The sequence below is a fragment of the Rana temporaria genome, chromosome 5 (genome assembly GCF_905171775.1).
Source record: "Rana temporaria chromosome 5, aRanTem1.1, whole genome shotgun sequence".
NCBI lineage: Eukaryota > Metazoa > Chordata > Amphibia > Anura > Ranidae > Rana > Rana temporaria.
This window is the reverse complement of record NC_053493.1, coordinates 83,669,271-83,741,359: the sequence shown is the minus strand read 5'-3', so window position 1 is coordinate 83,741,359 and position 72,089 is coordinate 83,669,271. Positions and strand designations below refer to the sequence as shown.

Below are 72,089 nucleotides of genomic sequence, written 5' to 3'. Positions count from 1 at the left end.
CAGATGCAGCCATGTCCCCCCACAAATGCAGCCATGTCCCCAAACATATTGCAGCCATGTCCCCCATATAACCAGCCATGTCCCCCACATATCCAGCCATGTCCCCCCACATGCAGCCATGTCCCCCCCACATGCAGCATTGTCCCCCGTATATCCAGCCATGTCCCCCGTATATCCAGCAATGTCCCCGTATATCCAGCATTGTCCCCAGTATATCCAGCATTGTCCCCAGTATATCCAGCAATGTCCCCAGTATATCCAGCAATGTCCCCAGTATATCCAGCAATGTCCCCAGTATATCCAGCATTGTCCCCAGTATATCCAGCAATGTCCCCAGTATATCCAGCAATGTCCCCAGTATATCCAGCAATGTCCCCAGTATATCCTCCAGCAATGTCCCCAGTATATCCTCCAGCAATGTCCCCAGTATATCCTCCAGCAATGTCCCCAGTATATCCTCCAGCAATGTCCCCAGTATATCCTCCAGCAATGTCCCCAGTATATCCTCCAGCAATGTCCCCAGTATATCCTCCAGCAATGTCCCCAGTATATCCTCCAGCAATGTCCCCAGTATATCCTCCAGCAATGTCCCTCGTACCTGTTATGATGCCGTCGCCGCCGCTGCCACGTTAATCACCGCGGCGCGTGGAACATTTCAGACAGCTTTCTTTTCAACAGCTGTTTTCCCTGCCGCGCTGTGTATAGAGACACTCCCCCTTGCTCGCGATTGGACAGATCTGTCCAAGGGGGAGTGTCTATGCATGGCGGGGAAAACAGCTGTTGAAAAGAAAGCTGTCTGTAATGTTCCCCGCGCCGCGGTGATTAACGTGGCAGCGGCGGTGGTGTCGGCGGCGGCGGTGATGGCGGCGGTGGCGGCGGCGAGGGGGGGGGGGGCTTACGGGGAAGTATTCTATTCCAGTATCGGCGGTATTAGCGGGAGTACGAGTACTCCCGCTAATACTCGGTATCGGTCCCGATACCGATACTGGTATCGGTATCGGGACAACCCTACTTGTAACTGTCAGTATGTGACATGTAGTTCCACAACAGCTGGTGGGCTGCAGTTTGCCCACCCCGGGACTCTGCACCAAAGTAAGTATGTAAAAATTGACATACCTAAACTTCAGATTTAAAATGGTTGTAAACAATATTTTTTTTCAAATAATAAAAAAAAATATATTGCGCTGTGTAATGGTATGGCACCGTCTTTCTGGGCTCCTCTTCTTCTCTGTCCACTTCCTATGGGGGTACACCTGCGGGTTCTCTCCCAAGCTGGTCTGTGTGCATCTATAGACACACCCAGCTCGGCTCAGCCCCGCACCCTGCCTCCTCCTCAAAGTATTTGATTGACAGCAGCAGGAGCCAATCCTGCTGCCTCCATGCCCTGTGAGGAGAAAAAGAGAGAACGGACAGCACAGTACGGCGCTGAATCAAGAATGAACTCAGGTAGGTACTTGGGGGAGATGGGAAATTTGTTATATCCTAATGCAGGGAATGCATTAAAGCGGTAGTAAACTCGGTTCGGCCACTTGAACCTAAAAGGTATGCTTATAATAAAGCGTACCTGTAGGCTCAATGAATATCTCCTAAACATGCACAAGTTCTGCAGCTGGTGAAGTGACCGGCGCATGCACACTATGCTTCAAATTGAGGTCACACTAAATGTACTATCAATCCAGAGCGCTGTGCCGTGATCGTGACATCCGTGCACATGTACGGGAGTGACATTGTCGCGGCTCAGCCATTCGAATGGCCAGGGTCTACTAAAGAGAAGGGAGACTGGCAGTGGTGACATTGCCCCGCTGGGAGAATCTGTTTTATTGGTCAGCCTGTCATAAAGTGCTAGTATGTGGTGCATACTAGCACGTTATGCCATTAACTTGCAGGGGGACCAGAACTTTATATTTTGTTTAAGACTTCACTAATGCTTTAAAGTAAAAATTGTATTGCCTTTACAACAATTTAAAAAAAAATACACTTTAAAATGATTCTACAACTGCTGTGCATAGGTATCATTTAAAACAAAAACACCCATGAACCTGTATTGGAAGAGCTGGAGGCCTAGTGTGATGCCGCGTACACACGATCATTTTTCGGCATGAAAAAAACGTTGTTTTTAAAAAATGTCATTTAAAATGATCGTGTGTGGGCTTCACATCATTTTTCGTTTTATGAAAAATGGAAAAAAAAAATTCGAACATGCTGCATTTTTTAACAACGTTTTAAACAATGTCGTTTTTCGGGTTGTAAAAAATGATCGTGTGTGGCCTAAAACTACATTAAAAACCCACGCATGCTCAGAAGCAAGTTATGAGATGGGAGCGCTCGTTCTGGTAAAACTACCATTCGTAATGGAGTAAGCACATTCATCACGCTGTAACAGACAGAAAAGCGCGAATCGTCTTTTATTAACACGGAATCCGCTAAAGCAGCCCCAAGGGTGGCGTCATCCGAATGGAACTTCCCCTTTATAGTGCCGTTGTACGTATTGTCTGTCACCACGCTAAGCTAGAGCATTTTTTTTAAACAATGGTGTGTGGGCAACGTCGTTTTAGCCTAGGTTCACACTGCTGCGAATTCAAAATCGTGGTAAAATGCGCGATTTTACCGCGATTTCGCGGCTGCGATTTTGCCGCGATTTTGGCCGCAATTTAATGTAAATCGCGGCCCGAAATCGCAAAAAGTAGTACAGGAACTACTTTTTGAAATCGCAGATGCGGTGTCGCACTGATTAGGACAGTGCCATTGCCGACAATTGCCGCCGATTTGAGATGCGATTTGACATGTCAAATCGCATCTCAAATCGTTCCAAATCGTACCCAGTGTGAACCAGGGCTTAATGATGAAGTTGGAAAAAGATCGTTTTTTCTACATGCCGAAAAATGATTGTGTGTACGCGGCATGAGGCTTAGTGTGAGGCCAAGTGTGAGGCCCAGTGTGAGGCCCTATATTGTAGCAGGTGCCCACCACCACCCTCCAGTACATAAAGTACATCAACCTGTCCAGGCCTCAGAGCTATTTCAAGTGTGAGAAAGGATTGATTTATGAGTCATTTCTGAAATCTTCCATGTGCCACAGGATAGGGTGTTCACAGCTCTCACAATCTTGGTGGCCAGAGACAATGTCCATGCTTAGAGATCACATCCTTCACACAGCCGCACACACAATCTCAGCCATAGTGCTGTTTAGGATAGTCTCTAATGGATTTTTTGCCCTTTTATTATGTGTGACTAATTCATTAAGTTTCCTCACAGAAAATCCTTCAATGAATCACCTCACATACAAAAGAAAAAAAACTATTAGGTTATGCCAATATTAAACTGCAATTGCTTGGCAACCACAGCCCAAAAAAAGATCAATTAGCAGTCTCACGTTGTATATATCACACAAACATATACATACTGCATGATTGTGTGTCTTCGTTTCAGACACAACGCGTCTCGGTCAGCGGTGACGCAGCTGTGTGATTAATATAGTCCTCTGGGTTCATCCCAACAAACTGAAATAAAACTCAAACCTAGACATAACATTTGCTACAAATATTAAAAAAAGAACGATTTCCCAACATAACAAGCGTGTGGCAATCTTTAAAGTGTATGTGTGGTCAAAAAACAAAAATCCCTGCTTATTGCTTTTCCACAAGCGCTGTACCAATACTGCTCAGCTGCGCCTGGACTCTTATTTATTTGCTGAAAAATGTATCTGTAATGAGGTCCTAAACAAAGAAAGTATTAAAAAATCTAAATCATAAAAACATAAAAATACATTCACCTTTTACTAAGAAATAATAAATGCGCATTTTTTGCAGGTTAAAAAAATGTGCATTTATAAATGTTTTCTTAACAGAAGCCGCAAAGTATTGCACAACCTGATCAGCAGATCGGGGGTGCAATGTCAGGCTTCTGCACAGACTCCCTCCAGCTTTCAGATCCTACCTCTGTACAGGCTGTCAGCTTGCAAGCTGGAGGGAGTGCCAACGCACTTATGCCGTGTACACACGATCGGAATTTCAGATGTAAAAAGTCAGATGGACCTTTCATTGGAAATTCCGATCATGTGTGGGCCCCATCGGACTTTTTTCCCATCGGTGTTTAAAAATAGAACATGTTTTATTTTTTTCTGATCGAAAAAAAAAACGATAGGAAATTCCCATTGTCTGTGTGCAACACCAAAGGAGAAAAAACCCACGCATGCTCAGAATCAAGTCGCTGCATGCCCGTAAGCATGGAAATTTATTTTTCTCGGCTCGTCGCAGTGTTTTACGTCACCTCCACTGTGCAGCTAGTTTTGCACAGAGTGGCCCCGATCCTCGACTTTCCCCTCAGCATGTCTTCTGGGTTTGCGGCTCCGGCGCTGTGAGTGGAGGTTTAGGAGATATTCATTTTACCTACAGGTTATTATAGGCTTACCTGTAGGTAAAAATACAAAAAAGGGTATACAACCATTTTAATGCATAGGATGCATTAAAGTGGAGTTCCACCCATTTTTTGTATGTTTGTCTGTGCTGCATGCCCTAATCTCATAGTGTTCAGAATGGACAATTTTTATTTATTTTGTCGCTTGTAAATACCTTTTTTTTGTAGTCCTTCATTACTTCCTCCTCCTTATTAGCCTAGGCTATTAAGTCACAAGGCTATTCGCAAGGGTTTCTGGGATAGGAATCATGTATCCCAGTAGTCCTTGCAAATAGCCTATTTGCATAGAGAAGGGGCGGCAACTTCCTCTGACACTCCCGTTGCTATGGAAACCTCACTGAAACCTATTACATCGCTTGTGCAGCACTGAGCATGTGCGAGATCTGCAAGGCTGAAATCCAGGAAGTCATACAGTCTGGCTTCATGATGCCCACACTTAAGATGGCCACGGTCTATTTCTAGATTATAAACTAACTAAATGCTCTAACAACCTAACAAAACGGACCTTAGTTTACAGACTAACTTTACTAGACTACATTAAGCTTGTGTATTACAGGGGTATTTATATTTAAAAAGTGAAATTGTGGGTGGAACTCCCCTTTAAGGTGAAAAAACACGAGGGTTTACAACCCCTTTACGTCATTACTAATACCAGTAATAATCGGGGGGGCAGAGGCAATTTTTAATATGATAAAGAGTAGATCAATTTATATAGTCTTGCAAATACAACCAGCCCTCTGAGGCCAACCATAATGCTGATGCGGCCTGCAATGAAATAGTTTGACACGACGACTCTAGAGCCAACCCGGTAGTACAGTATGCTTTTTGTTTGCTACACATATAATGCCCCTTGCACACTGGGCATCCAATCCCAATGATTTTGTGTGCCCGGGAAGCACAGGTGCAGGTGCAGCGTCCATCTCCGGTGCCTACAGCCCATCAACGTCTATGACATTAAACTACGCTGTGGCTGGACGCTGTACAGAGTGGTACTCAAACCTAATATTATATGCCAAAACGCAGGTGTTCTGTGTTATAGGCATACTTCCCTAAATGCATCAAGGAAGATTTACTAACACTGGAGCATGCAAAATCTGGTGCAACTCCGTATAGAAATCAATCCACTTTTAGGTTTTATTATCAAAGCCTAATTGAACAAGCTGGAGTTAGAAGCGAATTGCCTACTATGCACATCTGCACCACATTCTGAATGCTCCAGTTTTAGTAAATTTCCCCCATAGGGCCCTATACACAAATACCACTCGGTATAGCACCCAGTCACAACATATTTCAGCCTGTCATAGACTTTCACCTGCTGCAGGCACCGTGGCTGGACGGGGCACTTTTACCTCCTGGTTGCACGATAAATCCGGAATTGTACGCACAGGGGCAGGTGTGCATGTTGCGGTATTCTGCATAAGATAAATTACACTTGCAGCATACTTTTGACAAGCCATGACACATGAGTAGTTGTATGCGCTGTAGTTTGTTCATACACAGGTCTAATGTGCGGTTATGTAGAATCCACTTTATTATAAAGAGCTCAATATGTCAGAACTGCCAGTGTTTACTCTAAGGGATTGTCAGTGTTATCAGCTTCACCTAACAGAGAACTTTCCTGACCGATAGGGAAGAACAAACCTAAACCAACCACAACAAGGAGATACCATGGCACAGGATAGAATGACATTCTAAGGAAATCGGTGGACCCAATACAACGCCATGGTCTTTATTTTGGATAAGACCTATTGGGACAGCCAATTTCATTAAAGTGGAGGTTCACCCAAAAAACAAATTTTTTACATTAATAGTACAATAGTAAGGACATTTCATTTCGGCAGGTTTTTTTTTTTCTCTGTACTTACCTTTATATCCGGATTTTGTCCAGGGCTTCCTCGTTCTGATGACTTCGGGACTGGGCGTTCCTATCCCAGCCTCAGGGTTCCGATGACTGCGGGACTGGGCGTTCCTATCCTTTCGATCGATGATTGACGTCTTGTGAAACAGGTGACCTGTCGCACAACGCGCGTCACCAGATTTCCGGAAATAGCCGAGCTGCGAGTCGGCACTATACGGCGCCTGCGCCCGCCGTGTAGAGCTGACTGTGCAGGCGCCGTATAGTGCCGACTCGCAGCTCAGCTATTTCCAGACATCTGGTGACGCGCTTTGTGCGACAGGTCACCTGTTTCACAAGACGTCAATCATCGATCGGAAGGATAGGAACGCCCAGTCCTGCAGTCATCGGAACCCGGAAGCCCTGGACAACATCAGGATATAAAGGTATGTACCGAGAAAAAAAAAATGACCTGCCGAAATGTAATGTCCTTAGTATGCTGGATCTGCTAGATGTAATTTAAGGAAAAAAAATTGGGGTGAACCCCCGCTTTAAGGCCGGGTTCACACAGGTCCGGCAGCGGTTTGCAGTCCAATGCCCCGAGCGTTTGTGTTCACCGGATTACTGGACTGCAAACTGAAGTCACTGAAAAAGAATTGAGACTGGGGTGAAGGTTCACCTTCCAGAATGACAACGACCCTAAACATACAGCCAGAGCTACAATGAAATGGTTTGGATCAGGGGTCTCCAAACATTCTAAACAAAGGGCCGGTTTATTGTGCTTCAGACTCTTGGAGGGCCGGACTTTGGCCAGCGGGAGTGAACATTTTCCTGGCATCAGTGGGAGTAAACATCTGGTATTAGGGGGAGGAATAGTGCCCCATTGCTGGTATCATAGGGAGGAATAGTGCCCCATTAGTGGTGTCAGCGGGAGAAATGGTGCTCCATTGTCGGTGTCAGATGGCAGAATAGTGTCTCGTATCAGTGGGAGGGATAGTGCTCCAAGGGCCGGATAAAGGCAAGCAAAGGGCCGCATCTGGCCCTCGGGCCACAGTTTGGAGACCACTGGTTTAGATCAAAGCATATTTATGTGTTAGAATGGTCCAGTCAAAGTCAATCCAATTGAGAATCTGTGGCAAGACTTGAAAATTGCTGTTCACAGACCCTCTCCATACAATCTGACAGAGCTTGAGCTATGTTGCAAAGAAGAATGGGCAAAAATGTCACTCTCTAGATGTGCAAAGCTGGTAGAGATATACCCAAAAAGACTTGCAGCTGTAATTGCAGTGAAAGGTGGTTCTATTGACTCAGGGGGGCTGAATACAAATGCACCCCACACTTTTCACATATTTATTTGTAAAAGATTTTGAAAACCATTTATCATTTTCCTTCCACTTCACAATTATGTGCCACTTTGTGTTGGTCTATCACATAAAATCCCAATAAAATACATTTACCGTATTTATCGGCGTATACCGCGCACTTTTTTGCCCTGAAAATCAGGGCAAAATCGTGGGTGCGTGGTATACGCCTATACCCGCTTTCCCGCGCCGAGTTTTGAATACTGCGCCGACATATACCAAGCGCAGTACACTCGGGTATAGTCGGGCAGTCTCGGCTACTTCCGCGCTCACGTCCTGGACGTACAGGACGTCAGTGCGGGTAGCCGAGCATTGCCGACAATACACGAGTGTACTGCGCTCTGTATATGTCGGCGCAGTATTCAAACTCAGCGCGGGAAACGAGCGCGGAGGACGCGAGAATGCCGCAGAAGGACGCCGGACCCGACGAAGAGGACACCCAAAGCCGCAGAAGGACGCCGTACCCGACGAAGAGGACACCCGAAGCCGCAGAAGGACGCCGGACCCGACGAGGCCGCCGATGGACGCCGCGCAAGACACCAAAACTGTAAGTACAAAAAAAACTTTTTTTCCACAGGATTGGGGGCACTTTTAGGGGTGCGCGGTATAGGCGGGAGCGCGTTATACCGCGATAAATACGGTACATTTTTGGTTGTAACATGACATAATGTGGAAAATGACAAGGGGTATGAATACTTTTTCAAGGCACTGTACCTCCAAGTTCTGTGTCACTATTTACTTCTGTAAGATTTACCGTCTTGCTGAAGTACGCAATGAAAGTTTTTAACTTTTTAAATAAATAAATTATTATTATTCAGGATTTATATAATATTTAATTAATAATAATAATAATCTGCCGAGGCACCACAGCACAGGGGAAAAAAGGAAACAACCCTTTCTTGAAAACACAGTGCACCACGGCTGTCAGAGTACCCAAATAATGCCTGTAGCTGCCTAGCTGACAATTGCTCAGGCCAGCTCCTTCAACAAAACTCGACTGGGTAATTGACTTTTATTGAGCTGGCAGGGCTACCCACTGTTGGAATTTCTGCCGATCCCTATGCCCGGACACACAATTCCTGCCCTGCTTAAAATGCAAGAACAGCTCAGTACAGAGTCTGGCTGCGCATACTTCAGTCTGTCATACATTTTGACAGGCAGGCGGCGGTGGGTCCTGGACACGGCACCTGTGCGTCCCACTGGGATTTATTACCGACGGGCCAAACCGCCCATGTGCATGCATCCTCCTTCGATGTAATATTGCTGGATAGAGCACAGGAAAACCATCCAGTGCCTGACCTATGTGGTGACACCCTGAAGACATATAATTGGTATATTTTATTGCACTGATTCCTGCCAGCTCCAATCTTACTTAATCCTGACACCACCCAGGCATCCTTCCTCCAAGTCATCCCGCTGCTCCTAGTAACATTTCAGAAACGGGTTTGCACACCAACAATCCACTCAAAGACCACAAAATAATAAAAATGCACTTATTATAATTTAAGTGAATGCCCAACCAGAGAAAGCCTCTTGAGGGGGGAGGGGGCGAGCAGGAGGGTCAGGACGCCCACTAACACACAGCTCCTTTCTCTATCTGCAAAGTAGAGAGTGTCCTGACACTCCTACTCGCCCCCTCCCCCCTCAAGAGGCCTTCTCCACACCAGGTAGAAAGCCTCACATTACTGTGTGTAGTTACAGACAGAAGAACAGGAAGTGAGGATTTCTCAAAAGAACCACTTAAGGACCCCTTCACGCCGATATACGTCCGTGTGCACGCGACCCGGTCCGAAGCTCCGTGACCACGCCTGCGGGACCCGATCGCCGCCGGTGTCCCGCGATCGGTCCTCCGGAGCTGAAGAACGGGGAGAGGTATGTGTAAACACACCTTCCCTGTTCTTCGTTGTGGCAGTGTCATTGATCGTGTGTTCCCTGATATAGGGAAACACGATCGATGACGTCACACGTCCAGCCCCGCCCCCTACAGTTAGAAACACATATGAGGTCACACTTAACCCCTTCAGCGCCCCCTAGTGGTTAACTCCCAAACTGCAATTGTCATTTTCACAGTAAACAATGCATTTTTATAGCATTTTTTTGCTGTGAAAATGACAATGGTCCCAAAAATGTGTCAAAAATGTCCGATGTGTCTGCCATAATGTCGCAGTCACGAAAAAAATCGCTGATCGCCGCCATTAGTAGTAAAAAAAAAATATTAATAAAAATGCAATAAAACTATCTCCTATTTTGTAAACGCTATAAATTTTGGACAAACCAATCGATAAACGCTTATTGTGATTTTTTTTACCAAAAATAGGTAGAAGAATACATATCGGCCTAAACTGAGAAAAAAAAATGTTTATCTTTTTTGGGGATATTTATTATAGCAAAAAGTAAAAAATATTCATTTTTTTCCTAAATTGTCGCTATATTTTTGTTTATAGTGAAAAAAATTAAAACCGCAGAGGTGATCAAATACCACCAAAAGAAAGCTCTATTTGTGGGAAAAAAAGGACGCCAATTTTGTTTGGGAGCCGCGTCGCACGACCGCGCAATTGTCAGTTAAAGCGACGCAGTGCCGAATCGCAAAAAACTGGCCAGGTCCTTTACCTGCATAAAGGTCCGGGTCTTAAGTGGTTAAAGTATAACTAAAGGCAAAACTTTTTTTAGGTTTTGGACAGAGTGGAGAGGGATTAGAACACCTGTCAGTTTTTAAAGCTGTCTGTGTCCCTGTTACAGAGGCTCACCTTCTCTATTTATTCTGTTTACCATTATAATCAAAAGTGAAAGTAAAAGAAAATCAACAATTTGGGGTTGTTCTCAGAACAGTAATAGAAGGAATATCTGCCGTAGGGGACATCCAGGATTCCATCACTTTGGAGGGATTTACACTTACTTCCTGTTTGGCTGTGGGACAGGAAGTGAAGGAAAATCTCTGCGATGGGACACAGATGGCAAAAAAAAAAAAAAAAATCGGACGGGGTTATAACCTTCCATCACTCTATCCAAAATGGAAAAAAAATAGAAAGATTTGCCTTTGGCTCTACTCTTACGCTGGCTGCGCTTTATATATATATATATATATATATATATATATATATATATATATATACACTGGTGTCCCTTGCCACTGACAATGACGGGTCGCTGTTTACAAATGAGATCGATCCTATGACTGGGAAGTGCGTATCTTTTAAAGGGCCAGCAGCATCTGTCGGCTGTAAAGGGTTAATTCTTTGGAATTGAAACCCGTGTGGAAGTTTCTGACGTTGCTACAAAACAGCATGTATGCGAGTTGCTAGGAAGGAGTACACAGGCCAGCAGAGGAACAGCAGCTGGAAATCTTTTTTTTTTTTTGTTAACGCAAAGTAAAACGTTTTGCAGGCAGTTCGGTGTGTAAGCAGGGACCTCTTTAATGTTGATTGGACCCTGGGCAAACATTTTCTTGGGCCCCCCACCCCCGAAATTTCGCTCTCCACCTGCTCTGAGACATACAATACATATCAGCTAGAATTAAAATCAGTTTACTGTATCAGATCAGGCAGTGATTGCGATTGGTTGCCAGAGGTTACAGCATATCATTACCACTTACTGGCTGGTTGCTAGAGGTTACAGCACACATTACGGCTCACTGATTAGTTGCTAGAGGTTACAGCACATGATTTCTGCTTGTTGATTGGTTGCTAGAGATTATTGTACAGTAATACTGCTCACTGATTGGTTGCTAAAGGTTACAACACATCATCTCTTCACTGCAGAGGGGCATGATATACATATGAATGCTGACACTATTTACATATGAATGCTCCCGTTATTTGCATATGAATGACAGTTATTTACATGTAAACACAGGGTCTGCAGGTGAGTCATAACAATAGGGCAAAGCTGGGCAGCATTAGTAGCAGCACTTCACACTGAGATATCAGAACACAGCACAGGACTAAAACTTCAAGGGACAAGGGAATTTAAACTGGGATAGTTGGCAAGTATGAGGCAGCTGCTTTGGGCACCACAACAATGACAGGGCCCAGGGCAGCTACCCCTTTTTCCCTGCCTTAAAGACAGCCCTGTGTGTATGGTATTGTGATCCCCCAGACCGGTCCTGCTCTGTACGGTCATCTTGAAGCTCCCACAGCCCAGTGTTAATATATATACTGTATATAGTGTATATTGTGCATATAGTATATACAGTATAATGTATATACTGCATATAGTGTATATAGTGTATATAATGTATATACTGCATATAGTGTATATACTGCATATAGTGTATATAATGCATATAGTGTATATAGTATGTATACTGCATATAGTGTATATAATGTATATACTGCATATAGTGTATATACTGCATATAGTGTATATAATGCATATAGTGTATATACTGCATATAGTGTATATAATGCATATAGTGTATATAGTATGTATACTGCATATAGTGTATATAATGTATATACTGCATATAGTGTGTATACTGCATATAGTGTATATAATGCATATAATGTATATACTGCATAGTGTATATACTGTATATACTGTATATTGTGTAGATACTGCATATAATGTATATACAGCATATAATGTATATACTGTAAGTACATACCTGGGGCAAAGATCACAGTGACAGGAAATGGAACATGGCCACTGTGACAACACAACACCCAGCACTGCTAATCTTCCCTGCTGGGACACTGCACTGATCTGCTGCCAGGCACAATGCACTGCACACTGATAACCACTTGTGTGCCAGGAGAAGAAGAGCCCTAACTTCTGCCAAAGTGCCCAGTGCAGGATCTCGCAGCCATAGAGAGGAGCGGAGTACACGAGTTCAGACATGTCCTCTGCATTACTCACCCTGACTTGTTGCTCCTCCTCGCCCCCCAATACTCCGGCACCCCCCGGGGTGATCATACATCCACATCAAGGCAGCCCATCCGGGACTTCTCCTCCCAGGCAGGGAACTATTCCTCCGACTCCACACTTCTCCTACACAACTCCCAGATCACATCCGGAGACCACAACACTGCGATCCGATTCACTTTCCCCGACACCGAGATTCTCTGCAACAACCCGATCCCCGATCATCAGCTGGGAGGTAATGAGAAGAAGAAGAAGAAGTGTGATGTCAGCAATCTCCCCCCAGAGCAGGAAACTGGGAGCACAGCACACCAACACTGCTCCACCGCGACACACAGCGGTCATTTCCTGGTAATGCACCACTAACTACTGCCAGAGAAATCAGAAATATAGAATAATAATATTCAAACACTAACCAACACTGTGCAAGTACATATTTGGTAATGAAATAAGAATTGACAAAAAAAGATAATAATAATGATTATCATTATTGTTCACAAAGTAGCCAATATTGTGCATTTACATATTGGGTAATGAAGTAAGGGTTTACAAAATACTACTAATAATAATTATTATTTTGATAATTCACAAAGTAACCAAAAACTGTGCAATTACATAGTGGGCAATGAAATGGTTCACAATATATATATATATTAATATTTTCACAAAATAATCAACGCTGTGCATTTACATAGTGAGTACTGAAATAGGAGTTTACAAAATAATAATAATAATAGTTATTATTATTATTTTTAGAAAAGTAACCAATATTATGCATTACATAGTGGGTAAGGAAATATAAGTTTACAAAATAATAATAATAATAATTGTTATTATTATTATTGCAAAGTATCCATTATTGTTAGGGCTATTATTAACCACTTCCATACAGGGCACTTACGCACCTTCCCGCCCAAGCCAATTTTCAGCTTTCAGCACTGTCGCACTTTGAATGGCAATTGCGCGGTTGTGCTACATTGTACCCAAACAAAATTGGCGTCCTTTTTTCCCCACAAATAGAGCTTTCTTTTGGTGGTATTTGATCACCTCTGCGATTTTTTTTTTTGCGCAACAACTATAAAAAGACTGAAAATTTTGAAAAAAAATTACGTTTTTATTTTTTTCTGTAAATTTTTTTGTAAATAAGTAAGTTTTCTCTTTCAATTACGGGCACTGATATGGCGGCACTGATGGGCACCGATGAGATGGCACTGATGGACATCGATGAGGTAGTACTGACGGGCACAGATGAGGTGGCACTGATTGGCGGCGCTGGTATGCGGCACTGATGGGCACACATAGGCGGCACTGATGGGCACACATAGGGGGCACTGATGGGCACACATAGGCGGCACTGATGGGCACTCATGGGCGGCACTGATGGGCACTCATGGGCGGCACAGATGGGCACTCATGGGCGGCACTTATGGGTGGTACTAATGGATACTTATGGGTGGCACAGATGGGCACTGATAGGTGGGCACTGGGCATGGATGGGCACTGTGGGGTGGCACTGATAGACACTGTGGGGTGGCACTGATGGACACTGTGGGGCGGCACTGATTTACCCATGTTGCCAATGGGTGCCCATTTGTGGGCACTGATTGGCATCTTTTTTTTTTTTTAATGCTTTTTTTTTTTTGCCCAGACTTTTTTTTTTGCCCCTTTTTTTTTGCCCTTCCCTGGTCCAGGGTGGGCTTTCCTGGTGGTCCAGTGTGGCGATCCGAGGGGGTGCTGCGCTGATAAACAATCAGAGCGAACCCCCCCTGTCAGGAGAGCCGCCGATCGGCTCTCCTCTACTCGCGTCTGTCAGACGCGAGTGAGGAAGAGCCATCAACGGCTCTTCCTGTTTACATCGTGATCAGCCGTGATTGGACACGGCTGATCACGTGGTAAAGAGTCTCTGTGAGAGACTCTTTACCTTGATCGGTGTTGCAGGGTGTCAGACTGACACCTTGCAACAACGATCGCCGCGATGCACGCCCCCGGGGGCGTGCAGCGGCTCAGAATCCTGAGGACGTCATATGACATCCAGTCAGGATTCTACAACCACTTTGCAGACGTCAATATGTCATTGGCGGGCGGCAAGTGGTTAAGCACCAAATTTAGGTGTGAAACGCGTCAGCTGCTTGTACCCCCACCTTCTTGTACAGTATGGACTGACTGTCATGTGTTGGTTTTCACTACAATAAAGGTGTTGCGTCGGAGTGCAGGCGTCCAGGTTTATTCGTTTGTCTCCTAGCCAGTATTGTTCATTTACATATTGGGTAATGAAGTAAAGGTTTACAAAATAATAATAATAATAATTATTATTATTATGATTATTCACAAAGTAACCAAAAACTGTGCAATTACATAGTGGGTCATGAAAGGATTTTTGGGAAAGGGTTCACTTACCTACTGGGTACATTCACCCACTTCCTGCCCAGGCCAATTTTCAGCTTTTATCGCTGTCACATTTTTAATGACAATTGCGCAGTCATGCAACACTGTACCCATATGAGATTTTTTAATTTTTTTTAATTGAGACAGATAGAGCTTTCTTTTGGTGGTATTTAACCAGCCCTGGGTTTTTTATTTTTTGCTAAACAAACAAAAAAAGACACAAAAAAAAACACTGATTGGCAGCACTGATGGGCACTGATGGACAGAACTGATGGGCATTGATTGGCAGCACTGTTGGGGCTGTACTGATAATTACAACACTGATGATCAGTGCCCTAATTATCAGTGTAGATTTTCCCTATGTGGAATGCCACCTACCGGCCCTCCTCTCCTCACGAGCTGGCAGTGTGAGGAGAGGACTGCCAATAACCGGAAAATCCTGTTTACACTGATTGGATACAGCTGGTCACATGATAAAGAGCCGCTGTGATTGGCTCTTTACCCCGATCTGTGATCAGATGTGTCAGAAGGACAAAGCAATTACAGATTCCTGCCGATGCATGCCGTAGGGGGCGCGCGGGAAGCGTGATCACGGGAGGGGACGTCAATAGACACCCTCCTGGAAATGTGCCACTGCGCTGTAGCCGTCGGGAAAAGGTTAAGGGATCATTTATATGTGCTCTCCTGGGGTAGCAAAATCTGGCTGTTGAGCCACAGTTTTACCACCCTCTGACTGCCCAACTGAACAGAAATATGCTGTCACTTAGGGCCGTACACATGCAGCCACAGCAAAAATTAGACAGCATGTCACATTCGGCAGCCATTATCGTTGACTAATGCAACCCATGCAAGTCTATGGTGACGCAACCACATGCAATGTATGCAGGGCCGCCATCAGGAATTATGGGGCCCCTTACACAGCTTCAGGCATAGGCCCTCCTGGAGCAGAGAACCGGGGGGGGGCTGCCGCAAATTGAGAAGCAGGCGGGGCCCTTTACAAAAAAAAGAAGAAATAAAGAAAAATATATATATAAAAAAGGGGGGTTGCCATCTGGGGCACTGGGGACCTTTAATATATATATATATATATATATATATATATATATATATATATATATATATATATATATATATATATATATATATATATATATATATATATATATAAGAAATAAAATAACATAATTTGTTTTTAATTTTTTTATAAAAAAAGGGGGGGTTGCCATCTGGGGCCCTGGGGACCTTCAGGGCCCTTTAATAATAATAATAATAATAATAAATAAATATATATATATATATATATATATATATATATATATATAAATAAAAAAAAGGGGGGGTTGCCATCTGGGGCCCTGGGGACCTCTGGGCACTTTAATAATAATAATAATAATAATACATATATATATATATATATATATATATATATATATATATATATATATATATATATATATATATATATATATATATATATATATATATAAAATAAAAAATAAAATAATTTAAAAAAATATAAAAAATAAATAAAAAAAGGGGGGTTGCCATCTGGGGCCCTGTGGGCCTCCGGGCCCCTGGGAACCTCCGAACCCCTGCCTGTACCCCCCTGATGGCGGTCCTGAATGTATGACTGCTATCATCCGCTTTACATAGATGCGTGACTAAGAAGGATGGGCTCCCCGACTCGGCTCTGCTCTCACCTACACTTATTTCTGCTGCCTGTGCAGCTCAAAGCAGTATTAAACCCAATCCGTAGATGTGATGGCTGCATACGTTTTCTTTTTTAGGCTTTCTTTCTTTTATTTTTACCTTCTGTCAGCTGTGCACTAAGAGGCTGAGCCAGCTGTCAATCTGGCAGCCAAGCGGATCCCAACATTATTGTCAGGTTCCTTCACAGAGTGGCTCTGTGACGTCAGCTTGTAGGCGGGTGCAGTCAATTTTCTCCACTGCAGGTGGCGCTCATCTGCAGTGGCAATGCAGGTGGTGGAGAAAGTGAGAGGAGCCTGGAGAGCACAGGGAGCCGATAGGGGCAATAGTCTGCTGTCAGACAACTCTGGGTCACAGGAGAGAAAAAGTAAGTTTACGTCTGTGACTCACAAGACAAGTAGGACCAAAAAAAGCTCTGGCCGTGCTTCTCTTTTACAGTATAAATTAAGATTTTCTTTTTTACTTTTGGATAGAGTGGGGAGGGATTAGAACACCTGTCAGTTTTTATTGCTGTCTGTGCCCCTATTTGGGAGATTCACCCTCTCTTTGTCCTGTTTACTATTATCGCCAAAAGTGAGAAATAAAATAAAATCACACATTTGGGGTTGTCCCCAAACCAGTAATAGAAGGAAAATCTTCCAGTGGGGGCACTAAGGCCCCTTTCAGACTGGGGCGGGAGCCGCTAAAAATAGCGGCTCTATACTGCCGGGATCGCCGCGGGAATCAGCCGCTAGCGGTGCGGTATTAACCCCCGCTAGCGGCCGATAAAGGGTTAATACTGCCCGCAATGCGCGTCTATAGAGGCGCATTGCGGGTGGTATTGTCGCAGTTTCCCATTGTTTTCAATGGGAAGGAGCGGTTAAGGAGCGGTATACATGCCGCTCCTCTCACCGCTCCAAAGATGCTGCTGACAGGAGATTTTTTTGTCTCCCGCCAGCGCATCGCCTTAGTGTGAAAGCCCTCGGGCTTTCACATTGAGTCTGCAGTGAAGGAGTTTTTCAGGCGGGATAGCAGCGCTATTTTTAGCGCTGTACCGCCTGAAAAACTCCTCAATGTGAAAGGGGCCTTATTCTGGGGATCCTGGTGACACAATGGGATTCTCACACTTTGGAGGGATTTCCTCTCACTTGTTTTGACTATGGGACAGGAAGTGAAGGTAAATCTCCCCAATGAGACACATATGGCAAAAATCTGACAGGGATTGCCTTACCTATAGTTGTATTGTAATTATTACTGCTTTAACACCTTCCCGTCCGACCTATAGCAGGACGACAGCCGGGCGGTTAGGATCCTGCACACCATCGTTTTTTCAAAAAGCTCTAGCAAAGCGCGGTTATGTTCAGCACGTACGACGACGGCACTCTGTTCCATTCAAGCTCGCATCATAACTTGCTTCTGAGCATGCGCGGGTTTAAAAACGTTGTTTTAAACGTCGTTTTAGCCCACACACGGTCGTTTTTTATGACACAAAAAACAACATTTTGCCCACACACGGTCATTTTAAATGACGTTTTTAAAAATTTAGTTTTTTTTCATCACAAAAAATTACTGTGTGTACGCGCCGCGGCATTAGCGCATCACTGATCAGGGTAAAGAGCCAATGATGTAAGCTCTTTACCTTGTGATTGGCTGTGTCCAATGACAGCCCATCACATGTAAACAAATGCTGGTTATCTGCATTTTCTTTCCTCAGCGCTGTCAGTGTCTGAGGAAAGGAAAGCCAGTTACAGGGGACATTTACACTGATAATCAGGGCAACCCCATCAGTGCAGCTTATCAGTGCCCATTAGTGCAGCTTATCAGTGCCCATCAGTGGAGCTTCTCCGTGCCTATCAGTGCCCATCAGTGCAGCTTTTCAGTGCCCATCAGTGGAGCTTATCCGTGCCCATCAGTGCAGCTTATCAGTGCCCATCAGTGAAGCCTCATCATTGCCAATAAGTGAAGCTTATCAGTGTCCCTCAGTGAAGCCTTATCAGTGCCCATCAGTGAAGCCTCATCATTGCCAATCAGTGAAGCTTATCAGTGTCCCTCAGTGAAGCCTTATAAGTGCCCATCAGTGGAGCCTCATCATTGCCAATCAGTGCAGCTTATCAGTGCCCCTCAGTGAAGCCTCATCAGTGCCCATCAGTGGAGCCTCATCATTGCCAATCAGTGCAACTTATCAGTGCCCATCAGTGAAGCCTCATCATTGCCAATCAGTGCAACTTATCATTGCCCATCAGTGACCCCTCATCGGTACCCATCAGTGCTAATCAGTGTAGCCTATCAGTGCCCTTCAGTGCAGGCTCATCAGCGCACATTAGTGAAAAAGAAAAAATACTTATTTACACAGTTTTATAACAGAAACAAAGTAAAACTTTTTTTCAATATTTTCAGGCTTCTTTCATTTGTTAAGCAAAAAATAAAAAACCCAGTGGTGATTAACAACTTGGTGCCCGCACTATAGCTGAAAGACGGCTACAACGCAGTGTGAAAATGCCGGGGGTGCGTACATGGACGTCCTCTTGTTCTGAACGGCACGCTCTGTGATCGCTGAGATCGGGTAAAGGGCCAATCACAGCGGGCCCTTTACCACATGATCAGCTGTCAGTCAATGACAGCTGATCACAGAAGTAAATAGAAGTCGTTATCTGCTTTTTTCCCCCTCACACTGTCAGTATGAAGAAAATAAGAAAGCTGTGAGGCCTCGTACACACGACAGAGTTTCTCGGCAGAATTCACAGAGAAACTCGGTCAAAACCCGGATTCTGCCGAGAATCTCTGTCGTGTGTACACTTTTGGCTCGATGGAGCCGCCGAGGAGCTCGTCGAGAAAATAGAGAACATGTTCTCTATTTTCTCGTTGTTCTATGGGAGAAGGCGGCCCGCCGAGCTCCTCGGCGGCTTCATCCCAAAACTCGACGGGGAACTCGACGTGCCAAGCACGTCGAGTTCCTCTGTCGTGTGTACGGGGCCTCAGAGGGACATTGGTCCCACACAGTGCACATCAGTGCCTCATCCTCAGTGCTGCCTACCAGAACCCATCAGTGTCGCCCAGTAGTGCCACCTCTCTGTGCCGCCTATCAGTGCTGCCTCATCAGTGCCACTTATCAGTGAAGGAGAAAAATACTTGTTTGCAAAACTTTATAACAAAATATGGAAAACATTATTTTTTTCAAAATGATCGGTCTTTTTTTGTTTAGCAAAAATAAAAAAACAGCGATGATTAAATACCCCTAAGCCCCTTTCACACTGAGGAGTTTTTCAGGCAGTTTAGCGCTAAAAATAGCGCCTAAATACCGCCTGAAAAACTCCTGCCCTGCAGTCTCAGTGTGAAAGTCTGAGTGCTTTCACACTGAGGCAGTGCGCTAGCTGGACCGCTCCAAAAGTCCTGCTAGCTGCATCTTTGGAGCGGTGAGAGGAGCAGTGTGTTTACCACTCCTATACCGCTCTTTCCCATTGAAAACAATTGGACACCGTGGCTATACCGCCGGCAATGCGCCTATGCAGAGGCACATTGCGGGCAGTATTAACCCTTTTTCTCCCGCTAGCAGGGGTTTAAACCGCACCGATAGTGGCCGAATACCGCCGCAATTCTGATGGTATAGCGCCGCTAAAAATAGCGCCGCTATGCCGTCAGTGCAAATCCCGCTTCAGTGTGAAAGGGGCCTAAAAGAAAGCTCTATTTGAGGGGAAAAAAAGATAAAATGTCATATGAGTACAGTGTTGCATTACTGCGCAATTGTCATTCAAAGTGCGACAGTGCTGAAAGTTGAAAATTGGCCTGGCCAGGAAGGGGGTAAAAGTGTCCAGTATTGAAGTGGTTAAGGAGGAGCATGGGAGAGTTTCTAAAAACATGACTCAGCTGTGTGCTTTTACTGCCCCCATCCGCAAGTGTAAATGACCTCCTAATGAGCCCTCAGAGGATCTTTCACTGGAAACACTTGACCTCCTTTATCTGGGGGTCAGTCCAGTGTACATCCATACTGGGTGACTGGGAATAGAATCCACATGTAGAATTTAGAGTTCTGAGGCCCTCCGGTGGTTGTAGGATGAACTGCAGCTGAGCACATGGAGGGCGGGGTCCCTGAGGTCACAGAGTGGGGCGTGTCTGGTCGGTGATTGGGAACTCCTCGTTGTATAGAGACGGACGGAAAGGAGAGATCGGAGATGAGTGGTCCGGCCAGAGTGATCGTGTGTCTGCTGAGGAATGATCTCCGCTTCCATGACAACGAGGTGTGCGGCGTACAGACCTATCTATAGTATGACTATGGAGTCCATACACCGAGCCATGGAGACCCGGGCGGTGTATATGTATGAGGGGCTCTCTGTGTACAGCGTTCTTCCATAGGACTGTCTGTATACAATGTGCCCTTCTATGGGGCCCCTCTATAGGACTGTCTGTATATATAATGTCCTTCTATGGGGTCCCTCTATAGGACTGTCTGTATACAATGTGCCCTTCTATGGGATCCCTCTATAGGACTGTCACTGTCTGTATATATAATGTCCTTCTATGGGGCCCCTCTATAGGACTTTCTGTATACAATGTGCCCTTCTATGGGGCCCTCTATAGGACTGTCTGTGTATATATAATGTTGGTTATACAATGTGCTCTCCATAGGGCTGGTTATATAATGGAAGCAGGCAGAGATCCTATTGGAGGATGATGTGGTAAGGGGCGGGTCAGATGTGACACGTGTTCTCTGTTGATGTTGCTTTCATAACCTCTCCTGGTCATCAACACTGCACTGTAGTATCCCCTCCACACTGCACTGTAGTATCCCCTCCACACTGCACTGTAGTATCCCCTCCACACTGCACTGTAGTATCCCCTCCATGCTGTATTCCCCCCCCCCCACACACACTGCACTGTATAATCTCTTCCACACTGTACAGTATTATCCATACTGCACTGTATTCTCCCCTCCGCGCTGCACTGTATTCTCCACACTGCACTGTATTCTCCCCTCTGCACTGTATAATCTCCACACTGTACAGAATTCTCCCCTCCGCGCTGCACTGTATTCTCCCCTCCACACTGCACTATATAATCTCCTCCTCCACACTGCACTGTATAATCTCCACACTGTACAGTATTATCCACACTGCACTGTATTCTCCCCTCCACACTGCACTGTATAATCTCCTCCTCCACACTGCACTGTATAATCTCCTCCTCCACACTGCACTGTATAATCTCCACACTGTACAGTATTATCCACACTGCAGTGTATTCTCCCCTCCACACTGCATAATCTCCTCCACACTGTACAGTATTATCCATACTGCACTGTATAATCTCCTCCACAACACACTGTATAATCCTCTCCACACTGCACTTTATTCTCCCCTCCGCACTGTATAATCTCCACACTGTACAGTATTATCCATACTGCACTGTATAATCTCATCTGCACTGTATTCTCCCCTCCGCGCTGCACTGTTCTCCACACTGTACAGTATTATCCATACTGCACTGTATTCTCCCCTCCATACTGCACTGTATAATCTCCTCCGCACTGTATTCTCCCCTCCACACTGTACTGTATAATCTCTTCCGCACTGTATTCTCCCCTCCACACTGCACTGTATAATCTCCTCCATACTGTATTCACCCCTCCACACTGCACTGTATAATCTCCTCCATACTGTATTCACCCCTCCACACTGCACTGTATAATCTCCTCCATACTGTATTCACCCCTCCACACTGCACTGTATAATCTCCTCCATACTGTATTCACCCCTCCACACTGCACTGTATAATCTCCTCCATACTGTATTCTCCCCTCCACACTGCACTGTATAATCTCTTCCACACTGTACAGTATTATCCATACTGCACTGTATTCTCCCCTCCGCACTGTACAGTATTATCCATACTGCACTGTATTCTCCCCTCCGCACTGCACTGTATAATCTCCTCCACATTTTTTGAAGGTCGGTGCTCCCTGTGACTGTGCGTTCAGCCTTGTGCTGCTATCTATTGGCAGGTTACAAAACTAGTCTCAAAACTTTTGGATACCACCTTGTATATGTATTGCAAATGAAGATCAGGAATGCAGTGTAACTGCTTTCTTGTTCAATCGTTTTTATCGAATATATTACAATACAGAGGGGGTGATTAATGTACCGTATATACATGCCTACATACAGATCTTCAATGAAAGCAATAGCCAATCAGAATTTATAGGACCTTCATAAGGGATGTGTAAACCTTTTTACTTATGCGAATAATGTACAAGAGTGACTGTATTTTGATGGATCAGTGGGTATAAGCTAGAGCTGCACGATTCTGGCTAAAATAAGAATCATTATTTTATTGCTTAGAAGATAGATCGCGATTCTTGCGGCTTAACATCATCTCTCACATTAAAACCAAAAAAATTGGGCTAACTTTACTGTTTCGTTTTTTTATTGATTGAAGTGTATTTTTTCCCCAAAAAATTGCATTTGAAAGACCGCTGGGCAAATACAGTGCGACATAAAATATTGCAGCAATTGCCATTTTTATTCCCTAGGGTCTCTGCTAAAATACTGTGTATATAATGTTTGGGGGTTCCAAGTAATTTTTTAGCAAAAAATATTGATTTTAACTTAAACAAGTGTCAGAAAAAGATTAGTAGCTAGATTCAGGTAGTTCGCCGCATCTTTGCGGCGGCGTAGCGTATCGTATTTACACTACGCCGCCGTAAGTTAGCTAGGCAAGTACTGTATTCACAAAGTACTTGCCTGCTAAGTTGCGGCGTAGCGTGAATAGGCCGGCGTAAGCGCGCCAAATTCAAATGAGGATGTGGGGGGCGTGTTTTATGTAGATTAACTGTGACCCGATGTGATTGACGTTTTTTACGAACGGCGCATGCGCCGTCCGTGTACATATCCCAGTGTGCATTGCGGCAAAGTACGCCGCAAGGACGTATTGGTTTCGACGTGGACGTAAATTACGTCCAGCCCTATTCACGGACGACTTACGCAAACGGCGTAAAATTTTCAAATTTCAAAGCGGGAACGACGGCCATACTTAACATTGGCTACGCCACCTAGGGGGCATGTTTATCTTTAGGCGGCGTATCTCTTACGGAAACGGCATATCTTTACTGCGGCGGGCGCACGTACGTTCGTGAATAGGCGTATCTACATATTCTACGCCAAACGCAATGGAAGCGCCACCTAGCGGCCAGCCTAATTTTTGCACCCTAAGATACGACGGCGCAAGCCGTCTTAGATAGGTTTAAGTGTATCTCAGTTTGAGAATACACTTAAACTTAGGTCGGCGCAGATTCCGAGTTAGGTCGGCGTATCTACTGATACGCCGGCCTAACTCTTTATGAATCTAGCTAATAGACTTTAAGTGGTTAAACTTCCTGCATTTACACACAGAAGTTTGATCCAAGAAAGAAGTTAGTTACAATGTTTTGTGTTATTAAAAACGTGGCAGACTGCATGAATTTTTTTCTTTACACACAGAAGTTTATCCCTTTGATTTAAGAAGGAAGCATTAGTTACAAAGGGCCAGATTCACAGTGGAGATACGACGGCGTATCTGCTGATACTCCGTCGTATCTGTTGTTCTATCTATGCGACTGATTCATAGAACCGGTTACGCATAGATAGCCATAAGATCCGACAGGTGTAATTGTTTTACACTGTCGGATCTTAAAGCGGGAGTTCACCCATTTAAAAAAAAAAAAAAAATCTCCCCTTAGCTTCCTGCTCGTTCGGTCTAGGGGAATCGGCTATTTATATTAAAATATGTGCAGTACTTACCCGTTTTCGAGCTGCATCTTCTTCCGTCGCTTCCGGGTATGGGTCTTCGGGAGCGGGCGTTCCTTCTTGATTGACATTCTTCCGAGAGGCTTCCGACGGTCGCATCCATCGCGTCACTCGTAGCCGAAAGAAGCCGAACGTCGGTGCGGCTCTATACTGCGCCTGCGCACCGACGTTCGGCTTCTTTCGGAAAATCGTGACGCGATGGATGCGACCGTCGGAAGCCTCTCGGAAACCTGTCAATCAAGAAGGAACGCCCATTCCCGAAGCCCATACCCGGAAGCGACGGAGAGGATGCGTCTCGTAAACGGGTAAGTACTGCACATATTTTAAAATAAATAGCCGATTCCCCTAGTAATAACGAGCAGGAAGCTAAGGGGAGAAAGTGCCCTCTAAGGGTGAACCCCCGCTTTAAGATGCAATACCGCGGCCGCCGCTGGGGGGAGTTTGCGTCGTAAACCAGCGTCGGGTGTGCAAATTAGGAGTTACGGCGATTCCCGACGGTTTTTTGCGTTCGCTACTTCGCCGCCAGTCTAGTTTCCCGTCGCAAAGTTAGTCGTTTTTTTTTGTGCCTTAACTTTACACAGCAATAGTATTGCTGTATAAAGTATGGCCGTCGTTCCCGCGTCGAAATTTAAAAAATAACGTTGTTTGCGTAAGCCGTCCGGGAATACGGAATTACGCTAAGCGCGTCGCCGTTCGAAAAAAAATGACGTCACGGCGCGCAATGCACGGCGGGAGGTCGCAAACGGAGCATGCGCAGTAGGTCCGGCGTGGGAGCGCTCCTAATTTAAATGGCACACGCCCATTTAAATTGGCCTGCCTTGCGCCGGCGTAGGTTTTCATCGCAAGTGCTTGGTGAATCAGGCACTTGCGATGAAAAATTGCGGCGGTGTAACGTATCTAAGATACGTTACACCGCCGCTGCCCTACGTGAATCTGGCCCAATGTTTCCTGTTAAAAACTTGGCAGACTGCCCAGATATTTTCTTTTGACAGCTGATAAGTCTCTACACTTGTTATATGAAAGAATCGGTAAACTCTGCATTGGATATGTCAGATGGGTTGAATCGAGATCACGATTTTTTAACAATTAATTGTGCAGCTCTGGTATAAGCCCTATGTAACTTCTTTTTGTGTTGTAGGTACTGTTGTGGGCACACAGAAATGCTGATCATATCGTCCCTTTATATTGCTTTGACCCGAGACACTACCTTGGAACACATCACTACAATTTTCCAAAGACCGGGTCTCTTCGGTTGAAATTTCTTTTAGAGAGTGTTAAGGATTTACAGAACACTCTGAAGAAAAGAGGAAGGTATGGTAACTCTATTTGCTGGCATATTAATTGGCTTTAGTTCTTATCTGGTGGACAGGAAAAAATAGGAATTTTGCCAATAGCCATCAGTGTCTATTGTCTGAAAGTAGCCATAAAATTTACAAATTTCATCCTCTTTCTGGAGAACCAGATGAAATTCACTCAGTGGGCGGCCATGTCTGTTGTTCGATATCCTTCAACTGAGAAATTGAAGGAGCCAAGTGGAAAATTGTCAGCTGAAAAGCAGCTGCATCCAGTCAGATGCAGACATTGTAATGCCTCGTACACACGACCAGTTTTCCCGCCGGGAAAACTGCCATGACAGTTTTTGGCTGGGAAAACTGGCTGTATGTAGGCTCCATGGCAGTTCTCCTGACAGGAAAACCGTTGGGATTCCCGGCGGGAAAAATGAGAACGTTTTCTTTTTTCTGCCGGGATTCCCAGCAGTTTTTAAGCTGACAGTTTTTCTATGGGGAAAGCGGCAGGCTTTCTTGACCAGGGCGGTCTTTAGGCCTGAATCACACTAGTGCGTTGCGTTTTGGAGCTCCGTTGTCTTTGCGAATTTCTCTATAAGGTGTTCTGCAGATCAACTGCGTTTTTAGCTGCAGATCAGGTGCGAATTTGGAGACCTGGGAGAGGGGAGGGGGAAAGTGTATTGAACTGAATGAGACAAATACTGAAGAGAAATGAACACATCTGTGAATTCAGCTGCGTACCCATAGAAGATAATGGGACTGAATTCGCACCTGAGCCGCACCGCAAGACATAAAAACCGCACACGGTTTGGAGGCAATGCGCAGTGCGGATGCATCGCACATATGTGAACCAGCCTCATTGAAAACAATGTATTTCGAAATGTCCTGCGGATTAGATGCGGTTTAAGCCGCACTCAATTCGCATAGGTGTGAACCTGGCCTTAAGGCAGGGCAAAAGGGGCAGCTGCTCTGGGCCCTATCATTGTTATGGGGCCCAAAGCAGCTGCCTCATACATGCCAACTATACCAGTTTAAATTCCCTTAAAGTTGTAGTCCCGTGCTGTGTCCTGATAGCTCAGTGTAAAGTACTGCTACTAATGCTGCCCATCTCTGCACTATTGTTGTGTACAGATGACTCGCCTGCAGATTCTGTGTTTATGTTATAAATAGCGGCTGTATTCATATGTAAATGGCTGTATCCGGCAGCATAGATATGTAAATAAAGGCGGCATTTTTATATATATATATATATATATATATATATATATATATATATATATATATATATATATATATTATTCTCATTCCCCCTGCAGTGAAGAGATGATATGTTGTAACCTTTAGCAACCAATCAGTGAGCAGTATTACTGTACAATAATCTCTAGCAACCAATCAACAAGAAGAAGAAATCATGTGCTGTAACTTCTAGCAACTAATCAGTGAGCCGTAATGTGTGCTGTAACCTCTAGCAACCAGCCAGTAAGCAGTAATGATACACTGTAACCTCTGGCAACCAATCGCAATCTGATACAGTAAACTGATTTTAAGTCTAGCTGCTATTTATTGTATGCCTCCGAACAGGTGCAGAGTGAAATTGTGTACGGGGGGGGGCCCAAAAAAAAATCAATATTAAAGACGGCCCTGTTCCCGACCAAAGCTCTCATGGCAGTTTTCCTGCCAGGAAAACCGTCCGTGTGTAGGGGGAAGCTACCGAGCAGGTTCTCGGTTTTCCCGATCGGTTTTTGGAACGATGGTGTGTACGCACATCAGACCATCAGGCCACTTCAGCGGTGAACTGATGGAAATGGCCCGTCGGACCATTCTCATCGGTTTGGAACGACCGTGTGTACGCGGCCTCAGATTCTAAATGTTTTGTTGCCACCTATACTCTACTTACAACTCTACTACTTATTCTACATGAATTTTTCACTTCTATATTTTCTGTTTATTCATGCAGCAATCTCTTATTGAAAAGAGGTCACCCAGAAGATGTCATTGAAGATCTAATCAAGAAGTTGGGCCCAGTGACTGCTGTTGCTTTCCAAGAAGAAGTATGTGTCACTAATAAACTACCAGCACACTTGTATGATATATTCTAAATTTTGTGTCTCCAGCTCATCACCTGTCGCAGGCACTTGTCAAAAGTAGACTATGCCCGCCCTTCCTTCCCCCGTGCTCCATTCATAAAAGCAGTAATGAAATGAGAGCCTCAGGGGTAAGGTATGTAAATACTATTAAGCAGGTGGGAGAATGGATGGACAGCCGCACTCCAAAAAGTCTTGTTGAAAAAAGACGTGCTCTTTATTGTAAAAAGGAAAAAATGCACAGCACACAACAGCATACAGTGGGATAGACAGCTGACGCGTTTCGCATTAACAACTAATGCTTAGTCATAGCTACAAATGAAATACAAAATCCTCAATATATACATATGAGGGTGTAAACTTTCGAGTTTGGAGTGCGGCTGTCCATCCATTCTCCCACCTGCTTAATTCTATGCATTGCCAGCACCCGTGTGATTCCTGAGTGGACATTGATTACCTGCCTGTGCTCACCTGGAGCGGCGGTCTCCCTACCTATGTAAATACTATCATGAAAGGTACCATCATCCTTTAAAGATTTAAATATAGAATAGTTGGATGTAAGGTCCCTGAACCAAAGAACCAAAATAAAGAAAGGGGGGCCAATAGGACTATTACGGTACTGATACACAAATATAATGATGAATATGTAAATTTAAAACAGGAAGTAAAGTTTTTTTTCAAACACAAATACAAAAGGGGTACAGATTTAAAATGGTGATAACCAAATGCAACACCAAAATAGAGGTCCCCGAGGGGGGAACAGCACGATGGGTTGGAGGTTATAACAGTCTCAACTAGTTTCGCTGTGTATACCGCTTCCTCAGGAGAAAATCTAAAAATAATTGAACAGTCAATTAATGATTTAAAAACAGCAACAATATACAACAGAATATAAATGAGGGACACTGGGCTGAGCTGTTTATCTAAGAAGATCCCGCTAGACAGAAACAATGTGGTAGCCATGGGGGACACACATGTAGGAGGACCTACTTGTCTATTGTATGGAATATAATGATTATCTTGGAGGCCAAACCTAGAGCAATGGGGGTGTGTGACACACGTGGACACTACATATTGGTGATCAAAAGGGTTGTGAATGTGGGGGTGTGAGTAAAACAATGAGGGGGAAAAGAAGGGGGGGATGTGGGGGATAGGTACGGGAAAGGGGGGGGGGAAGAGGGGTAAGGACTGGAAAAACAGGGAGGGATGAGGGAAGGGAAGAAGGCTGTTCTTCCCTTCCCTCATCCCTCCTTCAATCCCTGTTTTTCCAGTCCTTACCCCTTTTCCCCTCCCCCTTTCCCGTACCTATCCCCCTTCTCCCAACCCCTCCGTTCTATGCCCTCTTCTTTTTCCCCTCATTGTTTTACTCACACACCCACATTCACGTTCCCAACCCTTTTTATCACCAATATGTAGTGTCCACGTGTGTCACACATCCCCATTGCTCTAGGTTTGGCCCCCAAGATGTTAATCAATATATTCTTACATTCCATACAATAGACAAGTAGGTCCTCCTACATGTGTGTCCCCCATGGCTACCACACGGGACCCTGTCTGGTTGCGCCCGCTGTTTCTATCTAGCGGGATCTTCTTGGGTAAGCAGCTCAGCCCAGTGTCCCCCATATATATTCTGTTGTATATTGTTGCTGTTTTTAAATCATTAATTGACTGTTCAATTATTTTTAGATTTTCTCCTGATGAAGCGGTATACACCGCAAAACTAGTTGAGACTGTTATAACCTCCAACCCATCGTGCTGTTCCCCCCTCGGGGACCTCTATTTGGTTATCACCATTTTAATTCTGTACACCTTTTGTATTTGTGTTTGAATAAAACTTTATTTCCTGTTTTAAATTTACATTTTCATCCTTATATTTGTGTATCAGTACCGTAATAGTCCTATTGGCCCCCCTTTTTCATTTTGGTTCGGGGAGCTTAGATCCAACTATAAAAGCAGTAATATCAGTTTCCGCGATGAAAAGCACTCCTAAAAATGAAGGAGGACCTGTCATTCATCCGTCTTCCATTCAGAGTGCTTTACGTTCTGGGAACTGATAGTACAGATTCTATAAATGGGGCAAGCATAGATGATCGCGAGCATTATCGATTAGTGCCTGTGACAGGTGGAGCTGATCGTATTAAACCCGCACAGCACCGAAAAACCATAGCTACAGCTACGGAAATATCCAGGGGGGGTAGACGACTAAAGGTTTGAAGGAGCAGAGCAGCCATCAGCACTCAGGGCAGTCTTCATTTTAGTAAGTACTGTAAGTCGTTACAGAGTCTGCCGGCTCAGTGGAGATCAGCGCATAGATCACTGAGCGGGGAGGGGCTTGTGCAGCGCCGCTGTTTCCTATGGAGAGACCTGATGGAAACGGACAGCATGTCCGTTTTCATCAGATCTCACCTGATCCAATCCGCCATGGATGGATGGGGACATATCGTCTGATTTTGGCGGATCGGGTCGGATGTCAGCGGACATGTCTCTGCTGACATCCGACGCTCCATAGGCATGCATGGAGCAGCCGTTCAGGTCCGCCATCAAAACTGACAGGCGGACCTAAACGGTCCGACCATGTGAAAGGGGCCTAAGAGCTTCATATTTAAACTATCTGTCTGGCTGAAGGGCTCATTGAATAAATGTGTAGACACATTAAGAGATTTACACAAAACTAGTTATGCAGGAATACACCATCAAAGATTAACTGCATTAAATTGACTCTGCCATAGTTTCAGGTTACCCTGTCTGCAAAGAATGTTAATTGTCTGCATTTGCCATCTTTCTTCAGGCAACAAAGGAAGAACTTGATGTTGAAAAGTCCATAAAGCAAGTCTGTACTCGTCATGGGGTAAAAGTCCAATCAATCTGGGGGTCCACATTGTACCACCGTGATGATCTTCCATTCAGGCACATCTCCAGGTACAGGTCTCAGTTGTAAGAAAGTAATTTCAGCATTTGACGATGATCTTTTATCTGCTTTGCTCTTCTATTTTATTTATTTTTTTCATCCACCCTTTTGGGAATTACAGTGTGGTATGTGCTTGTTGCTACTTGTGGACTTCTAAAGACCCGTTTCAAGACTTGACTAACAGTTGCTTCTGCCCCCAAAGAACTGTCAGGCCGCGTACACACACGGTCGGACCAAACCGATGAAAACTGACCTAAGTTCAGTTTCATCGATCCAAACCGACCGTGTGTACGGCCCATCAGTCTTTTGTCCGTCGGACAAAAATTATAGAACTTGCTTTAAAATCGACCCGATGGCCCGCTGACCGATGGGTCCAAACCGATGGTTAGTACACAAAAGCATCGGTTCAAAGCCTGCGCATGCTCAGAATCAAGTCGACGCATGCTTGGAAGCATTGAACTTCGTTTTTTTCAGCACGTCGTGTGTTTTACGTCACCGCGTTCTGACCCGATCGGATTTGGAACTGATGGTGTGTACACACATCAGGCCACTTCAGCGGTGGACCGATGAAAACGGTCCGTCGAACCGTTCTCATCGGATGAACCGGTCGTGTGTACAGGGCCTCATTGGTCTAGCGAAATGTTTCTCAACTCCAGTCCTCAAGGCGCCCCAACAGGTCATGTTTTCAGGATTTCCCTCAGATGAAACAGCTGTGGTAATTACTAAGGCAGTGAAACTGATCAAATCACCTGTGTAAAATAATGGAAGGCCTGAAAATATGACCTGTTAGGGTGCCTTGGGGACTGAAGTTGAGAAACGCTGGTCTTGCGGGGCTACAATGAGCGCAGGGACCCATATAAGCCATAATCAAAGTGGTATCAGAGGCCAGCACCAAAGCATGAAAGGTTTCCATGATACACTTACTGACAGAAGGAATGGAATTCTCCTCTACTGTAGATGGATGCCAGGCACTGGCAATGTTTAAGCATTGCACCTAAAGATTCTTTCACGTCTACAGCAGTCTCGAAAATTTGGAGGGGGGTCTTAAAACTATTACGTGTCAAACATGGCTGTAAGTTTAAAAAGACTTTAAGAGGATATGTATTATTCATTAGGGATGAATAAATTGATCTGCAAATCAAAAAAAAAAGTGGCAGTTGTCTTGTAGAGTGGATATAAAAAGTCTACACACCCCTGTAACAATTCTAGGTTTTTGAGATGTAAAAACATTAGACAAAGATAATTCAGTTCATAAATATTTCCTCCTTTTAGAGAGAGCTATAATATAATCTGTGCAATTCAATTAAAAGTAACCTGAAATTGTTTGGTGGGGGAAAGAAATACAAATAACATGGTTGCATAGGTGTACACATCCTCTTATAATTAGTGACTTTTTTTTAGTCCTGTACCCTTGCATTGTATGAATTACATTTTTTTTTTTTTTTTTAATTGCCTTAACCATCTCTGACCGACCTGGCACATATATGTGGCCTCTCGACAGGTGGGCTTCAACACCGAGCGGCCACATGTATGCAGTCCTAGGTAAACACTCTACCATGCTCCCAGCATAGTAACAAACGAGTACCGGAAAGCTCCCGATGCATACTTGTGATCGGGGGCTTTCTGATGATGTCACTGCCAGTCACAGCGGTCACATAATCTGAACAATCACCTCTAGCTTCTGGCTTTTAGATCTATTTAAAAGGTCAGGAGGCTGCAGCAGAAAGGGGGTTAAAATACATTTCTTGATGCAGTTTAAATGGGATTTCCAGCCCACACACCTCAGTGCCCTATGCTGGCAGCGCTAAGTAACAGCGCACTATTCAGCACAGCACAGACGTGTATTGCAGATCAAAATTGGATTGTGTAACAGACTAGATTTGTTATGTTACCTTTTAGACTGGACAGTCATATATTTACACTGCACAATTGCCGTTGTAAGTACAATGTCTATTTACAGCATATCTATTTATGTACCTTCAGTTGGGCTTTAAACCTGAATGTATAATGTCTGAAAGCAGAACTTGACTCTCTCAGCCTAGGTTCACATTGCAGCGATTTGGCGTGCGATCCAACAATGGCACCGTCCGAATCGCTGCAACGCTGACTTTGCTGCACTGATTCCCAAAAGTAGTTTCTTTACTACTTTTGGTGACTTTGGTGCGATTTCAATAGACATCTGTGCAGAAATGTCCTAGTTTCTGGCCTGGGCCAAAATTATGTCATGCATCTCAGGATTCTTGGGCATGGTGGTGTTGTGTGTGTTTTTTTTTTTTTTTTTTTCTCTCATCAGGAGGAGGCAACCACGCCCTCCTGTCTGCATTCCTGACATTGTGTATACTGTATTGTACTGTGCATGTGTGAGGTTTTCTAGGTCACCATCACTGTGAGGGCAGATGAATTCCAGGCTGTGAAAGCTACATGAATTATCTGCTCCTTAGCCCCTGTTCACAACGGCGCAACTTGTCATTTGATTGACAGTTCCAAATCGCATGACATGTCACACCCCATTGCCAGTAACTACTTTTTACCTATTTCATTGCGAGTTGCATAGACTTCTGTTAAATGAAGTCACAAGCCTACTGCAAATCTCACTGGTGTGTGGCTTTAAAATTGCGCTAAAGTCGTGCAATTTCAAAGCCGAACCGGTGTAAATGGGGGCTTACTCAATATGGCTGTGGCTAGAAATGCTGGGGGGTGTTTTTTTAAAGTGATTTCTCAACAAAATAAAGCATGAAGACATGGATGGATAGGGAAGTATGCTTTGAATTTAAAAATGAATTGCTGTATTTATTGGCGTATAACACTCACTTTTTTACCCTGAAAATAGAGGGTAAACTGTGCCTGCGTGTTATACGCAGGGCCTGTGGAAAGTTTTTTTTTTTTTTCCTGAAACTTCCTTTTTAAAGTTAGGGTGCATGTTATACGCCTGTGCGTGTTATACAGTAAATAGCGTGTTTGGGTTGTGGTGCTCAGACACAGCTTTTAGGTATCATCATATTTCCTGTCTTTACAGTTTACCTGATGTCTACACCCAGTTTAGGAAAGCTGTGGAAACGCAATGCAAAGTGCGGCCTACCCTTCAGATGCCAGAGCAATTAAAATCTTTACCAGGAGGCCTGGAGGAGGGTTCAGTTCCGACAATAGAAGATTTTGGACAGCAAGGTGAGAACACTCTACCATGTGATTACTGTCACTAATGTAATTCAAATAGTAATGCCTACAACGGGGCTAAAAATTTCAAGTCCTTTGCTACTAGCCAGGCCTCAAGGGTTACTCGCCACCAGTTGCCCCAACCAACCCCCTACCCTGCCCCACCTCTAATTCTGCCCCCCCCCCCCCAAAAAAAAAGCCCTCATAAATTATCTCATGAAATGACACTGAAATGTTTTATGCAGAATTAAAATAAAAAAATAAATATTAACAACAACTTTATACATGCCTGTCCATGTCCACCAATGCAGCCTACCTGCGCAGTGAATGAGAGGAGAAAAATTGGCAGCCGGATGATCAGAGTGCATCACAGCTTTCATTTCACTTGCTGTGTTCCAGCCGCTCACTGTCACATACAGCCCCTCCTCCTGGCTGGGGGAACTTTGATAGATGTCACACGTCTTGGGATTGGACGAGTGATCTGTCTATCAAAGTCCTGGACAAGGAGGAGGGGCTGTATGTGACAGCGAGTGCGGGGAACACAGCAAGTGAAATGAAAGCTGTGATGTTCCTCAGCACTCTCATCATCCGGCAGCCTGCTCTCCTCTCTCTAATAAGCTGGCCTATTCGTTTATTGTTTATATGAACAAACCAGTGTAAGCGGTATTCTAGAGATTTGTATAATGCTTTTTTCTAGATTGACTACATTAAACTGACATTTAAAGCCCTTTATATTTATCTTACTTGTATTCCAGTCAGGCACTACTCCCTTCCTTTGACATTTGGACGAGTAAACTAGTCTTCCCTACTAAACTGCCTTTACTCCATTAGAGATTACAGCAGAATGAATCTGAGTGCCAGGTTCAGGCTGATAGTGATTGCAGGGAGAAAGACGAGGGATCTTGGCACTGGACTCAATGTATTCAGCTGCTATCACACCAGTATTTATCAAGTACTGAATTTCATTTTGGTCATAATGACTCAATAAATATATCATTGCTTTGCTTTTTATTTTCTTAATGTCTCATAGATCCTTTAAGCGATCCAAGAACAGCATTTCCTTGCAGTGGAGGTGAATCCCAGGCCTTACAGAGATTGGATTATTATTTCTGGGATACGGTAAGTGCTGTTGCCTCCACTGACATCTAAACATTTTATTATGGGTTCTTCTTGAGCCTAGCTTAAAGTAGAACTGTAGGTAAAAAAAAAAAATTCCATTTTGGTTTGAGTATGAAGGGTTATAACCCCTGCCCAGTGTCTTTGGAAAGGGGTCCAGAGAGGGTGAATCTCCGTAACAGGATTCACAGACAGCAATAAAAACATAATGGGTGTTTTAATCCTTCTCCATTCCGTCCAAAAGTAAGAAAATAAAGTTATACTTTAAAGCTGAAGTCCGGGTATAAAAGAACCTGCTTGCCGATTTTTTTTTTATTTATTTTTTTTTTATTTATTTTTTTTTTTTTTTTTTTTTTATTTATTTTTTTTTTTTTTTTTCACATACCCCATAAAAGATTGACGCATTAAAATTAAAAACTGTCACACATATAAAAGCATATACCTCAGGATTTGTCGGCACTTGATTACTAGGAAGGAGAGTAAAGCCTTTAGCAGTTTAACTCTGTAAGAGTCAACTAGACTTCATGACTTGTCTGACATGGTGGTTCTATGCCACAGAACCGCTATATACCCACCAGGAATGCAACCTGATTTTCCAATGGCAGAATCAGCAGGTGGAAGGCAAAAAAAGCCTAAAGAGAGAAAACGAATGCTGCCAGTACATACTGTATAAGGACCAGGGCCGTCTTTAATATGGTTTGGGCCCTGGGCAAACATTTTTTTTGGGCCCCCCTCCAGCTTATTTTGGGCCTGGCTGGTTCACATGTATGTTTTGGCGGTCCTCATTTGTGCAGGCACAGCAGCCCATTGATTTAAATGGGCTGCTATGCCTTTGTTTCCTGCAGAAAAAAGGTGCATTCAGCATTTTAAAAATACAGTTGCCTTGAAATCCATTCTGCTTTTGCACCATGCTACTTACCTGCAGTTCTTGCACACACAAACGCACTGTGTTTTTAAAAGCGTGACCTAAATGTCTAAAAATGCTGCAAGTTTGACAGTGCGGGAACTGCAGATAAGTCACAGCAGACAGAAGAATGGACAGACAGTGCTGTATTTCAGTGCTTGATGGGCATAGGCGTGCCATGTGCGCAGCCTATTACATAAGGCATGCGCTTTTCTTTGCAGGAAACGCAGGCATGGTGGCCCATTCAAATGAATGGGCTGCTGTGCCTGCGCAAATGTGGGCCACCAAAACACATACATGTGAACCAGCCAGGCCCAAAATAAGCCCATCAAGCAGTTAAATACAGACCGTAATGTCATGTACTCTGAGGCCTTACTCAGCCTGGACTGCAGGTCTGGTCTGTGATTTAAAGAGTTTCTCTATTTTACACATGGCATGGGGTCCCATGGTGCTAAAGCAGAATGGACAGACGGTGCTGTGACCCCCATGCCATGCCATGTGTAAAATAGAGGAACTTTTTAAAACACTGACCAGACCTGCAGTGAATCATCAAATATTATAAAGACTTTGGGCACACTCTACAGAAAACTTATATTTACAATATAGATTAGCAAACAGTGACATACCTTGAGGAGCAAGACATGAAGAAGTTGGCCTCGGGAAGAGCAAACTGGGGATGTTATAAAATCACATTCTAATTCACTTTTATATACAAGCAGCACCCAGTGCCAGGGAGGGAGAAGTGCACGTCTAAATGGAAGCCGGGGGTGCTGTACATTTTAAAACACTGGGAAGGGAAGCAGTACTGTCACTGGCTGCGTGCCGCTGATGATTTTCAGCCTGATTTGTGGGCAGCACAGGGGCTTAACAGGCGGCAGGGATCAGGAATTATGGGGCCACTTACACAGCTGGAGCAGAGAACCGGGGGGGGGGGTGCTGTCGCCTGAAATTGAGTGAGAAGCAGGGGGGGGGGGGGATGCCGCGAATTTAGAAGCGGGGGGCCCTTTACAAAAAAAGAAATAAAGAAAGAAATAAAGAAAAATATATATAAAAAAAGGGGTGTAGCCATCCGGGGCCCTGGGGACCTCTGGGCCCTTTAATATATATATAAAAAGAAAAAAAAGACCTCTGGGTCCTTTAATAATATAATATATATATATATATATATATATAAAAAATATATATATATATATATATATATATATATATATATATATATATATAAAAAATATATATATATATATATAATATATATATATATATAATATATATATATATATATATATATATATATATATTTTTTTTTTTAGGGGACCAGAGGGTCCCCTAAAAAAGGACCAGAGGGCCCAGGGGCCCGGAGACCCCCAGGGCCCCAGATGGCAACCCCCCTTTTTTTTAATTTATTTTTAAATAAAATAAAAATATATTAAAAAAATATTTTGTTTTATTTTTTATTAAAGGGCCAATTTTTTTTTTATTAAAGGGAGGCCCCCAGATGGCAACCCCCCTTTTTTTATTTATTTCTAAATAAAAAAAATATATATTTTTAATATTTTTTTTTTTTTTTTTTTTGAGGTCCGTAGTTCCCCAGGGCCCCGGATGACAACCCCCCTTTTTTTATTAAAAAATTTTTTTTTATATATATATATATATATATTTTTTTTTTTTTTTTTTTTTTTTTTTTTTTAAAGGGGGTTGCTTTGGGCCCCCAACAGTGACGGGGCCCTGGGCAGCTGTCCCATTTTCCCTGTGGTAAAGACGGCCCTGATAAGGACTGGTAAGCTTCAATCTAATACATTTTATGTTCTTGGGTTTAGATATGCTTTAAAGGGTTAGTTCACCTTTTCAGAAAAAATGAAATGGTGAACTTAAACCCTACTGACCCAGCCCCCCACGCCTGTCCCCGCTGTACTTACCTTTTGGGGTAAGGTGTAGTGGTCGGAGTGATTTAGACTAGTGAGAGCAGTTAAATGCTGGCGTTAACCATTTAGAATCATTCTGATCCGTCTAGGAAGCCCTACAGAAAGAACGGGATTAAGATTGAGGATTTCATATCCCTGGACTGCTACATTGGCTGAGTGGGCACTGACATCTCATCGCCTACAGAGGTAAATATAGCAGGGACTGTGGTGGAGGGGTGGAGGATGTTAGTTCCCCTTAAATTTTTTCGGAAAAAAGGTGAATTTGCACTTTAACTAGTTAAGGACCGCCTAACGCCGATATACGTCGGCAGAATGGCACGGCTGGGCACAATCCCGTACCTGTACGTGATTGTATAATGCCCAGCCGTGGTTCGCGTGCGCGCACACGCGACCCGGTCCGAAGATCCATGACTTTGGCCGCGGGACTCGAGGACCCGATCGCCGCTGGAGTCCTGCGAACATCCCCGGAGCTGAAGAACGGGGAGAGCTGTGTGTAAACACAGCTTCCCCGTTCTTCACTGTGGCGCTGTCATCGATCGTGTGTTCCCATATATAGGGAATCGCAATCAATGACATCACACCTACAGACACACCCACCTACAGTTGTAAAGACACATGAGGTCACACATAACCCCATCAGCGCCCCCTAGTGGTTAACTCCTAAACTGCAATTGTCATTTTCACAGAAAACAATGCATTTTAAATGCATTTTTTGCTGTGAAAATGACAATGGTTCCAAAAATGTGTCAAAATTGTCTGAAGTTTCTGCCATAATGTCGCAGTCACGAAAAAAATCACTGATCGCCGCTATTAGTAGTAAATTTTTTTTATAAAAATGCAATAAAACTATCCCCTATTTTGTAAACGCTATAAATTTTGCGCAAAAACCAATCAATAAGCGCTTATTGTGTGTGTGTGTGTGTGTGTGTGTGTGTTTTTTTTTTTTCTTTTTACCAAAAATAGGTAGAATACGTATCGGCCTAAACTGAGGAAAAAAAATATTTTTATATATTTTTGGGGGAATATTATTATAGCATTATAGCAACAAGTAAAAAATATTGAATTTTTTTCAAAATTGTCGCTCTATTTTTGTTTATAGCGCAAAAAATAAAAACCGCAGAGGTGATCAAATACCACCAAAAGAAAGCTCTATTTTTGTGGGAAAAAAAGGACGCCAATTTTGTTTGGGAGCCACGTCGCATGACCGCGCAATTGTCAGTTAAAGCGACGCAGTGCTGAATCGCAAAAAGGGGCCTGGTCCTTTAGCTGCATTTTGGTCCGGGTCTTAAGTGGTTAAAATGGTTCTAAACCTCCTGAGTAATCCTTGCTTTGTTAGGTATGCTAGCCTACAGAGAAAGTCCCATTTCTGCTATGGTCTGCGCTACTGCATGTTACCATCTTCAAGTCCATAATCCGTAATATACCGTTGTGCTTGTTGAGGTGCTGCTGGTATTTAAGACCTTTAGGAAGAACACTGCAGCGTGACGAGGGCTGTTCTCTTTAGTGTCCTGAAAAATACAAGTATTAATATGAACAGACCTAAGCTAGTTAAAATGATGGTATTGCATCCATCAACCCTTCTATGAAAAATTAACAAGGCATAATGATTAAGATTGGATGGAATGATCACAAAGATCTTACCTGAATTTATTTTCTGTCCTAGCAATCTCCAGAGAGGTAGAAGTGTTCAGCCAATTCTGGTGGGCAACAGATAGACTTTGCCATTGGTTTATAAAGCCGGATCAGTCCATGTGTGGTCAGATACTAGTTTTCTGGTATTGGCATTTATTAATGTTCATATTAGGAATTACCAGCTTTATTATTATCATGACAGTACATAGCAGATAATGATGCTGTATTTACTTTGAAACTTGCCTTTTTTAATTCAGATACATATGGTTTGCCCTCTAAAGGAAGCCCTACATTTCTAAATTGACTTCTACCTTTTTTCAGAATCTTGTAGCTTCCTATAAAGATACACGAAATGGACTAATAGGAATGGATTATTCAACCAAATTTGCTCCATGGTATGTATAAAATGGTGGGTATTTAAAACAAAATGTTTTTGAAAATCTTCAGTTTCAATATCCAGGAAAGAAAGGTAAAAAGAGATAAGCATATGTGACAAAATGGTAAGAACATTGATGCCGCCATTCTTCGAAATGCTGGATTTTCTGTACCTTCAGCAGCCACTCTTTAACAGTAGGGACCATCGCGGACTTCCAGCAGATGTGTATAAGGCTTTTACCAGCATTCAGAAATATGCCAATGGATACCTGCTCTAGTGTAGGTTGGAAAACGAACTCTGATTGGCACTCAACTTTTTTTTTTTTTTTTTTTTTTTTTTTTTTATTATTATATATGCTGCAGAGCTTTATCACACTGTACATGCTGTGACATAAGCATTTTCCTTCCACTAAAGTAAAGCATTACAGAGCACTCCAGAAGCACTGTCAAAGTTTACATTAGCCTGGTCATAGCAATGTATATGAGCCTGTATAACAAAGTTAGCTCTCATTCCACTTCGTAGACCCATTAGTGGATCCTCCAAAGGGGGAATGTTAGAACATACACAGATTTATTTATTTATTCCCCCCCACATGAGCACCAGATTTATGCTATTTATGCTTTGCTCATAGGAATTAAACCTTAAAGCGGGAGTTCACCCCCAAATCAACTTTCTGACATTGGTTCCAGCATACTCCCAACATCTGCAGTATGTTGTTTTATTTTTTTATTTTTTTCGGTACTTATCGTTTCATGAGCCCTTGTTATCCGGCTCCGAGCGGGGAGTAGGCGTTCCTAAGCAAGAAGGAGTTGATTGACGGGCTGCTAAAGCGCGTCACGGCTTCCGAAAATACCCGATGTGACACTCGAGTGTTTACGGCGCTAAACGGCGCCTGCCGTGTAGAGCTGACTGCGCAGGCGCCGTAAACACCCGAGTGTCACTTTGGGTATTTTCGGAAGCCGTGACGCGCTTTAGCCGACCGTCAATCAACTCCTCTTCGCTTAGGAAAGCCTATACCCGGAAGCGATCCCTGCTCGGAGCCGGATAACAAGGGTTCATAAAACGATAAGTACCGAAAAAAAAAAAAAAAAAACCCCAGTATACTGCAGATGTTGGCAGTATGCTGGAACTAATGTCAGAAAGTTGATTTGGGGGTGAACTCCCGCTTTAATGTAGCTTGGTTGTCCTACCACACTCCCATCTAAGGATGAGCTCTGGCGTGTTCGCATGCTACATGTGCAGAGCCCGCCAGGAAGTGTGCACGGCGCTGCACTAATCACAGCCAGGGAGACATTGTCCCGATGCTCGGCTGCAGAGATTGGGAAATGTCTCCCTGGCTGTGATTAGCGCAGCGCCGTGCACACTTCCTGGAGGGCTCTGCACGTGTAGCATGCGAACAGGCCAGAGCTCATCCTTACTCCCATCACCAAGCACCGCTAGACTTCCATGGTTCTGTTGTGTTAGTAGGTCATGCCAAAGTATTAGATACTATCCTTTTGAAAGAGCTCCGATATATCTGAATAGAGATAAGCTTGGCTGACCTCCAAATTAATCTCGAACCTGAACTCTGAACTCTTCCGCTTTTTTTTTTTTAAACTGCAGTGAGCTGTGGGCCGGGTAAATTCCTGTACTGATTTAGCAGTTCTCTCAACTGTTTTGGCAACAAAGAAGGGATTAAAGCGGATATTCACCCTCAAAACAAACTTCCCTTTTCTCCACCCCCTGCTTCTCTTTTTTTTTTATTTACCCTTTTCATAAGAATAAATGAAAAATAAAAACCTTTCGGTCTTTTCCCAGGATAGTGGCGAGCTGCGGGCAGGATGTTTTTAGGCGAGGCCGCGGCTTCGGCCTAGTCCGCAGAGCGCTAGTCCTAGGGAACAAAAAAAAAACATCAGTGGCTGCTGCGCTGCTCTCTTACTGCTCCGACGCCGCTAATCGCATTCCCAAATTGCAATAACGGGCAGTACTGTGTCTGGAAGGTCTATGAGGCCCACCTTCCCAGCCAAGACCCCACTCGCCAGGACGCTATTCGAAAGGGCACGTTGGCTAAGCCTTGATGAGCCAGCAGCCTCCTAATGTCACACAAGAACTTGGCAGCACAGGACCCGATCAGTGGCAGAAGAGAAGGGGATCTCATCAGGACAATGCTAGATCCTCTGGGTGGGTTTGTATCTGAACTTTGCTGAACCTGCAACCTGGTAAGCAGAGGTTAAAAAACAAATGGAGGGTAAGCGGGTGAAGATCTGCTTTAAATAAAAGCCAAAAGGCCATTAGCCACACTTTACCCTGCAAAGCATGTCTCAGCTACAGCTCTGTAGCATAAGGCAGCATTTTTTCTTCGAGTGCTCGGTTTGTTCCTGACCATTCAATGTGATAAAGATTAACTCTTCATTTTTTTTTTATGGAGAAAGGGCTATATTCTGCCTTATACGGCAATTCAGGGTAATAACTTATGACTATCAATATTAATGTTTTACAGGCTTGCTTTTGGCTGCATTTCCCCCAGATATATCTTTGAGCAGATCGGCAAATATGAGAAGGAGCGAACTGCAAATCAAAGTACATATTGGTAAGCGAGATAAAGCTGTTTCTTATACATACTTGCGGTAGGTTTCCTGGAGTATAGAATAACAACATATATCCTAATTCATCATGTTTAAAAGTCCCAAAGGAATCCACAACTTGGCCCCCGTTAGTTTATCTTAAATAGGATGTGGGGGCGGCACTTACACCAAAAGTAAAATTTACTGACAATTGCACAAAATGAACGTGGGGTGCTTTGCCAGTCATCTACTGATTTTGATTGTCTGTCTTAAACTGCAGAGCACTGGAGGGCATATTGGGTATGGCAGCTCGTTATATGAATAGTCTCTCTCTCTCTCTCTCTCTCTCTCTCTCTCTCTCTCTCTCTCTCTCTCTCTCTCTCTCTCTCTCTCTCTCTCTCTCTCTCTCTCTCTCTCTCTCTCTCTCTCTCTCTCTCTCTCTCTCTCTCTCTCTCTCTCTCTCTCTCTCTCTCTCTCTCGTATCTAGTTAACGATGTTACTTGCAAATTTAGGCTGACCATATACTAATAGATTTTTCAAATGAACATTCATGTAAATATTTTTCAGCTGACTTGTAGCATAGAAAATTTGCTTTACTAAACAACAAAATACTTTCTGCACAGGATACAAGTGTCTTATACCTATATGCCATTCCATGTGTCCCTTACATCTCTCCTGCAGTTACGGCACCCCTCTTAACGCCGTCCCCACTTTATCTCAGAAGTCAGCAGCAGAGAGGAGGACAGAACTCCTATAGATCCTGTGCACACATCCCAGGAGAAATTTTTCTCCACTTTTTTTTATTTTTTACAGATTTTCTCTAAATCCTTAAAGCAGCGTTCCACCCACTTTTGAGAGGTGGTCTTAAACGATGGACCACCTCTCCAACCCTTGCTTTTGGATAGTATATTTTTAAAATTGTTCTAACGTACCTTTTTATGAAGTACAGCCTGTACTTCCCATTTATCCGGTCCGCCCAAAAATTGAACTTCCGCTTTAAGTGCAGGTGACTCCTGACATGCCACATTTGGCATGTCATTTGAACCTTCTGCCTTTTACAACCAATTTAACATGGCAGTATTTTGTTTTTCTTAGTCCTCCCTGTAACATGGCTTAATTACCTTTTGTAAGTCTGTGTTATTTTTCATCTTCCTTAACGATTAATAAAAAGCAATCATCAGCTACATACTGTATGCCATGGGAAAATTCCCCCCAGTCACTGTACAGCTGTTCTGTCTGAGTCAGAGTGAAAGAACGCATCACACAGTTTCAACGTGTATGTTCTAGAGAGGAAACTGGCCACTGGATGGTGTAGCTAAGCTGTCTGCCCATCAAATTGAATACATTCTATCGGTCCTGCATTTGAAACATTAATCAAGAAATTAATCGGCACAGCTAAAGTCTGCACCACCCTCTAGCCTGCATTGAGGAACATGCTCATCTAATGGGATTCTGGGAATGTTTTGTTTGACTCAGGCTCATCACCTATCATTTGTAGTCTCAACTCTCATGCATCTGAACGGTTGGCTACAAAGGGAGATATTGAGAGAGCAGAATGAATCGTGGACACAGACCTAAAGGAAACTAATGCAAATGGGGTTCTCTAAAATGATTATGGGGCCTAAGACCATAGTGCATAGGAATTCGCCAAAACGCATGCGCAATCAGTGGCAATGTTATTGATGGAGCTTATTCAAGTTTGTGCGCTGACTGCAGGGCTTTTTTGACAAATGCTCAGGTCGGATTTTTTTATTTATTTTTTGTTCCAATTTTAATAGTTTGATGGAAGCCCATCAAAAGGCATTTTTCACCCCCTGGTAAAAATCCACTCTCCTGAATACCTACCACGTGCTCACACATCAGACCAAGATAACTGAATGACAGGTAGTGAGGCTTAATGTCAACTTGGAGTAATGGAGTTCCTGTATACAACTTGGTCCTAGGATCCATGGGACATGAGGATTGGCCTGAAGTCTAACATGAGTACTTACAGGCACCACAACTTATTGTACCTGCAATTTAGCAGTATTGTTAACTAAGGCTAGGTTCACGCTGCTGCAATCAGATTTTGATCCGACTCTCAGTGCGATTATGTCATGATGCTTGGATATGGTGTGCATGTTCTATGGGCCAGAATGGTGCTGGATCGCACCAAATAGGCAGAGGACCCTTTTCCAAAACTGTGCTGCATTGATATGAACAGACACCATTGAGTTCCCTTGTCATACAATTCTTGGTGACTCAAGTCCTATCTGAAATCGCACTACTGTGAACCAGGCCTTAGTGCATTTAAGCCAGGTTTGGTTCAGCTTTTTTTGGTTCTGTGTTTTACGGTTTAAACTAGTTTTAACTTTTCTTTTTTAGGGTGATTTTTGAGCTTCTATGGCGGGATTACTTCCGTTTTGTGGCTCTAAAATATGGCAGGAGAATTTTCTTTCTGAAAGGTAAGATCCTTCAAAAGATGTCTTATTTTGATTTTTTTTCCATCCAGTCATTGGAAACTGAAATTCATTTGTACGTCTTCATGCTGTGTCTAGGAGTACATAAATGAGAACTGAAACTGAAAAGAGTGAGCCATTCTTTCATAATTGTAATCTCATTTGCTGCTTGGCTGCAACTTTCTGTACTCTGTGAAACCCAAAATGGACAGGAGACACAGCCACCCAGAGCAATACCGTGTGTGTGGTTTCTAGTGTACATACTAATGAATATTGGTGCTCTTGCAGGAAAGCAATAAAAAAAAAATAGAAATGTCTATGTTCAGTTGTATAACCATAGAAAACCACCTTCCCTTCCACGTTCAGTGGGATAACAATAGAAAACCTACTCCGTATGGGTGAGGGTTGCCACCATCCCTTCCACACACAAATTTACAGGGATTTTAAGAGCAACCAAACATGTTAAAATTTAACTTTTTTTAATGGTAATTTTATTGACAAATATTAAAATGACAATATTCTTTAAAAACCTTTATAGACATTCCTATCGAAATGTACAAAATTGAGAATCGCAGTTGAAATCAAATATGTGGTACACCTAGACAGGTTCTTGCTGTTCAACCAGATGTTTACAGGATTCACAGCTAATCCTAGTACTGGGGAATTTCCAGCGCGTTTCAAATTGGATCGATATACAATTCTTCATTGGGGAAAGTGTACCACGCTATGATGAAACATAATATCATTAAGCATTTCTTATAATAGTTCTACAGATCTCAATACACCATTCTCCCATAAGTCTTACAATGTGTATGTATGTGTGTGTGTGTGTGTGTGTGTGTATGTATGTATGTATGTGTGTGTGTGTATATATATATATATATATATATATATATATATATATATATATATATATATATATATATATATATATATATATATATATATATATATATATATATATATAATGACCTTTTGCAAATGGAGCTTCCTCATAAGCCACCACATGGATTCCCATTTGCCACCAGTGAGCACCCCGGGATGCAACAAGACCTCATAGGGAGAAAAGAGCGGCTGTATAGTAAAAGATACAATTCAAACATTTAAAAGGACCTCTTGACCATTAAATCACAAAAAAATTGGGGGCACAGGCCCTTAAAACCCCATGAGAGGAACTCTCTGTATATTTGTATGTGTTCAGTAGGATTACATACAGGTAATATAAACACGAATGTAGGTACTTGCACAGTACTAGCTGTATTTAATGCCTTATAAACAAATACATACCTGCATAAATGGCTGATAAAGTTCAACATTAAGGCCGCGTACACACGATCAGTCAAAACCGATGAAAACGGACTGAAGGACCGTTTCATCGTTTAACCGATGAAGCTGACTGATGGTCTGATGTGCCTACACACCATCGGTTAAAAAAACGATCGTGTCAGAACGCGGTGACATCAAACACGATGTGCTAAAAAAGTTCAATGCTTCCAAGCATGCGTCGACTTGATTCTGAGCGTGCGCGGCCTTTTGCATACTAACGATTGGTTTTGACCCATCGGTTAGGCGTCCATCGGTCAAATTTTAAAGCAAGTTCTCTGTTTTTTGACCGAAGGATAACTGACTGATGGGGCCCACACACGATCAGTTTGGACTGATGAAACGGTCCTTCAGTCCGTTTTCATCGGTTTTGACTGATCGTGTGTACGCGGCCTAAGACGTTTCAATATGTAAGATTATAGCTACTCATCTCTAAACAATTTTAGTTGTAAAAGATGTGTTTAATGGTTTACTACAGATAGCCACTCTACAGTAAAAACGTACAGTCAAATTGCATTTCTTTTAATACGGAGTACGGTATTTAACATGTTTTAATATTTAGGTCTTCAGGATAGAGATGTCCCCTGGAAGAAAGACCAACAACTGTTTGATGCCTGGAAAGGTTAGTACTGCTCTTACCCTTCTTTTTTTTATTTTTTTAGTTTTTTGCAGTAAAGGATAAAACACATGAGTTAACCATTTTAGGTTTTGCTGTATTAAAGTCAAAGGATCCACGGTATTTGCAGTCTGCCTGTACTACTGTGTTATATTGACAGAACTTGGCCTAGTATTAGAGAAGGGTTGGAATGTAGAGAAACCAAACTGATGTAAGCTAAAAGACCCATTAAGAGCAAAGTGACAACCTTTTTGAAATCCAGTTCCTGACCCTCTTGTGCTTGTATTCCAGTTGCTTCTCTGCCTCTCTTTTCGCCATCGGAGCCATCATAAAATACTCTGTCTGAGCTCCATGTCGGATCTTGCACAGGGGTGGATCTTTGACAGTACACAGTCTAGTGATTAACCGCTAGGCCTGCGCACTCCATCATGGAAGGAGGCCATTTTTTGGGGGGGGGGGGGGGGCCGCAATGGAGGAAGGAGTGGCCGGGGAGCATTATTAAGGTAAACATAAGTGGGTGGATGTGTGGACTTTAAAGAGACTGGGCAAAATGACTGGTGTGTGTGTGTCTGTGTGTATTGCAAAAACAGATGTGCCAAGAGCGCGCACCCTGGGAGCTTTCCAATCATGTGACAGCCAATCACGGCATACTCCTTGCCCCGCCTCCCTGCATCCAAAACCCTTTAAAGGGATGGGAGGTGCTGGCGCCAAGAGTTTGAGGGTCCATGCCCACTAGACTTCAAAAGCACTGCTTCTACTGCCTGTAGAGGTTTCAGGCATGTTTTTTAAATGTTGTGGCCATCTTAGGTGATCCTGAAAGTAACAACTGTCCTAGGGTGACAGCACTTGCTAACTGTACTGTATCTTTGGAGGAACAGTGTTGTCACCCTAGGACATGAACTGTTTTAGGACTACATAACTCCTCCACCTCTCTATATCTCCATAGGATTGTTCGGTAGACCACAGTGAATGGGCAGGGATGATCACATTGTTCAGGATTTCAGTGCAGCACATGTTGGGAGCTTGTTGGCTTTCTGGAAGGTTGGGTATTTTTCTGTATTTGCAGCATTCCTAAAGGGACATGAAGAAATGGAGAGTTATTTGAAATATTTTTTTTATTCTGTTTTTCCCAGGCTTACACTTTATTGTATGGGGGTTGTAAGTGGAATAATCTTTCAGAGAATGGAAGTAGAGCAGAGAGCTGTGTCTCACAGCACCTTAAGAATATATTCCATTCTAGCAGGAGGGCATGTACATGGCGGCAGTGATGGCAGTGATGAATTGGGGTCCAACGTGTGTTTTTTTTTTTTTTTGCCCAGAGGCTTTTGTAGACTGTCTGCTACTGAATGAAACTTGCACCTAACCGTTATCTTTTGCTGTATCTTATTATAGAGGGCCGTACCGGAGTACCCTTTGTTGATGCCAATATGCGTGAGCTGGCAATGACTGGATTTATGTCAAATAGAGGGCGCCAAAATGTGGCCAGCTTTCTCACTAAAGACCTTGGAATAGACTGGAGGATGGGTGCGGAGTGGTTTGAATATTTATTGGTGAGATCCTTTTAAGCATATAAATATGATCACTCTTATAGCAATGCTGTCTGTAAAGGTCTGTCTTCCCATCCTAAAGCGCTGCATGCAATGGTGCATCAAACATGGCATCGGCTCATATTGAACTGAACTACTAAACAAGCTAGTTGGATGAGTGGCAAAACATCTTCAGCATTACAGAACACGTCCAGCTGGATGCATGACCTTAATAAATGAGAAGCTTCACATATGACTTAGCAGCTAATGCAGCCCATTCCAACATATACTTAACATAGTTCATGACTGTACAGCCTTTTTCTTAAAACTTCAGGAAACGCAAGGTAAAGGTAAAGACCCTGCAAGGTAAAGCCATAATGTGCTAGTATGCATCGCATACTAGCACATTATGTTAAACTTACCTTACCATTCCTTGTTCTGTACTCTGTGGTAGATTCAGGGCTTTGCTTTCTTGTAGTCTGATGACTGGTGGGGAATCATCAGTCAACAGCAGGAGCGGTGTAGGAAGGACCGATCCACAGGATGAATAAAGCAGAAACGGGGAGATACTTCCACTGAATGTTCTCAGGTACAACTTCCTCTCCAGCAAGGAGGACACTGAAATATACAGCTAAGAGGCTGCAGGTGTAGGTGTGCCTGGACATATGAAGTGCACTATTTCCAGGAGGAATTCGAAAATGTAAAATTGTCATGGTACTGCTGAGGCGCAATTAACTTTCCTATAAGAATGTAGGCCCACTTTAAGCTGAGAATAAAAAGGGTGTGTATAAGCTGATCCAAATTACTGCTTCCTTCTGGATTACTTATCTCCACTGATTGCAGTGCTTCTCTCTACCCTTTTCTGTAGCCTATCATTTCTTGCTTTTCTCTGATTGTGTCTTTTCTAGCAGCAAGGATGACAGGATATGAGTTCAGTGACTGATAGATGTAAAAAGGTGTATAAACCAGGCACTATTGAGTTGACCAACATGTTGGCACATTGCAGTTTTTTATTTTGCCTACACCAACACAGTGAGGCGGGCTATAGATGATGTGATTTTTCTCTCCTGCAACCACAGTTGCGGACAAGAAAATTGTTTGATTCCCCCATCAACACAATTTGTGTTGATAGGAGATTTCCTCCCGTGGAGCTTTTGTGTTCTCCAAGGGTAAGAACACAGTGATTATTGCTAGCAGTCACAGCAGCTGACAATCGCATGTAGAAATCCGACATGCTGCTTGACCCAAGTGGATTGATGGCTCAACTTGGGTACAAACAGCCTGCCCCTAGATTGTTTGAATCTCTTCTGGTCCCTGTGCAACTGGCTGGGGTTCTAACCATCTATAGCTGACCTAAGACCTATTGATGTTTGCATAGGACGTTATTGGAGGTAGGATCAGCAGCAACATCCCCAGTATTTGCATTGATAAGTGGGACACCTCTAAATTGTGGTGACAAAGGGAAGTGTGATCTTGGCCACAGCTTCATTTTATTTGTATTGCATAACAGAAATGAGGAACTGATTCTATGCAAGCCTGATGTGCAGCTTTTTACATACAGTAGGTAGGATGGTATTAAGGATTGTTCATAAGATGATGCTTTGCTATGCAATGGTCATACTTAATTTTTACCTAATTGTGCAGTATTTTTGAATGAATCGGGTCGATCTGTGACTAGTCACACAACTGTGCTACACAATACCATACTTGCATGTTTCAAATAGACAACCAATACATCACACCAAGAAAAAAACACCTGATCCTTTTTTCAACGTGGTTCATCACAAAAGAAAACGTATGCATTGCAACACACTTGGAGGCATGCTTTGACAAACATCAAAACATGCATTTCATCAGAGCAATAGATTCTAAAGTAATGTATAAATTTTATTTATAGGTTAACATGTAAAAGACTACCATGATGTAAATAATTCAATTAAAATGTGTTGTGTTGTCTTCTGTTTCACAAGTTTTATTTTTGAAGGCATAGTCCACCTTTTGTAGTAATTTAGTAAATGCGCCAACATTGATATAATAAAAATGTGCATTTTCTAAAGGCCTACAAAGCATTGCAACCGCTATCAGTACATTGCGAGTGCACAGGGTTTTGCAAAGCTTCCCCCCAGCTTTAGGACCATAGGTTTGTGCAGCTGGACTACAGCGGTGAAGGAGGATGGATTGCTGTTGCACTGTATACAAGTTCCATCTGCCGCAGTAGTAAAAAATGTAAACCATAACAAATCTGCCCACATAGCCACACTAAATTCAAGAAATAACAGGATTTCCATGGAGGATGCACCCTGCAATTCAGGTAATAGAGGGCAGTGTGGGTTTTGCGAATGGCGTGTGCAACCATGGTTCATGTTACAACCTTAATATGCATGTAACTTGAACCATGAGCCTTTAAGCTCCATAGTATTTGGTCATCTGGAACTGGCAATTCCTGTTTGGCTGGCTGGTATTTTCTGTTACGCAGAGAAACATTTGCTAATTACTGCATTTTACAGTGTTGTTCTGTGGGCTTCCAGAGAACTGTGTTACACAATGCTACCGTCTATTAATTGTGTCATTTTATCTCTCTTTCTAGGTGGATTATGATGTTTGCAGTAACTATGGAAACTGGTTGTACAGCGCAGGAATTGGGAATGACCCTAGAGAGAATAGGAAGTTCAATATGATAAAGCAAGGGCTGGATTACGATGGGAATGTATGTATTTTGTTGAATAAAGAGCTATCTTACCTTTCTGCTCTAACATCGCCACCATCTTTGTAGCGATCTGTCAGACTTTGTTTCTGGGATCCTTTTGTCCACCTCACAAAATCCAATTGGTAACAAAAATTAAAAAAATTGAATAAAAGGGGTTGTGTTGTCCATAACACAGATTCCAGCTTATATTTATAGCAGGTATATATATATAAAAAAAAAAAAAAAAAAGTCCTTTGAAGTGGTAGTAAACCACATCCTTTAAAAAAAAAAACCTGCAAGACATTGGCATAATGTGCTAGCATGCATCCCACACTAGCAAATTATGAAATGCTTGACTTTGAACAAATCCCTCCAGCTGTGTGCTGTCACCGCTGACAGGGCTTCCATCTTCACCTGGTCCTCCTTCCGGGTTTGTGTGCTCCAATTGTATGTCACTTCCGTGGCACGGAGCTCTGAAGAGACAGCATGGGTATGCTGTCCCTTCAGAAACCATGTGCTGGTGATGTCACTGGCTACATGTAGTGTGAATATCTCCTATACCAGGGGTCTCCAAACCCCGGCCCGCGGGCCACATCCGGCCCGCTTGTGTGTTTTATCCGGCCCGCTTGTGTGTAAACAAAGCTGCCCATGCTACCACACCATTTTTTTTTTTAACTAGACAAGCAGCGCCGTTTTTTTTTCATTGGCTGCTGCCTGGGACCACCGAGGCTTGGCACCTCCCCTCTTCCCGCCGATGTATCAAGTTATGATCCCTTCACGAGTGACATCACAGGTGCGGCACCTCCCCTCTTCCCGCCCGCTGCTACACTCGTGGAAGGATCGTTCGTTCAAACAAAGTTTGGAAGTGCCGCACCTGGACGTCACTCGTGGAGGAACTGTAGCTTCAAACAGTGGGCGGGGAGAGGAGAGGTGCCGCGCCTGGACATCACTCGTGGAAGAACTGTAGCTTCAAACAGTGGGCGGAAGAGGGGAGGTGCCGCATCTGGACGTCACTCGTGAAAGAACTGTAGCTTCAAACAGTGGGCGGGAAGAGGGGAGGTGCCGCGCATATGATGTCACTCGTAGAGGGATCATAACTTCAAACAGCGGGCGGGAAAAGGGGAGGTGTTGCACCTCGGAGACGGGAGCTGCAGAAGAGCTGCAATCAGCTAGTATGGAGGTAAGAGGCTGACAATGTTATTGTGTTGCACAATGCTGATAAGCACACTACAGGGGAGATTGCTACATTGCTGTGCTGAAGGGAACATTGCTGGGGACACTGCTGATGGGGACACCTCTGATGGGGACACATGTGTCCCCATCATGGTGTCCCCATCAGCGATGATGGGGACACCGGTGTCTCCATCAGCGGTGTCCCCATCATCAGAGTCCCCATCATTGGTGTGCCCCTCAGCAGTGTCCCTATCAGCAATGATGGGGATGCTGCTGATGGGGACTCCGCTGATGGGGACTCCGCTGATGGGGTCACTGCTGATGGGGACACCGCTGATGGGGACATGGGGTTTTACCGCTGATGGGGACACTGCTGATGGGGACACCGCTGATGGGGACATGGGGTCACTGCTGACGGGGACACCGTTGATGGGGACACTGCTGATGGGGACACCGCTGATGGGGACATGGGGTCACTGCTGATGGGGACAACGGTAATGGGTACACCGCTGATGGGGACACTGCTGATGGGGACAACGCTGATGGGGACATGGGGTCACTGCTGATGGGGACACCGTTGATGGGGACACCGCTGATGGGGACATGGGGTCACTGCTGATGGGGACACCGTTGATGGGGAAACCGTTGATATTGTCACTGCTGATGGGGACACTGCTGATGGGGACACCGGTGTCCCCATCAGCGGTGTCCTCATCAGCGATGATGGGGACACCGTTGTCCCCATCATTGGTGTGCCCATCAGTGGTGTTCCCATCAGCAATGGTGATGGGGACACCGCTGATGGGGACATGGGGTCACTGCTGATGGGGACATGGAGTCACTTCTGATGGGGCACTGCTGATGGGGGCACTGGTGAGGAGACCGCTGATATTTTATACATAACTGATTTTTTTTTCGGCCCCCGAATACTTTTAAAATTTACAATGCGGCCCTCGTGTTGAAAAGTTTGGAGACCCCTGTCCTATACGGTGCAAGTTGAGGATATATTCACTGAACCTACAAGTAAGCCCTATTGTATAGACTTGCCTGTAGGTACAAGTGAAAAAAATGACTTTACTACCACTTTGATGCTTAAAGCCCTTTGTGATTATAAAAGACCTTTCTTTTTTTTTTTTTTTTTTTTCTTTTTTTTTTTTAAGGTATCTGTCCATTTAAATTTTTTTCAGTGTAAAGGCTCCTGTACACCAGATGCAATGGGGCTATGCGGTCAGTTATTTCCGATGTATAGACAAAGCAAAATGCCTCATTTCCAGTGGTGTCCTGTCCGTTACATGCATTAAATTATTATTATTTTTTTTCAGTGCAGCAGGCTGAAGTGGGAACCACCACATTGCAAATCTGCTGCAGTTGATAGGACTGTATTGAAATGTCACTTTCAATCAATTTCTGTGAAAGAAAAGAAAGCGGTGCAATGCGCTGATATTGGTACATTGGTACTGCTCCTCCCAGTACACACCAACAGCTGAGCGTTCAATGTGGCTTGTTTGGCTGAACTGGCCCTAAAGATGCACTCCAGTTAAAAGTGCACTTCAAGTGGTTCCAAAACCTAAACATATTATTTTTTTTCCAAATATAAATTTTATTGTTTTTAACCACTTGAGACCCGCGCTATTGACAAAAGACGTCAACAGCGCGGCTCTAAAGTGCCATGACTTGTCAAGTGCCGTGTCTTTGGACGTCTTTTAAAGTGCATTACCCGCGCGCGCCTCTGGGGGGCGCGCAGCGGGTAAACACTGTCCCGGCGCATCGCTGGGGAGCCGATGCGTGTACCTGGCGGCCGCGATGTCCGCCGGGTACACGCGATCATCGGGAACACAGCAGGGACGTGGAGCTCTGTGTGTAAACACAGAGCTCCACGTGCTGTCAGAGGAGAGGAGACCGATCTGTGTCCCTTGTACATAGGGACACAGCATCGGTCACCTCCCCCAGCCACCCCCCTCCCCCACACAGTTGGAACACACCCAGTTTACACATTTAACCCCTTCCTCACCCCCTAGTGTTAACCCCTTCCCTGCCAGTCACATTTATACAGTAATTGGTGCATTTTTATAGCACTGATCGCTGTATAAATGTGAATGGTCCCAAATTTGTGTCAAAAGTGTCCGATACGTCCGCCGCAATATCGCAGTTCCAATAAAAATCGCAGATCGCCGCCATTACTAGTAAAAAAAAAAAAAAAAAATAATAAAAAAAAATCATAATTCTGTTCCCCATTTTGTAGGCGCTATAACTTTTGCGCAAACCAGTCGCTTATTGCGTTTTTTTTTACAAAAATACGTCAAAATACGTATCGGCCTTAACTGAGAAAAAAAAAATAGTTTTTTTAAAAGAAAATTGGGATATTTATTCTAGCAACAAGTAAAAAATATATATATTTTTTTTTTAAATTGTCGCTCTTTTTTTGTTTATAGCGCAAAAAATAAAAACCGCAGAGGTGATCAAATACCACCAAAAGAAAGCTCTATTTGTGGGGAAAAAAGGACGTCAATTTTGTTTGGGAGCCACGTCGCACAACCCCGCAAATGTCAATTAAAGCGACGCAGTGCCGGAAGCTGAAATTTCGCCTGGGCACGTAGGGGGTTTATGTGCCCAGTAAGCAAGTGGTTAAGAAAGTGTCAGGGAAAAGTACAGAACAATACCATCATAACATCAGACAGGGGAGTGTATTGGCAGGGCTTTTTTTCAGGGGGAACTCCGTTCCACCACCTCTGGCTCAGACCCTTTGGTGCCCGCTCACCACAATCATTTTTAAACACAGAAGTCTGATTTCTGTGTTTACAAGTGACAGCTCTGCACTCTGTGTGTAACCACCTGAACTCTGCATTCTGTATGTAATGCAATCCTGGTATTTAATGCCCCTTTAAGACCCTTCTACTGTTTGTGAAATCTATACAGGGTCGTGGTTGAGTTCCTGCACCTATTTTCTGAGAAAAAAGCTCTGTATTGGTAATTACAATGCAAAGCAGTTTATTGCTTGTCCGGTATCTGCAGTACACGACAGTGATAACGATACAATCATGACAGCCTATATCGTGACTTTGTGTGTCACTTGATATTCGCATCCTAAGTTATTGAGTGAGTGTGAAGTATTATAATTCCCCTTGGAATCAAAAAAGCTGTGGAGTCGCTCTTATTCATTGTCCTAATCGCCTAGGTCAGTGTTTCCCAACTCCAGTCCTCAAGGCACACCAACAGGTCATGTTTTCAGGCATTCCATTATTTTGCACAGGTGATTTGATCAGTTTCACTGCCTTAGTAATTACCACAGCCGTTTCATCTCAGGGAAATCCTGAAAACATGACCTGTTGGTGTGCCTTGAGGACTGGAGTTGGGAAATACTGGCCTAGGTGACAGTTGAGCAAGTGGGAATGGGTACATGTCAAAAAAATGTACCTGCTCCCAGTAAAAAGAAAAGCTTCAAATGTATTGGGGGTGGGTAGGAGTGAAACTTTCACTTGTGTGAAGGTCTGCTTATAACTTTTATAAAAAGAGAATTGCCCATCACAAACCAAGAAGTTGACATCTGACATCTGTAGAGCTCTCCGGTGTTTCTTGGGTAGAATTGGAAGCTTACTTATTGATATCTCTTGATGCCTAAAGTTGCTTTTCAAGTACAAGCCAGTAATGCCAATGTCTGGTCCAGCATTCTTTACACATTTGTGTATGGTCGAAGAAAGAAATGTTGGCTCCCAATTTCAATTACAGTATATGTACATAGATCAGGGATAAGCAATTAGCGGACCTCCAGCTGTTGCCAAACTACAAGTCCCATCATGCCTCTGCCTCTGGGTGTCATACTTGATGCTGTCAGAGTCTCGCTATGCCTCATGGGACTTGTAGTTTGGCAACAGCTGGAGGTCCGCTAATTGCATATCCCTGACATAGATGTTACTGCAGCCCAGATCTGGGGAGAAGGAAGAGCTCCGACAGGAAGGCTCATGTGACCGGCACAACAAGAAATGGTCCGACTTATCCAAGGTTTTTGCCGGCTGCAGTTGGCAATATTTAGTGGGGTCACCAGGATCTTCATACGGAAATTATAACATTGATAACGTTTTTACATTATTTAATTGCTTTCTTTGCAGCTGAGTTTTTTTGTTTATTAATTGTTTTGCATTTGACTTTCAATTTAAGGGCGATTATATCCGACTGTGGGTTCCAGAATTGCAGCAGATTAAAGGCGGTGCTGTTCATACTCCCTGGGCACTGAGTAGTTCTGCCCTGTCCCATGCCAATGTAACTCTTGGAAAGACCTACCCACTTCCAATAGTCATGGCACCAGAATGGAGCCGACATATCAATCAGAGGCCGGTAAGTGTCTGCAAATTATATATGTGCAAACAGTAATTGAATTGCCTTTTGGCTATTGTTTAAATCACAACTGTACTTTTCCCTTTCAGCAAGCCGGAGCTGGCAGTTTGAAGTTCATAATGCTGGAGGCATTACATAGGCTTTCCTGGTCATGTGATCACTGATTGGCTATCACAGTGATCACTTGATTGGGAGCCCGCCACCAATCCTAAGCAGTAACCAAGAGCTGTCAGTGACAGGTGGCTGGGCTGCAGACACCAAGTGAGCACGCTCCTAGCACAGAGCAGCAACACTGGCTGTACACATATATGTAGCAGCTCAGTGTTAAAACTTACCATCATGCTGCTACATATATTCATAGGGGTCTAAGATTAACAATGGCCAAAATGTTTTATTTATATTTTGGATAGATGGATAGATGGATAGATAGATAGATTTAGGAGCATAGGTTTTTATTGCCATTTGTTCCAGAAGGGAGAATATCTGCTCACTTCCTATTGGGACAAGAGATGGCAAACCTCCACACTGGAAATAAATGGAAAAATTCACATTGCCCAAAGAGTAATAATACTGACACCAATGTGTATAACACTACTGCTACTTAATGATTAAAATGTATATCCAAAAAGTTGAAAAATCATTAGTGTTGAACACCCAGTTATATTCCACAGTAGCACAAATGAAACCACAGAAAATAAAAAAATTAATAGCATAAATAAAAAACGAATAGCAAAAATGAAACCACAGAAAATAAAAAAAATGAATAGCATAAATAAATAAATGAGTCTTTCAAACAAATGTGCATTAAGTGCCCAAAAAAAGAGCTTGTTTCTTCCCAAAAGTGAATGTGCAGGTCCTATTGCACATTATTCCTTTTCCCTAGAGTTTAATAAGCATTTAACCCTTGCATCCTCAATCCTTGTTGTTTTTTTTTTTTTTTATTCACAGAATTGGGCTTTAAAGTGACATTAAACAATACCTTTATTCTTCAAATATAATGCTTATACACCCACTACTTAAAGTGGAGGTTCGCCCGAAAAATAAATTTTTAACATTACATTCAGCCGAGTTGTCCTAATGACAATCGGCTGTTTTTTTTTTTTTTTTTCCCCGTTCATATCGTATTTTCACCGCCGCTTCCGGGTATGTCTTCTGCGGGACTGGGCGTTCCTATCTGATTGACAGGCTTCCGACCGTCGCATACTACGCGTCACGAGTTGCCGAAAGAAGCCGAACGTCGGTGCGCAGGCGCCGTATAGAGCCGCAACGACGTTCGGCAACTCGTGACACGTAGTATGCAACGGTCGGAAGCCTGTCAATCAGATAGGAACGCCCAGTCCCGCAGAAGACATACCCGGAAGCAACGGTGAAATACGGTATATACGGGGAAAAAAAAAACCAGCCGATTGTCATTAGTAAGTGCATTGTTGGTTCACTTACTTTTTCCTTCGATTTCCCTTCTAACTGTTTTTTTTTTCTTTGTCTGAATTTCTGACTTCCTGTTTCTCCTCAGTAAGCTTGCCCTCATCATCCGAGCTTTTCAGGCTGGGGGTTAGTCAGCCAGAACAGCTTACTGAGGAGGAACAGGAAGTGAGAAATTCAGACAAAGAAAACAAAAAAAAAACATTTCGAAGCAAAAAAATGGAAGGAAAAGGTAAGTGAACCAACAATGCATCAGCTTAAAGGAACCTATTTAGAAAATTAAAAAACAAACCTTTACAACCCCTTTAATGTCTCTGTAATCTATTTTTCCATTTTATTTATTTTTTAATGAGTGGTGTATGTTAGTTGCAGTCCATAGTATGTTGGTCCATAGTCCATCTTAGGAGCAAGCAAGAGAGGTTGACTGTTTCTTCATACTACAACGGGACCATGGAGAATGAATATAGCCACGCTGTAATAGGAAGTCAGATCAGCAAAAAAAAAGTTACAGACTTAGAATAGTGTTTGTTTGTTTGTTTTTTTTTTGTTTTTTTTTAATAAATATATATATATATATAAATACCAGAGTCTATTTAACAACATACAGCTATCACTGTGATACCCTAACATCTACCTACCTCTATTCTGGACATATACCTACTTCTGTCGCGCCTACCATGATAACCTAACATACAGTTAAAATTATATAATCGTTTTTGTAATGTCAGTCCTTTTAAATACAAGTTTCATCTCTGGAAAGGACAGCAGTAATGTGGCAATTACACTTATTTCTGTCTTGTCCTTTCCCACATATGACTTTCCTAAAACTGTGACCGGATCACAGTTTTGCCATTAGCTCGATATCCCAGTCCTTGTACCATCCCTGCTCCTGTTATTTTATGAAGTGAATTTGTGGTGGCAATAGAGTTCTGCGGAGCTTCCATTTGCATTGAATAATTCTATTCAGAAAATAGCAGGGACCAGAAATGGATAATATGCAGATCCGAATCATTAAGGGGATGGTACCGATCTGTTCCTGTCAGTTTAAGGCGATCTTTGACTGCAGCCAGGTAAGTTAACAAACATGGTATACTTTCAACTATCCTGTTGGACATGCGCACTTGGTTTGAACCATATGAGGTCTGCAGCCGTCTTGTGATAAATCTGCACAATCTGGTTGCTCAACATTTTTGCCTGAGAAGGGAGCAGGTTTTTCTAGTTTTTACCTTGGGTCAAAAAATAGCATTCAAAGAAAGTTCTCTAAGCTTTGTCTTCAAACTTAAACAAAACACAAAGGTTTCTTGCTTCGCGTTCAACACACATTAAATTGCCTACTGCTTCAACATGTTTTTTGATGTGTTTTTATGCTCGTTTGAAGCATCAGGTGATGCTTGGATGATGCTTCAATTATGCTTTTTTTGAAGCTTAAGGTCTCATTTATACTTGCTTTGGCTTCAACACACATTAACGGCTAGTTTACACTTCAAAAAAAGGCTTTGGACAGGCTTTGTTAAAGCTCTCTGAACGCCAGTCAAAGCTCCTGTCGCTAAATAAAATGGTTAGCCTAACGTCCTGTTTACACTTTGCTTTGCTTCAAAAATTATACCCCATGTAGCTTTAGTGGTGTTTTTAAAGCCTCCATAGAAGTCTATGGCAAAACTCGATTGAAGCACCAAGCAAAAGCAAGGTGTAAACAGGACTGTAAGCTAATTGTTTTATTTAGTGCCCCGCTGCTGTCTGAGACAATGAGAAGGGAGAGTCTGGGACAGCCAAGACTGTTGTTTGAACATCGCTGAATTGAAATGGGACTCGGGTAAGTATTAGGGGGGCTGCTGCACATAGAAATTTTTTTTATCTTCATGCATAGAATTCATTAAAATAAAAAAAACCTTCTGACTTTAGAACCCCTTTTTAACTATATAGAATAAGAGCTGGAAATATATGTTGCATTGCTTCTGAAAGCATACCCTGTTATCCATTTAAAAGGGAGACGGAATACACAGACAAAATTGCCTTTTAAAAAGTATATATAAATATTGTTTCCATTTTCCTCAGTAGTACACATTTGGAAATTAAAAGATCCACCAGTGGCTCTATGGAAAGCGTCGCTTTTTGGTTTCCCAGTGCTTCCTGGGATATCTCATACCTGCAATAGCTCCAAAGCAAAGCTGAATAAAAGCCTTGCAAATGCTACAGGTGCTTCATGCGAGCTTTGTTTTCTTTGGAGACGCTTTGAAGCACCAAGAAAGCAACATGGGGTATCATTTTTGAAGCAAAGCTAAGGAAACCTGTGAACAGGACTGTAAGCTTACCATTTTATTTAGCTACAGGGGCTTTTATTGGCATCCAGGGCGCTTTTAAAAAAGCGTGGCCACATTTTGAAGCAAGTGTAAGGGCTGTCTACAGTGTGCTACTTTCACTAAGGCTGAGTTTACACTACCGCACGGAGAATCCCAAAGCAGGGGTCCGGTGCGTCCCCATTCACTATTTCAGGTCCAATTTCAGTCAGAATTTTTGGCTAAAATGGACCTGAAGATGCACAGGACTCCTGTGCAATTCGCTCTGGAGATGTGTGAACCAGCTCCATAGAGAGCCGGTCCCAATCTCCTGACATGTGAATTGAATGCGGAGAAAACCCACATCCAATCTGCAATAGTGTGAGCCCAGCCTAAGGGATGTGCTGCATTTTATTCCCTGCAGGGAAACCAAATCCAGCACATCCCCCCACTAACAGGACAGCGCTTTGCATTGTTTACATATACAGAGCTCTGTCCGGTGTGTCTCCTAGCCAACCAGCGGTCATTCATTGGCCGGAACCCACTGATTGGCTTCTGCGCCCCCTACCCTGAAGTGCAGAATTGCATGCATGTATGCATGTATGTGCGTATTATATTTATATATGTGTATATATGTGATTCTGCATAGAGCAGCTGTCCTGTAGCAGTAAATATGCTATAGGGCAATCGGCAACTTGTTATGTTCTTAGCATTCATGTGACTGTTGCGTCCACTCCTCCTTTGTGTGCTGATCCTAAAATCGGTGCTCAACGGATTATGCCAAACTCGCATTTGTCAGGAGCTCTTTAGCTCCATGGAGACCTTCAAAAGTGTTTTCAGGCTGTAGGCAGGGAAGGGCGGACCAAATCAATATTAGGTTGGTGGTCAGAAATTCAAAGCTGATTAGTGTACAATCCACCAGGTTCATATCATAGAGCCATCAGCACATTCTGCACCAACAAATTTCTTAGAGTCATCAGCACTTTCTGTACCAGCTATATATGTTCCACCAAGTTCATATAATAGAGCTAGCATCATAGCACAAGATGCATAACTTCAGAAAATTCATCTTGTATAAAGGATTACGTAATATCGCTCTGTGCTTGGAAAGTGTCATCTGTAATCACTTTAACTCACCTAGTTTTGTTATGAGTGCATACTTCCTCATACCAGATTTTTTTCCCCCTCTTTGCCAAGTGAAGTTGTCAGTGAAATACAAGGTTCTTGTTATGGATGTCCTTCTTCTGAAAATGCTAGATACCTCCTGGCTTTAGTCTTTTTAAGTCACTGAGTCCAAATGGGCACCATTAAAGTCTTATGCCTCCGACAAGAAAACTGCGTTTTTCTCTCAAGTGTCTTCCAGGACAGCCCATGAGACCTAGGGCTCCTCCTACCAGGACAGGAAATGCTTTACCCCCACCAGATAAAAGGGCGGTCCTCCAGGCCCCATGTCAGTATTATGCCGCGTACACACGACCGTTTTTCAGGTTGTAAAAAAATGACGGGTTTTTTTTATGTCATTAAAACGATCGTGTGTGGGGCTCCAGAGCATTTTTCACGATGTGAAAAATGGGCATTAAAAACTTCGAACATGCTCTAATTTTTCACGCCGTTTTTAACGTCGTAAAAAATGTTCATATGTGGGCTTTAACGATGTGAAAAAACACGCATGCTCAGAAGCAAGTTATGAGATGGTGGGATCGCTCGTTCTGGTAAAACTAGCGTTTGTAATGGAATAAGCACATTCATCACGCTGTAACAGACTAAAAAGCATGAATCGTCTTTTACTAACACGAAATCGGCAAAAGCAGCCCCAAGGGTGGCGCCATCTGAATGGAACTTCCCCTTTATAGTGCCGTTGTACGTCACCGCGCTTTGCTAGAGCATTTTTTTTTTTTCGCTGGGGAAGTTGGTATACTGCTGTCCCCTGTTCTCAGTGCCTGGAGAGGGCCCCACAACAGAGTGCAGAGAGTGAAGACTCTGAGGGTGAAGCCAGATCAGGGTCAGATACAGGGCCCAGAGATAGAGAATCCTCTAGGGGCTCGAGGTTTAAGTTGTCTTTGGAAGATGTAGATGACTTATTAAAGGCTATCTATACAACACTTGAAATGGAAGAGGAGGAAGTACATTTGTCTAAACATGACCTTATGTACAAAGGTTTGCACAAAAAGAAATCTAAAGTCTTTCCTGTGCATAGTTCCCTCCTTGATACAATCAAGCTGGAATGGGAAAATCCAGAGATAAAACCTTTCTTTTCTGGTAACCTAAAAAGGTTTCCATTTGATGAGGATGCAGCGCAGCCGTGGAACAAAAATCCGAAGTTAGACGCACCTCTTTTAAAAGTTTCGAAGAACTCGGACCTGGCATTTGACGATATGGGGACGCTTAAGGATCCGATGGACAAAAGAGGGGATATCCTTCTTCAGAGTCTGGGATTTAGCTGTTAGGAATCTTAAATGGCTCTGGCCTCCACTTGTGTAGCCAGGAATTTGGAAGTATGGCTGACACAAATACAAACCCATTTGTTGGCAGGTACCTCTAGGGAACAGATTCTGAAATCTTTCCCTCTCCTTTTTCGTGCCGTAGGGTTTTTAGCTGATTCTGTTCCGCAGAGTCGGAAGTCGACTTCGGCCTTAGTGAATTCGGCCAGAAGAAGCCTGTGGCTTAAAACCTGGTCAGGTGATGCAGCCTCTAAGTTGCGCCTATGTGGCCTTCCCTTAACAGGGGATCATCTTTTTGGCCCAGGTCTGCAGGAGGCACTGGAACGTACGGCCGATGGGGGGGGGGGGGGTAAAAGGCCTTACAAAAAAAAGCCAACAGCCAGAAAAAGAAATTGTGGCCAAAGTAGGCAGCAAGGTCCTAGAGAAAAGGCCAATAGACCCAAGAAACATTGGACCGGGCACAGAGGTAGAGGGGGCGTCTTGTTTAACCCTCCTCAACAACCCGCCAAGCCACAGTGACTCATTCCTCCCAGTGGGAGGAAGATTGAGGGCCTTTCTCCCTCAGTGGGCAGCAGTCACCTTAAGTCCGTTCATCCTGGACCTAGTGGACAATGGGTACAGGCTGGAATTCTCTTGCCAACCACCAGAGTGACTATTGGTCACTTCCCCTCCCCAAGATCGGGAAAAAGCGAGGGCTCTGGGTCTCCAAATCGGAGACTTGTTTGATCAGACAGTCCTGATCTCTGTTCCCTGCTCAGATCAGAGCAAGGGGTTTTAACCCCATGTTTTTGTTATCGGCTTATTCTGAACCTTCGGTCTCTAAACCTATCAATCAGGTACAAGCACTTTTGTATGGAGACAGTGTTCACAATCAAAAACCTGCTTTACCCAAACTGCTTCATGGCCACTTTGGATTTAAGGGATGCTTATCTGCACGTCCCTATCCATCCAGCATTCCAAAGATTCTTGAGAAAAGCAGTCAAAATGGGAACAGAGATTTGGCACTTTCAATTTCAAGCCCTCCCCTTCGGTCTGTCCTCAGCCCCACGCATTTTCAAAAAGTGTTTGGGGAAGTGCTGGCTCCACTAAGGTTAAAGACGATCACTATTATGCCTTACCTGGACGACCTCCTAGTAGTGGCAGAATCTTACCAAAAATTGCTAGCAGACCTCCAGACTGTACAAGACTTCTTTCAATCCCTTGGTTGGTTGATAAACAGAGAGAAGTCTTCCTTGATTCCGGCCCAGAAAGTGAAATATCTGGGCTACGACTTTTGCTCAGTAGACCAAAAAGTGTTTCTCCCACAGGAGAAGGTCTCGAAGACGGTGCAAACAGTTTCAGCTTTACAGACCAATCAATCGGTCTTGCTGAGAGAGGTTTCAAGAGCAGTAGGTCTGATGACCTTGTGCTTTCCTGCAGTACCATGGGCAAGATTCCATCAATGACCGTTATAGATGTTTCTTTCAGGGAACTGGGATGGAGACGCAAGGTCTCTGGAGTCAAGGGTTTTGTTACCTTCCAGGGTAAAAAGAAGCTTGTGATGGTGGCGGACAGATCTTCACCTAACAAGAGGTCTACCATTCCTGTATCCCAGAGGATCACTACAGATGCAAGTTCCTGGGGATGGGGAGCCAACCTCAGCAACACAGTTGCAATGAAGCAAAAGCTTCTTCGAACAAGAGAGAGCGGCTAGCGGTTCAGAGAGCCTTGCAAGTTTTTCAGACGGAGGTCAGGGGTCACAATCTCCAGATTCTATCCGACAACATCTCGACGGTTGCGTACCTCAACAAACAGGGAGGTACGAGGAGTCGGATTCTTCAATCTATTGCCCAGGAGATTTTGTCATGGGCAGAAGGGAATCCAGCCTCAATTACAGCAGTGCACCTGAAGGGGACGCAACACTGTCTGGTAGACTATCTCCGTCGCCACAGGGTGGATCGAGACAATTGGTCCCTTCATCCCGAGGTGTTTGCGGATCTCACCGACAAGTGGGGTTGTCCCGAAGCAGATCTGTTCGCAAACCAGGACAACCGGAAGACAAAGGAGTTCTTTTCTCTAAACCCAGCAGATCAATCTTTGGGGATCGATGCTCTGGCGAATCCGTGGCTATTCGGCCTCACCGATCAGACTTATTCCGGAAGTTCCTCCTAGAAGAAACAGACCTTATTCTGATCGCCCCTTTCTGGCCCAAGAGGCCATGGTTTTCCCTGCTACAGACTTTGGTTTTGGAGCCTCCACTGAGGCTTCCGAAGAGAGCGGACTTACTATCGCAGGGTCCAGTGTCGGACCCACAGGTGGTTTCCTTAAACTTGACGGCTTGGTATCTGAAGAAAAGATACTAAGTGCTCAGGGTTTCTCTGATAAAGTAGTCAAGACTAACTCATGATGTTCCTTCTATTTTTTTTTTTTTTTTTTTCAAGAGGGTGTCGACAAAGGTCTTTCAGTGAGTACCTTAAAAGGTACAGGTGACACAGCTATCAGTGTTTTCCTCCAGTTTTCTCTCCTGGAAAATCCCACTATAGCTAGATTGTTCAAATCCATTTCTAGGGCCAGAACATAAGCTCCTTTTGAGCCCTAGAGGATATTTCTATTAAGTTACTTACTTACTAAAAAAATTGGTAGCAATTACCTCAGCTCGTAGGGTAAGCGAGTTACAGGCCTTATCAGTGAGGGAGCAGTTCCTCACGATTTTTGAGGATCGTGTTTTAAGAACTGATCCAGGTTTTTTGCCTAAGGTGGCCAGTACATTTCATAGAAGGATTTGTTTCATCTCTGTGTATCACCTGAGGCCAGTCACTTCACTGGGTATATTTACAACCACTTTAACTGGCTATGACTAGGCCGGAAATACTTCTGATCCAGTTCCTTGTGACCAGTCCCAGAGAGTTGTAGCATCAGAGCAATGGACTGTTTCTGGGGAAATCTTTACTACTCAGACATGCTTTGTGTTTATTTTTTTCTGCTCACATTCATATTTCACTTTATTTTATACTGAACCTTTGATTTATTTGTATCGCCTTTTTATTTAAACTCATTTTGTTTTTTTTTACAGGCTAGTGGTACTGCACCAGCAAAGAGAGGAAAAGGTCCATCTTATACACCTAAACAGCACAAGAACAGAGGAGTAGATTTCTACTTTTCCAGGAATAAAGATGTTTGACACAAGATATGGCCGCTGAGGATTCACTTGTAATGGCTGCCAGAGACTTGGCCAGAATTCTGATGCGTTTTTAATGACCTATAATGAAAAAGTATACTTGAAAGCCAAGTTCAGCCAAAATCACCAGTGGATTATAAGTGATATATCTGTATAGCCATACATTTATATAGCCTGCATTTTTTATTTTACACATGGTATATTTGTGTTGCATTCATTCTAAACGGGAACCCAACACACACATACAATGTGAAGAAATGCACCTTCTCTTCAGTGCACCATAACACACAGGTGTAGTGTGTGTTGTGTGCTGCATTGGGCAAAAATAGTGCAGGTGCATTTTTTTTTTTTTTTGTGCTTTGAGACTGTTTGGGCTACCCTAACCCAATGTATGTCAACACACAAAAAGAGTGTGGAACGGTGCAGGTACATATTAAAAGGTTCTTTAAAGCTGGTTTTGTTCAAATGAATATATCCCTACAGCTTTGGCTGCCTGTAATGAAGTATGTTCCACATTAGGTAGACCGATGGATCTTGGAGAAATCTTCACTGCAGGAATGCCTGTCCTCTTCCTGGCTTTGAACCTATGGCGTTGCGATGGCTAATAGTTTTGGGTTTCCGGGCAGAATGTCACTAAAGACGGTGCGAAGAAGACTCTCCCCTCCTCCATTATGAAAAGTTCTATCATTGATTGCACTGCCTGTAACATGATCTGTGAATGGTGGAGAGTCTAATAAGTAACATAATTCTTTCCCACATTCACAGATTGTGTTACAGGCAGTATAATCAATGAAAGAACTTTTCCTAAGGAGGGAGGGGGCATGTCCCTGTCAGACCATGTGTACCGCTATTCTGCTTGAAGATCTGAAGTTATTAACCACTTAAGGACCGCCTCCTGCACATATACATCGGCAGAATGGTGTGGCTGGGCAGATGTACGTACAGTTACGTCCTGTACATGTACCCAGCCGTGGGTCGCAGGCGTGCTCCCGCGTCCTGGTCCGAAGCTCTGTGACCGCGGGACCTGATCGCTGCGGGGGTCCCGCGATCGGTCCCCGGTGCTGAAGAACGGGGAGAGCCGTATGTAAACTCGGCTTCCCCGTTCTTCACTGTGGCGGCTGCATCGATCGTATCATGCTTTTTATAGGGAGACACAATCGATGACGTCAATCCTACAGCCACACCCCCCTACAGTTGTAAACACACTTCAGGGAACACATAACCCCAACAGCGCCCCCTAGTGGTTAACTCCCAAACTGCAACTGTCATTTTGACAATAAAGAATGCATTTTAAATGCATTTTTTGCTGTGAAAATGACAATGGTGTCAAAATTGTCCGAAGTGTCTGCCATAATGTCGCAGTCACGAAAAAAATCGCTGATCACCGTCAGTAGTAAACAAAAAAAAATTAATAAAAATGCAATAAAACTATCCCCTATTTTGTAAACGCTATAAATTTTGCGCAAACCAATCGATAAACGCTCATTGCGATTTTTTTTTTATTTTTTACCAAAAATAGGTAGAAGAATACCTATCGGCCTAAACTGAGGAAAATTGTTTTATTTATATATATATATATATATATATATATATATATATATATATATATATATATATATATATATATATATATATATATATATATAGTTTTGGGGGATATTTATTATAGCAAAAAGTTCTATTTTTGTTATAGCGCAACAAATAAAAACCGCAGAGGTGATCAAATACCACCAAAAGAAAGCTCTATTTGTGGGGAAAAAAGGACGCCAATTTTGTTTGGGAGCCACGTCGCATGACTGCGCAATTGTCGATTAAAGCGACGCAGTGCCGAATCGCAAAAAGGGGCCTGGTCTTTTACCTGCATTTTGGTCCGGGGCTTAAGTGGTTAACCATTTTAGTGCCAGAAGTTCAGAGCCAGGAAGAAAACGGTAAGATTTCTCCAGGATCCAGCTGTGGATCTTTCTTCTGTAATGTCTACACCAGGGGTCTCAAACTCAAATTACCTGAGGGCCTCAAGACAAGTTTTCATATGCCATGGGGGGCCGCATGCAAACTTTCAAACTTCAAAAACAACAGTACTGGTGTCAGCGAACACATTATTAACCCCCAGCACTGGTGTCAGCGAGCGCATTATTACCACCAGCACTGGTGTAAGTCAGGGTTTGACAAATTTGCTTGGAATCTAGGAGCCAGCTAAAAAAGTTAGGAGCCAGAAAACGCACCCCGTCCCGACGAGCTTGCGCGCAGAAGCGAACACATACGTGAGCAGCGCCCGCATATGTAAACGGTGTTCAAACCACACATGTGAGGTATCGCCGCGATTGGTAGAGTGAGAGCAATAATTCTAGCTCCACTGTAACTTAAAACATGCAACATGTAGATTTTTTTAAACGTCGCCTATGAAGATTTTAAAGTAGGGTTGTCCAGATACCGATACCAGTATCGGTATCGGGACCGATACCGAGTATTTGCGGGAGTACTCGCGCAAATACCCCCGATACCTAAATAGAATACTTTCCCCCCCTTTCCCCCCCCGCCGCTGCATCGAGGGACATGGCTAGAGGGACATTGCTGCATATGTGAGGGACATGGCTGCATATGTGAGGGACATGGCTAGAGGGACATTGCTGCATATGTGAGGGACATGGCTAGAGGGACATGGCTGCATATGTGAGGGACATGGCTAGAGGGACATGGCTGCATATGTGGGGGACATGGCTGCATATGTGGGGGACATGGCTGCATTTGGGGACACATTTAAAAAAAGTATCGGTATTCGGTATCGGCGACTACTTGAAAAAAAGTATCGGTACTTGTACTCGGTCCTAAAAAAGTGGTATCGGGACAACCCTATTTTAAAGGGTCAAAAAAAAATTTCCCAAAAAAGTGCGCTTGTAAGACCGCTGCGCAAATACGGCGTAACAGAAAGTATTGCAATGATCGCTATTTTATTCTCTAGGGTGTTAGGATGAAAAATATATATAATGTTTGGGGGTTCTAATTAGAGGGAAGAAGATGGCAGTGAAAATAGTGTAAAATGACATTAGAATTGCTGTTTAACTTGTAATGCTTAACTTGTAATACCAACGGCCACCACCAGATGGCGCCAGCTCACATCTGGTGGTAATAACTTGTAATACCAACGGCTCACCACCAGATGGCACCAGCTCAAAAAAAAAAAAAATTTTTTTTTTTTTTTTTTTTTGCTCCCCTCACTTCCACCCTGCCTGAGGGCCATTTATAACTGGTCCGCGGGCCGCAAATGGCCTGCGGGCCGGTACTTTGAGACCACTGGTCTACACGGTGCAGGTAAGAGTATCATTGTATCAAAGTTTGTATACTCTGCAGGGAATCGTGTTATTGGGTATTTGGTGTTTGCCAAACGACTAGAAGTGCCACCTTTAATCTGAAAGTGGAACTAAACCCTCCTTTTGTTTACAGCCAAGTAAGCTGCCCTCTTAGCCTCTTTGATGTTCATCACTTATGATAGAAACCATTTAAAGGCTTGACAGTTCCATTAAAGACCCAAGCCATTGTGACCATTGTTATTCATGCCATGCCTTGAATGTAACTGTTTTAGGGAACCATTAAACCCATGGAAGTAGTTCCACTTTTAAAGTGTATGTTAACCCAAACAAGCAACTTCTCTAATTTGCTCCCTTTCAGTCTTTTAAATCAGTTAAAAGCAATCCGATTTTGCCGTTTCTGTTTGAATGCAAAAGATGTCTTCAAGATCCACAATTCTGGTGATGTCCCGTGCAATCTGCAGAGTTATCAGTCTTGCCCAGTTAACCCATGTGAGCTACATAACACCTTACCCCTCTGTTATGGAGAAGGGGAGTCGTTTTGTAATCCTAACCTATGTTCTTTACTAGGGTGACATCATTGCTCCTCCATAAGATGCAATACACCAGGGGTATGCAACATGGGACTCTCCAGCTGTTGCAGAACTACAAGTCCCATCATGCCTCTGGGAGTAATTGTAACTGCCAGCCTTGCAATGCCTCATGGGAAATGTAGTTCCACAACAGCAGGAGGGTCCCAGGTTGCCTAACCATGCAAAACACTGTTCTACTAAAGAAAGGAAGCATGTTACTGTCGGGATCATCAGGTTAAAATATAAAGGGAAAAAATGCTGAAAAAATAAAAGCAATGCAGCTCTCGCATCCAAGGACTGGTAAGCTGCAATATACTACATTTTTTTAATGGGTTTAAATGCACTTTGAAGCAGAACTAAACCAACTAATTTTAAAGTGGAACTCAATTTAAATTTAAAAAACTGCAAGCGGCCAGAAACAAGCACCAGGAAGTATTCCGGAGAGAAGAGCACAGCAGCCGGTGAGGGATGTAACCATTGCGTCTCTAGAATATGGAAGTGAGTATTTTTCAGAGTTTAGTTCCGCTTTATTGGTTTTTGAAAATATAAATTCAAGGCATGTCTTGAATGATAACTGTCACAACTGTTCTCAACCAAACTATCAATCCATCAAATAGCTGGTCCCATAACGGAACACATGTGCAACGCCATAGCGATTGCGGATATATTTGAGGCAATGATGGCAGCTTTCCTTTGGCTCATTTGCACTTGCTTTGACTTCAACACACATTAAAGTGCCTACAGCTTCAACATGCCTTTTTGATGTTTTTAATGCTTCGGTTAGAGATGCACTGAAATTTTGACGGTCAAAACATATCGACCAAAAATTGTGTTTTTCGGAATTTTGCAGATAGAAAAATAGATGCCAAAAATGCACACAATTTTTTACAAGTTTTTACTATGCTTATGGTGTGTTTCTCATAGATCATGTGACTCTTGCTGCGTTTTCAATGCATTTCAACGGGGAGATGTGTTTTTGGTGTTTTTTTTAATTGATTAAAAATGCAGAAAGCAAGATTTTTAACACCACAACAGAAGCGCAAGGGACCAGTGTGAACATGCATAGAATTTAAAAGGATGCATTTTTATTGCGCTGAAGGTGCAGATAATGGCTGGCAATAAATCCATGTTCATTTAAATTCAAAATATAACAAATTTAGAATATAATACAATTATATATATATATATATATATATATATATATATATATATATAATTTTACAAACTGTCATTTTTGGTTTCGACCAAGTGCATCCTAAATTTGCAGTTTCGGCACCAAAATGTCCATTCTGTGCACCTCTAGATGCTTTAAAGCGGACGTTCACCCTAAAAAACATCTATATACCATTACATCCAGCATACTTCCGCCATCTACAGTATGCTTTTTTTTTTTTTTTTGCCATACATACCGGTTTATCGTTATTTTCCCCCTGGCTTCCGTGTTCTGGCTCCCGCGGGAGTAGGCGTTCCTATTGAGAGGTTAGATGATTGACGTCTGGTGAAAAACTTCCCTTGTCGCATAAGGCGCGTCACCAGTTTTCCGTAAATAGCCGACCTGCGAGTCGGCTCTATATGGCGCCTGCGCAGTCAGCTTTACACGGCGGGCACAGCATACTGTAGATGGTGAAAGTATGCTGGATGTAATGGTATATAATTGTTTTAGGGAGAACCTCCGCTTTAATGAAGCCTGTTGAAGCTAAAGCTGAATTAAAGCCCCTCAAAAGCTGCATGCTTTGTCGTAGACTTCTATGGCAGCTTTGAAGATGCTTTAAAGCACCACTAAAGCGTCATGGAGTATATTTTTTGAAGCAAACACAACGTGTGAACAGGACTGTAATCTAATCTAACCATTTTATTTAGTGACAGTTGATTTGACTGGTGTTCAGCGTGCTTTCAAAAAGCGTGTCCGATGCCATGTTTTGAAGCGAATGTAAATGAGCACTTTCAATGATCGGAGGGTTTAGTTCCACTTTAAATATCTGATTTATTCTAGTACAGCGGTTTTGCTTATTAATTCAGTGATTTGCTTTACCTGCATTTATTTACCAACAGAAGATCTGTATTTCATTTGTCAGTATAGGATGTTGCCCGAGCTGTGTGGGCATTACAGTATGTCGTCGAAGTCCATATAGGATGTTTGCAGGCACAAACATCTATCCAAATAACTGTTTGCGGATGACAAAAGTGCAGTATATGTTATGCAAATATACTGTACATACATTTGAATGGTGTTCATAACGGAGCTAATTTTCTGCGAGTGTGGTGTGGGATGCGTTAGGCTTTTTGACTGTTACATTTTTTGTTGTGAAAATATTTATTTTATTACAAACAAATATTTTAAAATAAATTTGTGTTCTAAAGAATTCAGTTGTAAGTTTTTGTGTTCATTGCCAGTGCTATATTGGAAGACAGACACTGCGGCCTCCGTGGGTTCTTAGGCTGTAGCTGCACACTTTTTTCCTGTCCATATTATTATTATTATTATTATTATAATACTGTTCCATTTATACATCCAGGTTCATACTTGGGCCTACGAATAAATAGGTCAGTGCTTATTAGATGAGGGTACTCTGTTCCTGGATAGT

At 43.3% G+C, this 72,089-nt stretch overlaps 2 protein-coding genes across 2 annotated transcripts in view; one reads left to right on the top strand and one right to left on the bottom strand.

The window, feature by feature from the left end:
• Positions 1-12,795, bottom strand: part of LOC120940127 (mitogen-activated protein kinase kinase kinase 3-like) — a 181,982-nt gene extending 169,187 nt beyond the window's left edge. The window contains exon 1 of the mRNA XM_040352789.1: positions 12,465-12,795. Coding sequence (XP_040208723.1) covers positions 12,465-12,521 — 57 coding nt within the window. The 5' untranslated portion in view covers positions 12,522-12,795. The remainder of the gene's footprint in view (positions 1-12,464) is intronic.
• A 7,832-nt stretch (positions 12,796-20,627) lies between these two features.
• On the top strand, positions 20,628-66,081 carry LOC120940126 (cryptochrome DASH). Its single transcript, XM_040352786.1, has 14 exons — positions 20,628-20,773; positions 25,452-25,624; positions 27,557-27,650; positions 30,472-30,602; positions 33,608-33,756; positions 34,775-34,863; positions 39,640-39,713; positions 42,174-42,263; positions 44,602-44,681; positions 46,561-46,620; positions 48,007-48,164; positions 50,728-50,847; positions 56,155-56,331; positions 65,523-66,081. Exons 1-14 carry the CDS (start codon positions 20,708-20,710, stop codon positions 65,628-65,630), a joined length of 1,569 nt encoding a protein of 522 aa, XP_040208720.1. The 5' UTR covers positions 20,628-20,707; the 3' UTR covers positions 65,631-66,081.
• Positions 66,082-72,089: the final 6,008 nt, after the last annotated feature.

Coding starts and splice junctions, on each gene's coding strand:
- LOC120940126 (XM_040352786.1), top strand. CDS start 20,708: ATGAGTGGTCCGGCCAGAGTGATCGTGTGTCTGCTGAGGAATGATCTC. Junction 30,603..33,607: donor CCATTCAGGCACATCTCCAG/GTACAGGTCTCA, acceptor CTGTCTTTACAG/TTTACCTGATGTCTACACCC. Junction 46,621..48,006: donor ACTGTTTGATGCCTGGAAAG/GTTAGTACTGCT, acceptor ATCTTATTATAG/AGGGCCGTACCGGAGTACCC.